Below are 68,113 nucleotides of genomic sequence, written 5' to 3' on the forward strand. Positions count from 1 at the left end.
AATCCTGGCCTGCTTTCCATGTTAATGACTTTTTACTAGTTTTGGACTTATTATGAGCGACATGATATGTGCCGTAAGTGGAGCATGATCTGCTTACACACCAGTGGTCCCTAGTATTCTACATGTCTTTGTTAAGTTTGTGCTGTACCATTTTTTTTTGTTATACATGTTTTATGTTCATATGCCTGGTACTTTATTATTCTCCATTTTTTTAGTTGGGTTTTTGGTTGTACCTCTCTGGTTTTTATGTGTTTTCTTGACTGCTGTTTGTATTTTCAACATTTTATTTAAACAATAACCTCCATAATTTTTTATCATCTCCTTGATATTTTCTTACTTTCTTTCTTAATACAAGACAAGTTAGTTGAATCTGAACTTCAATCATGGAACACTGTATACTTTAGTGTATATAAATAGGAATAACAAAGCATGAGGTGTTATGATTTTATATAAAAACAATAATAAAACAAATTGTCTTCTATCACAGTCATTGTTCTATTTGTGTGGACAGGTCTTCTTTGTATGTCCTAAAAAAATAACAGGATAATCATAAGGTTCTACTATCTCGTATCAGATTATTTTTTTTTATCAATGTAGTGTCATAACAGGGATAAGAAATAATACAGAAAATTATTATAAAGTCTATAGTACATTATACACATGCCAAGAGTACTCAAATAATCTCTCTCAACTCTATTGAGGAAAACTAAAAATAGACAAGAATGTGTCCATAGTACACGGATGCCCCAATCGCATTATCCTTTTCTATGTTCAGTGGACTGAGAAATTGGGGTAAAAACTCTAATTTGACATTAAAATTAGAAAGATCATATCACAAGGTACATGTGTACGAAGCTACAAGTTGATTGGTCCTCAACTTCATTAAAAACTACCTTGACCAAATATTTTAACCTGAAGCAGGACAGACGGACGGACAAACGGCCGAATAGACAGACGAGCGGACAGACAGACCAGAAAACATAATGCCAATAAAAGGGACAGAAAAAGAAATAGAACTCACTTACAAACCAACTTCCTAAACCCTAATCCGGACAATGTTAAGCATGGTAGAAAGTTGACCCTTTCTGGTTAAATATTTTAAAATTCTTTATTTTGTTTTACTATATTTTTCATAGTTAAAATTTAAATACTTTTACCGGTATCAAAGCAGATGACACTGTTCTAACACTGAAATTCATTATCATGACAATTAACAACTCACCTTCCACACCACACAGTCCACATTTCCTGGCTCTCTTAGCACCTGGTTCATTGGAAGTAGAACTTGCTCCTCGTTTCTTTACCCCTCCTCCTCTATTACTCCCTGCACCCCAACCATCATTACCTCCCCCTCCACCACTCCCCCAGTTTCCACTGGTACCTGTGGAATAAAATGATATCAGTATAAATAAATGGAAATGTGAGTAATCTGTTAAAGAGACAGCAATCAAAGAACAAAATTAACAAAAAGACATTCAAAAGGCAACAATAGACATATGTCTATGTAAGAATATGCCAAGCACTAAATCATCCAGAGTCTTACTGTCTATAAGAGATGTGAAATATAGATATAGAAAGAATCAAATATCTGCCATCAACACCAAAGGAGCTGGTTCACTAACTCATTATTTTGGACCTATAAAATCTGATTTTTTTCCCTATGAAAAGGTAGAAAAAGCTTGATTAAATCATATGTTAAAATGTCCAAATTGTATCCTATAAAACATATTTTCACCAATTGTGTCATAAGTGACATTATTTTAACATGATAATGAAGGGAAATTCAGTAAAAATCTGATTTTTTTGCAGAATTATGCAAACTTTATGATAATTTTCTGAAAAATGAACAGTGGTTCCACCTTTTGCTGACAGAAATAAGATTATCACCTGAATTTTCATCTGCCCATTGAAAAAAGTTACATCCTTCACCTCTAGGTTTAGAACAGCCAAAGAATTGTTTCCCTTTGTTTGGTCCCTCTTTCTGGACTGTTAAACTAAAAAGTCGTGATTAATATGTCAATATTGCAAAATAGAGTCACAATTCATACAATAATATTGCATAAAAAAATGACAGATGCAAAACATGTTATCAGGCAATATAAACATGTATAAATATGTGAATGACATTTCATCCTTCAGAGAAAATTTACATCTTAAATATGTTACTGTAAGTTCAGTAAATTTTGAGTGCATTCATTATTGCAATTGTGGATGAAGGACAAAATGTGAGATTAATTATTACTACTTCAGGAAAATTTGCCTAAAGATACTGCAACCAAAATATAAAATACAATTTTTAATTTTGAGACTCCTATCACATGTATATTTTACCAAATACAAATACAAACATTACAAAATTTTCTAAATTCAAAGCATTTTCAGTTAATGTAAATTTAATGAGAACTTAGAAGGTTGCTTTATTTACCTTTTGCCAGGATTGCCACATTTACAGCAAGGATCGCCACTATCATTTGTTGTAGGAGGATAACTTCTTTGTGTTGATGAAAAACCTGAATCATTTCCTCTGAAGAAGAAAAAAATATGAACAGTACTTCACAAGAGTCATAAAAATATTGACCAGTCCAGTAAAATTTTGACCAGTCCAGTAAAATATTGACCAGTCCAGTAAAATTTTGACCAGTCCAGTAAAATATTGACCAGTCCAGTAAAATATTGACCAGCCCAGTAAAATTTTGCCTTTGATTACGTTTAATTTGATTAGTATTTCTCTCAATTTGGAAATTCATATTTACATGGTCTTTTTTTTTCAATCTTTATATATTGCCAAGGTTTTACCCAAAGAGAAGTTTTGATGGATAATGTCTTATAAGATGTTAATATAGGCAAAATATATAATGGGTTAGTCTGTGGCTCATATCTGAATATCAATGATAAGATCTCAAAATGATGTTTTTTATTACCATAAGAAAATGTGTAAGACACAATTCAAAAATATAAATACTGACATACGAGATACTTATGTCTTGTGAACATCTGAATAACTTCATTTGATCTATTAATTTAAAAATTCACATTATCAATAAAGATTTTATATAACATTCAAGTGCAATAGTCAAATGTTATGGATCCAGAATAAGACATACATTAAAAAATCTTATAATGCAAGAAAACTTATTAAAATCTCTTACCTATATGAATTACCTCCCCTTCCTCCATACCCACTACTTGAGCCAGGGGTATCATTTCTACTTTCCCCAGCCTCATCAGCCCAAAGGAAAAATTGACACTTAGAGCCACCACATTTATAAAACTGTCTTCCTGTAATGAATTAAAATATTTGAGAATTAAAGTAATGACAAGTCTGCTTTCTATGAGTTCAGAGCATGTTCAATGCAAGAAGTTCAATTATATGCCCATATCATGTAGTGAAATATTTGAAGGGTCTGTCATTATATTTCAAACACTTTTTCATGTACTTGCAAGATTTTCTCATTTTAATCATATTATCTGTTTTAATGTTTCATTAACATGCCTTTTAAAATAAACCTTTTTTTAAATTTAGAAGTAAAATATCAGTGTGCATGCTGAAATGCCTTCCTTGATTTCTTGATCATTCATGAATTTACACCTCAACTTATAATCCCTGAAAAAGATATCTGCCAGACCCATTATAATTATTCCTTTCTTCAAATATATTATAGTTTACCTACTGCTTATAAAATCTATATAGTTTACCAACTGCTTATAAAATCTATATAGTTTACCTACTGCTTATAAAATCTATATAGTTTACCTACTGCTTATAAAATCTATATAGTTTACCTACTGCTTATAAAATCTATATAGTTTACCTACTGCTTATAAAATCTATATAGTTTACCTACTGCTTATAAAATCTATATAGTTTACCTACTGCTTATAAAATCTATATAGTTTACCTACTGCTTATAAAATCTATATAGTTTACCTACTGCTTATAAAATCTATATAGTTTACCTACTGCTTATAAAATCTGACAACAAACCTGATAGAGAAATTAACTTTCATCATGAAATTAGGTCAACCCTCTTTGGAAAATTACATACAGATTATTTAAACATTTGCTGAACCATGAAAATGAGGTCAAGGACAATGGAGACATGAAAGACAGAAATGTCTTCTACCATCTGACATGTGAAGCTTGATACAAATGGTTTACACTATCCATCCCTATAGGGTTAGCATCTCCATGTCCTGAATTCTGCAACTGCATTGCAAACAAGACAAAAAATGCTGTTAATAGTTTTCTAAGTTTACACTAAGATGGTTGCTATTTTACCTAATTATCATTCAATGTGCTTTCACTCTTCAACATATCCTACTTTCTATGTGTACTTTTCAAAAAATAAATGTAGAGCAATTTTGCCAAGAATTTTCATATGATACATTATATGATATAACATACCTGTATTTGGCCCTTCTTTTCTGACTGTTAATAAAACACCATCTTCACCACAATTACATACAACAGAATTAGAACCATCAGACTGTCCACTGGCAGCACTTCTGTTAAATGGCTGTACTGGCAGGAGAGGCACTCGTGGGTTATCTCCCCTATTTTGATTTTCACTTCCTCTGGGATTATTAATTGATGGGCTACTGAATCTATTAGGCACCGAAGAGCTATCATTTTTGTTCTGATTTTGTCCTCTTTGAAAGGGACTATTATTCTGTTGAAATGGTTGTCTTTGATTTGTGTTTCTTTGATAAGAATTTTGTGTTTGAAGTGATGAACTCTGGGTAGAAAATGAACGAGAAGGTCCTGAACTACCATATCCACTATCTGGTATAGATGTATTCAGTGAAGTGTTGTTACTAGGTCTTTGTATTGAAACATTTGATGGTCGTACTGGTCGATTTGCTGTATGAAAAAAACATGTATAAAACAAACAAGAGTGCACACGCTGAAATGTCTCGCCTTCTATACTAATCATTGATATTATGTTGATAGTCCTAAGTATAAAGCTAAGCTTTAATACAACTGTCACATAAACTTAACATTAACCAAGATAACTAAACAAAGACCAATGAACCTTGAAAATGAGGTCAAGGTCAGATGAACCATGCCAGGCAGACATGTACAGCTAACAATGCTTCTATACAACATATATAGTTGACCTATTACTTATAGTTTAAGAAAAATAGACCAAAACACAGAAACTTAACACTGTGCAATGAACCGTGAAAATGAGGTCACGGTCAAATAAAACCTGCGCGACTGACATAAAGATCATAAAATATTTCCATACACCAAATATAACCTACGGCATATAGTATTAGATAAAAAGACCAAAACTCAAAAACTTAACTTTGACCACTGAACCATGAAAATGAGGTCAAGGTCACATGACATCTGCCCACTAGATAGGTACACCTTACAATCATTCCATACAACAAATATAGTAGACCTATTGCATATAGTATGAGAAAAACAGACCAAAACACAAAAATTTAACTATAACCACTGAACCATGAAAATGAGGTCAAGGTCAGATGACACCTGCCAGTTGGACATGTACACCTTACAGTCCTTCCATACACCGAATATACTAGCCCTATTGCTTGTAGTATCTGAGATATGGACTTGACCACCAAAACTTAACCTTGTTCACTGATCCATGAAATGAGGTCGAGGTCAAGTGAAAACTGTCTGACAGACATGAGGACCTTTCAAGGTACGCACATATCAAATATAGTTATCCTATTACTTATAATAAGAGAATATTCAACATTACAAAAAATCTTAACTTTTTTTTCAAGTGGTCACTGAACCATGAAAATGAGGTCAAGGACATTGGACATGTGACTGACGGAAAGTTCGTAACATGAGGTATCTATATACAAAGTATGAAGCATCCAGGTCTTCCACCTTCTAAAATATAAAGCTTTTAAGAAGTTAGCTAACACCGCCGCCGCCGCCGTAGCCGCCGCCGCCGTAGCCGCCGCCGGATCACTATCCCTATGTCGAGCTTTCTGCAACAAAAGTTGCAGGCTCGACAAAAACTATATTAAAACTTTTCAGATGATCATTCATTTACATAACATGTAATAAAAATCAGTTTTATTTAAAGAATTGCTGGATATCTAATCAAACTATTTTTTGAACTTAATTTCTACTGTTCCTTTAGTGCTGAACTACACAATACATGATTCCAGTTCAGCACAGAAGAGCAACACTTTGTTACGTTTGAACAGTATGGTTTCAGGATAAAATTATAGATGAGGTTTTCATTGATGTTACCTTACATCACCTTTTAATCATAAAACTTGGTCATTGAATCAAAGTGACTGCTTTTGTCACATTTTTTTTCTTTTTCTTTTACCTTAGTTGTTTAAAGAAGACCATTATATATATATATATCGTCTTTAAAATTGTCTTGATTGATAGATTATAAAGAAATTCAGGGGTTGCATTCTGTGAATGATTTTAATCCCCTAGTCCTTGAATGTTATAAAGGTAGGGGAGTAGTTATTTTTTAACCTTTTTAATTCCTTTGTAATATTTATTGAAACTGAATGCACACGATTGGTCAGTTAAAAATGAGGAATTAGATATGGGGTGAAAATTTCAAAGAAAAAACCCCAAAAAGGAGTTAGATCAAGTGGAACAGATTATTAATTTGTATGAGTAAAGAAAAATTACAAGTAATCCCTTAATAAGAAAATGTCAATATAATTTCACCTGATAAATTTAGTGCTTCGTTTAACATTTCATCACATCCTCCAATACAACCAGTATACCTACAAAATATAGAACAACAGTTTTGTATACAAGATACAAAATCCTGAGAAAGGATTTTTTTTTCAATAATCATTACAATTTTTACAGTAATTGCTATTAAATAGATCCATCAATTCAAACACAGCACCCCGTGTATATTTGACTATAAAAAAGTAGATGAATTTCAATGACTGGCTAACAAAGATTATATGTGAGAAAATATAACTTGTCTCCTGAGAGCAGTTTTGATATAAAAGATGAAGATTGGCTATGAAGTTTTAGAGAATTTCAGAGAGATAATAAATCCTATTTGGCATCATTTCTGCTTATATATATATAAGAAGATGTGGTATGATTGCAAGCTTGTATGCTTTCAAATAAAAATGAAATGAGGATTTTTTTAAGTCTTTTAATGGATATTCTACAAAAACATTTCTGATTAACTACTGTCCAGAATGTTCAAAATAAAAACAAAATATAAGTTTTTAATTTAAAATTACATGTAACAAAAATATGGTAATATTTGAATGTGTTGATATAGTATTTTCTTGTTTATTTTTTTTTAGACAAGTGACAATCCACTTTCTGACTATACAACTTACTCTGTTGGAACCATTGGAGGAACTGATCCTCTTTTAAACTTAAACTTGATATTCTTTACTTCATTCGGTAAACACTACAAAGGAAACAGTAAATGAAAATCTTTACACAAGTGTGTATAAAATCCAATAGGTATAAAACAAATATGTTGTTCATATGTAGCTATAAATTTTAACTTTTTTTGTTAAAGCTCTGTAATATATTTGCTGTGACAAAATACAGTCATAGCCCATAGTTCTATAAAATACAAAATATTTTTTTTCTGTTATGATTGGATTGATTCAATCATTATGCAGATGAAATGAAAAATGACTTGTGAATCAGCATGTTAAAATCATTTCGAAAAATTGTTTTCAAAATGGCTTCTTATCAAATCTCTTGATTATCTTTCATTATCGCAACCTTTAGAAAATTGTAAACTGTGATTTGAAAAGTACTCTTTCTGGTTTATAAACCCAGTTAAACATTGTGAAATCTCATCTTAATATTTTATATAAAAATAACAAGCAAATGAAAATCTTATGGTAATAATTCTTTTTTAAATATGAGTATGTATACCATTATATAAACAAAGTAGTTTTATAAAATATACAATGAACTAACCCTCTGACAAACTGTGTCTTCTACTGTTGCTTCTAGTACAAAGTCAGGTAACCATATAGCACTCTTACATCCAGGATAACCCATACAACCTATGTAATGTCTGAAACAGGAGAATTAACAAATACTTTAACATGTACAGGATAACCCATACAACCTATGTAATATCTGAAACAGGAGAATCAACAAATACTTCAACATGTATAGGATAACCCATACAACCTGTGTAATGTTTGAAACAGGAGAATCAATAAATACTTCAACATGTATAGGATAAGACATACAACCTGTGTAATGTCTGAAACAGGAGAAATAACAAATACTTCAACATGTAAAGATTAACCCAACCAACCTATGTAATGTCTGAAACAGGAGAAATAACAAATACTTCAACATGTATAGGATAACCCATACAACCTGTGTAATGTCTGAAACAGGAGAATCAACAAATTCTTTAACATGTACAGGATAACCCATACAACCTGTGTAATGTCTGAAACAGGAGAAATAACAAATACTTCAACATGTACAGGATAACCCATACAACCTGTGTAATGTCTGAAACAGGAGAAATAACAAATACTTCAACATGTATAGGATAACCCATACAACCTGTGTAATGTCTGAAACAGGAGAATCAACAAATTATTCAACATGTATAGGATAACCCATACAACCTGTGTAATGTCTGAAACAGGAGAATCAACAAATTCTTTAACATGTACAGGATAACCCATACAACCTGTGTAATGTCTGAAACAGGAGAAATAACAAATACTTCAACATGTACAGGATAACCCATACAACCTGTGTAATGTCTGAAACATGAGAAATAACAAATACTTCAACATGTATAGGATAACCCATACAACCTGTGTAATGTCTGAAACAGGAGAATCAACAAATTATTCAACATGTATAGGATAACCCATACAACCTGTGTATTGTCTGAAACAGGAGAATCAACAAATTCTTTAACATGTACAGGATAAGACATACAACCTGTGTAATGTCTGAAACAGGAGAAATAACAAATACTTCAACATGTAAAGATTAACCCAACCAACCTATGTAATGTCTGAAACAGGAGAAATAACAAATACTTCAACATGTATAGGATAACCCATACAACCTGTGTAATGTCTGAAACAGGAGAATCAACAAATTCTTTAACATGTACAGGATAACCCATACAACCTGTGTAATGTCTGAAACAGGAGAAATAACAAATACTTCAACATGTACAGGATAACCCATACAACCTGTGTAATGTCTGAAACAGGAGAAATAACAAATACTTCAACATGTATAGGATAACCCATACAACCTGTGTAATGTCTGAAACAGGAGAATCAACAAATTATTCAACATGTATAGGATAACCCATACAACCTGTGTAATGTCTGAAACAGGAGAATCAACAAATTCTTTAACATGTACAGGATAACCCATACAACCTGTGTAATGTCTGAAACAGGAGAAATAACAAATACTTCAACATGTACAGGATAACCCATACAACCTGTGTAATGTCTGAAACATGAGAAATAACAAATACTTCAACATGTATAGGATAACCCATACAACCTGTGTAATGTCTGAAACAGGAGAATCAACAAATTATTCAACATGTATAGGATAACCCATACAACCTGTGTATTGTCTGAAACAGGAGAATCAACAAATTCTTTAACATGTACAGGATAAGACATACAACCTGTGTAATGTCTGAAACAGGTAAAATAACAAATACTTTTCTGTAAAATTAACATTCTTAAAAGATGTAAAATTTAGAGCAGGATTAATAGTTAATAGTTCTATGGACTGTTGCTTGCTTGTTCTTACAAATCTATCTATTTATCCCTTAATTAAATAGTGCCACATTATCAAGATAATATAAAATGACACTGATTCAGTATAACTATTTTCAATTATCATCTTTAGTCACATTTTTCATTTTAAATATTTCAAATCCTCACCCTTTTCCATCTTTCTTTGTTTTCAATGTCATATCTTGACCACAATTTGGACATTTCTTCACAGGTAAAGAGGCCATAATATTCAGTACTAAAAAGGCAAGAAAACATTTAATAACAGCTTCATTTCTATTGAAGGCTAACTTTATTTTCATAACAGATATCAATATTCATATTAACTTTTAACATGTTTAATGTTATATTCTATTTTTTTTAAATTGTTATCAGTGAAAATAACTTGCAGTGTTTTGTTTTTGTTGACTGTTTTTTTTGCCATGGTTTTCTGTTTTTATTGGACTATGATTTTTGATTACTGCTTTGGTAGAATCAAGTCCTTTGAGATGGAATTCATCAAATTTTACAAATAAAAAAGTCAATGAAAATTTTTTTTTTTTTCACAAGTTGACAATCATAAAAAAAAATTTTTTTTTTTTTTTTATCATTTTATTAATATTGAACAAGAATGTGTCCCCAGTACACGGATGCCCCACTCGCACTGTCATTTTCTATGTTCAGTGGACCGTGAAATTGGGGTCAGAACTCTAATTAGACATTAAAATTAGAAAGATCATATAATAAGGAACATATATACTAAGTTTCAAGTTGATTAGACTTCAACTTCATCAAAAACTACCTCGACCAAAAACTTTAACCTGAAGCGGGACGAACGGACGAACGAACGAACAGAGCCACAGACCAGAAAACATAATGCCCCTCTACTATCGTAGGTGGGGCATAAAAATATTTAGGTCACACATCCTCCACTCAAATCACTTTTATATGATAAAAAAAATAATGTGATAGGACTAACGTAAATAAATTACCATCTTCAACAGGCAAATCCTTAGCTTCACCCAAATATGTTGACAATGCTGTATCTAATTTGATGGCCTTGAATAAACAAAAATACCTACACTAGAAATAATCTTCAAAGAAAATTATAATTTCTAAAACTGTTTTCTACGAATTTGAAATTTCAATAATTGTTCTAATCTTAAAAAACATTGCCACAAGAAATATCAATATATTTTTTCGAGCATAAATTCCTCATGCTTGGAGATTATCATTGATCATCTCAACAAAATTAATTTTCTCGCTTGAGACAGTATGGCGAAAGTGAGAAAAGCAATCGAGTTGAGATGACCACCAATGATAACCTGTTCATTGCTATTTTACCTATACGTTGTTAATTTCGTTGACAAAAGGCACATGCACCTTTAGTTTCAAGCGATAATTTTTCATATCACTCTACTGGGCTGAGAAAGGAAATTATCAGTCTTTTAGATCAATGGAAAATTTCTTAAATAGAATAAATAAAAATATTAATAAAACAGCATAATAAATGAAATAAAAATCAGATTAATATACCTGCTTACAGGCTTCCACAAACACTTCTTTGTATTTTGCTACCTGCTGCTGTAAAACATCTGTAAATAAAAATAAATTTTTCAACTAAGAGATTTCTCATTTCCTATAATAGAATTTAGAATTTTGTAGATCTGTAATTTCTATAGAATTTGTCAACAACATTTCTTTCTTGTTAAATTTGTCTACATATAATACAATTATCAAAATAAAAATATTGTGTCTGAGGACAAAAATGCCCCTGCTCAAGCTTTAACAATTTAAACAGACAAATGGAAGATCCGAAAGTGAAGTGTAACACTGAATGCCCCTGTTGCCTACTGCAGGGGCATAAATAAAAGGTCTACCATCAACCAAGTCCTTGTTTACATAGTCTTCATTGTTATGTTTGTAGATGTCTTCTATAATGCAGACAAATAATCTCAGTTAAATATCCATTAAGACAGCCTCCATATACATGTATATGACGAATTGAATTCTTAGTTTATCAATGTCCATCCACCTTAATAAATTCACTTTCAATTAAGATTCTTGTTTATCATACCAGTGTTATTCTTCTTTCCTTCACAAATCCTGAAAAATAAATACTTGTATTCAACTACATGTATCATGTATGAAGATTTTGCATGTTCTTGAACATAAAAATTGCATTATAAATACAGTAAATTGTAAATGAAATGCAGTTCCTTTACAAAATGTCAGAAAAATGGCTGAATGCTGAAAATATAGAATTTTTTAGTATTACAATCTATCTACTTGTTTTTTCTACAAATTAATCATCTTTCATCTGTATATTCTGCATGTACCTTTTAAGATCAGCCTCCAGTTCTGCCCGTAAATTTGGTTTGGACATCTGATATCCCATGGAATCATAACCTACAAAGAAGATTTTTTTTTTATAACAGAACCTAAAATATATATTAAGTTACTAATCACAATCATTTCATTACTTTTAAAATCAAATTTTTAGAAATAGTCTGAAATTTTAAAATTTTGAATGTTTGGGTTCAAAATAGGTCCACTAAGCCCTTAAAAAAAAACTAAGATCAGTTTCAGGGCTTTAAAACTATGTGAAATTTTCTATACTTCAATACCTTTTAAAAAAATAAAATTCATGAAGTATACACCTTTTAAAAGGTTGAACCAAGTAACGCTGCACCAAGTGTTATTGTTTGTATTTGTCTTTGTTTACTTTTTTCTAATGAGTCAGGTGTTAGTGATTGGTGTAATCTGTTGAACTGTCAAATATTTTTTAATACCTGTTATCTTTTGACATATTATTTCAAGGATTTTCAGACAATTTCAGAATTAAGGTGTTCTTAGCAGAATTTTGTAATATTTTTTCCCCTAAGTTTTATTGAAAATGTAAATACCTTCAACAAGTCCCATTCCTAACTGTCCTGGAACAAATTTCCCATCAGGCTTCACACCAACATACATTCTACTTTTAATGGTTTCAATGTGATCAGCATGTGTTGCATCTGTTCCTGTAATTAAAAATAAGCATGAACTTTCGATAATTATAAACTAAAGGCTCCATGGAAATGCTGCTCACCTGGTATTTATACATAAAACTGATACAATGCAATGATCAAATTTCCATTTGGTTCCAAAAAAAAAAACAATATTTGTTTATATCGTTCATTGCCAATGGCTCATATCTGATTCAACTGATGATATCATGATTGTTAACTTCTTTGTAGATCTTGTCCCGATGATAAGTTTTGCTGTTTATAGTTTCTCTATTTTCTTAAAAAAAACACACATTTTTTTTTTACAAAATTGATGGGTTCCTGTTGATGGTTTTTGGAGTTTACAGTTTCCCTCAATCAACATAATTTTATAAATGATAGCCAAACTACAATCAGAAGCAACCGTCCTGGTTAAAATCAAGCTAAAACCAATTATGCAAGATATTATTTTTTTTGGTGAAGACTAAAATTTGCTCACAATTTATGTCTAATGATGTAAAAGAAAATTTGTTTCCTGTTATTCCAGTGTTTTGATGGCTGTTGGTACTTTGACTTTTTAGCAAGTGATTTCAAAATATACAGGATTTGTTTTCATCCAAAGGTGTATTATCCACCAAAGACTGGTAAAGATCTAATTTATTGCTCAAAAGATAAAAGCTGGAAACAAAACTTCTCAAAGCAATTCAGTCTTTTTAAATGCACTGTGACCTTGACCTTGGATCCAAAAATCTATAGGAGCCTTCTTGTTCCAAGGTACATTTTAGGGCTTTGTTGAAGAAGGTTGTTGGATAAATAGTTAAAAACTTGCATTAGGAAACAAACATTTTGCCCTAAATTCATTCTAATAGTCTCTATTGTGACCTTGAGTTTTGAAACCAAGTGACCTCAAAATAAATAGGTAACAATTAACCCATTATTTTAAGCTTACACTCATAATCAATGGACTCGTACATTAAATCTATATTTTTATTTATATAATAATCTAACCTACCTATCCCATGTTTATCCATCAATGCTATAAGGTCTGCTTCTGTCAGTAAAGATGGAGGACTTGTTTCACTGGCAACCATCTGTTACAAAATTATGTACAATTAAAACAATCTACATGGAGCTAAATCTATCCTTAATAAAGTCAATTTCCAAACATTTATTCAATTGAAACTCTATTTGAAATACATCATTGTTCATTCTTGAATGTTTCCAAAGTATAAATTAAACATTTATTTATATGTCAATTGTGTATGTACCCTAATGTTAATTTCAATATTATTATAACTATCTGAATAGTGACTACAAATAAATAATGTAAATTGAGACTACAAGTTCATCAAAAAAATTCTTAAAATAACATATTGATAGTTGTGTTTCTGCTGGTATTAAGAAAAGATTTGTACTGTTACACAGCCGACACTCGGCTAACCGAGAGTTTGGTCGGTTAATCTATATTGAGTATGCGGCTATATCGGCGGTTGGTCTGTTAATCGGGTTGGTTATACGTCTGTTAAGAGTAAAACTCACAATTTAATGTTAAACTCTGTTAAATATACAGATTTTTGCCATATTATGAGAACCACATCAAAAAAAGAAAAGTGTCTGACAAAATGATATCTATCATAGAACATTTTCCACCAGTAAAAAAAATGCATAGCCTGCGCAGTTTTAAGTAAAACGAAAAGGCGTCTTGCAAGTATGTGGTTTTTATGCTTGTACGCATAGCAATATTTTGGATAAAAGGCTAAAAAACATTTTTGTATATGATTTAAAGGACACAAAATAGTACTTTGGTTCTAAAAAAATAATTGTCATTGATAAATATTTCATAATTGTTATATAAGTTGAGTAATACCACATTTTAATGAATATTAGGGGAATACAGTCTGTTAATGGGTTGGACAATTTAAATCGTGTCAGTTAAGAGTTATTTAGCCACGACTATAGTCTTACTACCTTTAGTTTATATTTTCACATTGAAAAAAATGAGATGCACTTGTGACGAAAAAATTACAATACGGTGCAACAGTTTCCTTATAGAAAGAGAACTTTTATTTTAATTTTATTTCTTTGCATTTCATTGAAGGGTGTGTCACTTCAATATAGCGTTATATGGACTGATTGGCCGCTCGAATTCGCACGAATTTATTATTTACGCCAAGTTATCAATCAGCCTTTTTTTTTGTCTGTTCAAAGTCTGAAACATCTATGAATCTGTCATGTGTTGCAATGCAGCTGGTTAAATTCCATGCGTTTTATTTGAAATACTAAGGCTTTTCTACCTCAGGAATAGATTACCTTATGCCGGCGTCACACATTGACGTATAGACCGGCGTGCACCAAACGTACAGAGAAAATTGACAAAGTCGGTATACGTTAGTTGCATGCCATAGGAATGCTTAGCAATCGTTCAAAGCGCGTTGCATAAATTTGTAGTACGTCGAAATATAAAGGTAAAGTTAAGAAAGAAAATGGGGAATGTTTCAAAGCGACAACAACCCGACCATGGAGCAGGCCAAGGCCACCAATGGGTCTTCAATGTAGAGAGAAACTCCCGCACCCGTAGGTGTCCTTCAGCTGGCCCCTTAATAAATATGTATACTATATCACACAAGACTAAAAAAGGCCAGAGGCTCCTGACTTGGGACAGGCGCAAAATTGCGGCGGGGATAAACATGTTTATGAGATATCAACCCTCCCCCTATTCCTCTAGCCAATGAAGGAAAGTAAATACGCTTGATGAACGCTACAATCCCAGGAAATTTGTATGCAGCATAAAAAACATACAACATACGCCAACATACGTTTCTAGTACGCCAGATACACGCTTAAAGCTCGTTTTGCACATGTTACAAATATGAATGACAGGTTAAATGCATCCAAAATTACTAGCTTATTGGCAGCGTAAATGATTTTGAACACGCCAGTGCTATACGCTGATGTGTGACGCCGGTATTAGTTGTGTTTCCTCAATGCTTTTCAACTTCGTATTTTATTTGGCCTTTTAAACATTTTTTCGTCACTGATGAGTTTTTCGTAGACGAAACGCGTGTCTGGCGTAAATATAAGGCGTAAATATAAAATTTCAATTGTCTTTTGAAATTAATATTACTTTGATATTACACTTTTTGAAACCATTTCTATCAATTTTCAGATTCCATTGTCTAACTTATGTTTCATTGTTCATGTGTTGTTTTCATATATTCTAGCCACTAATCTTGAGTCTATCCCTTTATTCAGATAACACCCCATATAGCAATTAAATTATTCTTGTAATGTCATTCATAACTCTTAACAGACCAATTAACAGACCGAGTTTTATACATCCGACCCATTAACATACCACATTTTTATCAAAAATTGATTTATGACACCAAAATACATTTTTTCGTGTAGATTTTTCACATATTGATGTTAATATGGTAAACAAACATAATGTCTGTCTTTTTTCGATGTTCAAAATATTGCATGCAAATAAACTCAACCAACTTGTCATTTTTGTGTACATTTGGTGTGTGTAAAATGTGTATAAATTTACTGATGAGTAACTCGCCTTTTCATTTTATAGATCGTTTATTAAAGCTAGAAAAAAAATAATTACACCACTGGATTCAGTACTTCAAATCGTTTTGTCAGACATGAATAGTTTTTATGATATAAATATAATTAAAAAGTTATACAATGAAACATACTGACCTTGCAATGATTTTCTCGATAACACCTGATTAACAGACTTTAGCCAACCCGATTAACAGACCAACCGCCGATATAGCCGCATACTCAATATAGATTAACCGACCAAACTCTCGGTTAGCCGAGTGTCGGCCGTGTGTTAATGCCATCATAATATTTTTTTTAACTTTACCTCAATGGAGTTTGGTTGAAATGCATCTCCTTTGTTATAAACAGGGATAACCTGAAATAATAAGAACCACTACTAATAAAAAGAGAAATAAAAAAACTTCTATAATTAATGCAAAATTAATTTTCTATGTTACTGTATATCATGAATTGATTAACAATTATGGGATAAAATTTTCATAGATTTCATAAGATAATGAAAACCATAATTAAATTTGTAAATTTGATAGTAGAAAACGATAAAACCATGAAATTAAAATCCATTAATATAGCCCTTTTCCCTTAAACCATGAAAATTAATACTGACTGAAAAAAAACATTTTAATCAAAAATATCTTCATTCAAGAAATCAGTTTAACATAATATACTGAGTGCCAATGAAAACGCAACACTTTTGTTTTTCAAAAAAATCTTATAATTTTTATTTTATTTATATTAGAACTTTGTATAGTTAGTTGAAAATGACTTTTAAGACAATTGTCGACAATTTTACGGTTGAGTGATTTTTGGAACAAATGCGAAGTATGGGTTATTTTAAACGGACATAAACCGAGTTCACCGCTTTTCAACATACCCACCATTTTCACGATTTTGTCATTTAAAGCTTGGCTAATGTCATGAATTTTCCCGCCCTTATTCTTAACAAACTGCAATAAACATCTGAGTAAATGCCAGGACTTTCTGACAACCAGCGACATGCAGTTTTGGGCATGATCCAATGAAGCCTTTCACAGTATACAATTACGAGAAGACTGAAGTTGTAGCCTCTACAATAACCCAAATCATCCACAAATTCAACCAAAATGAATCATTTAATGATAAGCCACATCCCGGAATACAAAAAGCAAGAAACGGTCAGCAAGACCGATACATTTGGTCTTTAACATATCCGATATCGACTCTGATGGCTGTTCAAAGGTCACGAGAGTTCAATGGTGGTCACGGTAGAACCTTTGGAGAAATTTCGGTAAGGCACCATTTGCGCGGAAATTGTTAAAGAGCACCACAGTCTTTCCTTAGTGACATCTAAACGGCCGTCTGGCGTAAACATCGAATTCTGTAGACCAAAAAAACATTCATTATGTACCAAAAAACATTAGTGGTGGTTACATAGACATTTGGCACGCGCCTTGGCCAAAAGTCTTGCTTTTCGCCGGATTTTGGTCCAATCGAGCAAATTTTGCATCAGATTTAACATGGTTTAGACGATGAAAACCACCACCAATATCATAAAGTCAGCTTGAGTTTGCTTTGCGGGACAAGTGGAATAAAATTCCTCGGGATCACATTAAACGTCCGGGATGATCAACTCCACGGCACTGTGGAGATTGCACTGCACCACGGGGCTGTAACATTTTGTGTTAGGACTGTGAGTTGATGATTCGACATTGGATGTTTCGTTTACCTATTGCGCACGAAAGATGACAAGGAAACAGTTTTTGTTTGATATCGATCTATTGTTAAAATTGTTAATTTTCAAGAACAATTTATTTTGAAAGATTATCATTTCTAGTATAAATTTTATTCTTGAAAAACCAAGTGTTGCGTTTTCATTGGCACTCAGTATAGTATTTTATAGTTTTGTTTAGATAGGTTTCACAGTACTTGAGATTTTAAAATGATTCAATCTTAAGGATGGTAAGATTCTGTTCTATCTACCAAACCTTCCAACTTCCAATGTGTTTACCTTGGCATTCCATTTGTCATAAACATAAACTTCCAGATAATTCTTGGCTGTAATCATTAATCCCTGGGCTGTGAACTGTAAACAAATGTGTTGTAAATATATATTTATGAAAATTTTAATAAACCATGTTAATTTATGTAACTTTCAAAAACATTATCAATTAAATACAGCACCAGTAAAATCTTCAAGATATAAATTGCAGCAACTGAGATTTCCTAAAGTATAAAATTCCTTTAAAAAATACCACTCATGGTATCAAAACATGCTTCAAGAAAAATTTCTACTTTTAAACTTAATTGTTATTCCTATCAAGTGGTAGATGTATAAAATCAAACTTACCTTTTCATTAGCTATATCAATTTCAACAGTTGTCTCAAACCCCTGTGCATCCTGGGAAACGCATGCCAAGAAATGTCGAACCACAAATTCATATACTTTCTTTTCATTTCCCTGAAAACGCCATATCAACATTAATTTTGTTTTTACATTTTTGAGAGATTCATTAACACTTTTCTTTATTAGAAAAGCCACATTTACAGAAAATGGAAAATCTTCAACAAGGAAATTACAGTTTAATTTGTCTTTTATGCTTCTATTCTCTAATTAAGATGAACTTATTTATAGACTGCCGGTTTATTTTTTTGTGATCACTTCTTCCTGTTGCCATTGATAGACTAAGTATTATTATGTAGACAAGAACAATGCATACTGCTGTTTCAGTAAATATTTGGAGCTTAGTTAACATGTGTCTAACTCTTACAGGTCATGAAATTATAAAAAAAAAAACCAATAACTTTAAAATTACCTTAATTTATCAACACAAGACGTCTGTGTAATAAATACCTGTAAATTATCTGTATACTTTGTTGGATGTATAGGAGGATGGGCCTGGTCAGTTTTATTACCATTCCTTGGATTAGGACCATTTTCTAAAACTCTCCTGGCAAAATCTAGGGACATAAAACACATAAACATAATTGTAAAAAATAAATCAGCTTTCGTTTGCATCCTGCATCATATTTCTGGTTCATAAAACTTCACATTAATTGTGTAAGCAATTATGTACAGTATACCTGCTAAATAATACAAGAAATTTTAATGTTCAGAGTGAGTTTTATTTTCAATTTATCCTTTTTGGGGGGTTATTGTTAGGCAAGAAATGGATAATACACCTCCCTCCCAAGTTATTATCCCTGGTTTGATCTTCGACTAATTTCTGTAAATCTGAGCATTAAATGGACCTTACACCTACCTCCCCAGTTATTATCCCTTGTTTGATCCTCTACTAATTTCTGTAAATCTGATTATTAAATGGACCTTACACCTACCTCCCCAGTTATTATCCCTTGTCTGATCCTCTACTTATTTCTGTAAATCTGAGCATTAAATGGACCTTACACACGAACCTCCCCAGTTATTATCCCTTGTCTGATCCTCTACTAATTTCTGTAAATCTGAGCATTAAATGGACCTTACACCTACCTCCCCAGTTATTATCCCTTGTCTGATCTTCTACTTATTTCTGTAAATCTGAGCATTAAATGGACCTTACACCTACCTCCCCAGTTATTATCCCTTGTCTGATCCTCTACTTATTTCTGTAAATCTGATTATTAAATGGACCTTACACCTACCTCCCCAGTTATTATCCCTTGTCTGATCTTCTACTTATTTCTGTAAATCTGAGCATTAAATGGACCTTACACCTACCTCCCCAGTTATTATCCCTTGTCTGATCTTCTACTTATTTCTGTAAATCTGAGCATTAAATGGACCTTACACCTACCTCCCCAGTTATTATCCCTGGTTTGGTCTTCTACTAATTTCTATAAAGCTGAGCATTAAATGGACCTTACACCTACCTCCTCAGTTATTATCCCTTGTCTGATCCTGTACTAATTTCTGTAAATCTGAGTATTAAATGGACCTTAAGCATTAAATGGCCAATACACCTACCTCCCCAGTTATTATCCCTTGTCTGATCCTGTACTAATTTCTGTAAATCTGAGTATTAAATGGACCTTAAGCATTAAATGGCCAATACAGTGAATACACCTACCTCCCCAGTTATTATCCATTGTCTGATCCTGTACTAATTTCTGTAAATCTGAGCATTAAATAGCCAATACACCTACTTCCCCAGTTATTATCCCTTGTCTGATCCTGTACTAATTTCTGTAAATCTGAGTATTAAATGGACCTTAAGCATTAAATGGCCAATACACCTACCTCCCCAGTTATTATCCCTTGTCTGATCCTGTACTAATTTCTGTAAATCTGAGTATTAAATGGACCTTAAGCATTAAATGGCCAATACACCTACCTCCCCAGTTATTATCCATTGTCTGATCCTCTACTAATTTCTGTAAATCTGAGCATTAAATAGCCAATACACCTACCTCCCCAGTTATTATCCCTTGTCTGATCCTCTACTAATTTCTGTAAATCTGAGCATTAAATAGCCAATACACCTACCTCCCCAGTTATTATCCCTTGTCTGATCCTGTACTAATTTCTGTAAATCTGAGTATTAAATGGACCTTAAGCATTAAATGGCCAATACACCTACCTCCCCAGTTATTATCCCTTGTCTGATCCTGTACTAATTTCTGTAAATCTAAGTATTAAATGGACCTTAAGCATTAAATGGCCAATACACCTACCTCCCCAGTTATTATCCATTGTCTGATCCTCTACTAATTTCTGTAAATCTGAGCATTAAATAGCCAATACACCTACCTCCCCAATTATTATCCCTTGTCTAATCCTCTACTTATTTCTGTAAATCTGAGCATTAAATGGCCAATACACCTACCTCCCCAGTTATTATCCCTTGTCTGATCCTGTACTAATTTCTGTAAATCTGAGTATTAAATGGACCTTAAGCATTAAATGGTCAATACACCTACCTCCCCAGTTATTATCCCTTGTCTGATCCTCTACTTATTTCTGTAAATCTGAGCATTAAATGGTCAATACACCTACCTCCCCAGTTATTATCCATTGTCTGATCCTCTACTAATTTCTGTAAATCTGAGCATTAAATAGCCAATACACCTACCTCCCCAGTTATTATCCCTTGTCTGATCCTCTACTTATTTCTGTAAATCTGAACATTAAATGGTCAATACACCTACCTCCCCAGTTATTATCCATTGTCTGATCCTCTACTAATTTCTGTAAATCTGAGCATTAAATGCACCTTACACACCAACCTCCCCAGTTATTATCCCTTGTTTGATCCTCTTCTAATTTCTGTAAATCTGAGCATTAAATGGACCTTACACCTACCTCCCCAGTTATTATCCCTTGTTTGATCCTCTACTAATTTCTGTAAATCTGAGCATTAAATGGACCTTACACCTACCTCCCCAGTTATTATCCCTTGTTTGATCCTCTACTAATTTCTGTAAATCTGAGCATTAATTGACCAATACACCTACCTCCCCAATTATTATCCCTTGTTTGATCCTCTACTAATTTCTGTAAATCTAATTCTTTAGGAAACATATTGGTTTCTGTACGAGGATAACTTATAAATCCCTGTGTATACAACTTCTCTGCAATCTTCATTGTTTCTTTGGCATTAATCCTCAATTTTCTCGATGCTAACTTTTCCATTTCCTAAAATATTTGATAATGATAGAAAATGGAATGCTACTGACAGTATTGTGTTGAACTACTTTGGCCATCAGGATAAAAAACACTTTATGGAAAGGACATTATAGGTATATCAATGACCTTATTTGGTCTACAAGATGGGGCATCACAAAAATTTATGATTTTTTGTTGTTCAAGAATTCCATATACCTGTGCTGCCTTAGCTGAAAGTTCTTACATCTATTTGAATTTTCACTAGGCCAATAGAAGAGACAAACTCAATCATCTTAATAGCATGATCAAATTAATTGGTTCTGATTTATCATTGTCACATACATACATACATGTACATATACTCTTAAGGGAATGGTATTAAGGTAAGACGTATAACATAAGACACAGATTAAGGGAGGGTTGAGAACTCACAAAACATGTTAGAACCCAGCTGCATGTTTGTGCCTGTCCCAAGACAGGAGTCTCTGGCCTTTGTAAGTATTGAATGTTTTTTAATTGTAGTTCAAGTATATAGTGATGTTCATTTTCATTGAACTAGTACACAGTTTTGTTTCAGGGCCAGCTGACGCCTGCCTCTGGGTACTGGATTTTTTTTCTGTGTTGAAGATCCATTGTTATCCCTTGTTTGATCCTCTACTAATTTCCGTAAATCTGAGCATTAAATGGCCAATACAATCCAGTGCCTATTGGTTGTTTTCTGCTCTTTGGTTAGGTCGTTGTCTCTTTGACACATTCCCCATTTCAAATCTCAATTTTATATGTGGTCCAAGGACACAGTTATCATTCTTTGGTTTTCTTTGTCTAAGAATATAGTCCCTAGTGTGAACAGTGTTTAACTTTTTTTAATACTTTCCCAATTTATTTCTTGATATTTAATGCATGAAACATTTAAAAGTAGGGGGATGAAATTACATGTTAGAAAAATTGGGGTGTGACTCTGTATGTTAAGTAGTGATTTTGTCCAGTTAAAAAAGGTAAAAAATTAGTATGTCTGAAGCTGTCAAACTGAATTTTAGCCCCCCTTAACACAGAATTGTCAATATTTTGAGTTAGAGCTGGTAGAAGTTTCTATAATTTTGATATTATTTGTCCCAATAGTAGTACACTAAACTGTAAAAAAAACTTTTTGAGATAGAGCAGGTGCAATTTTTTAATTTGAATATTTTGTCTAAAAGAAATGCACTAAGAAATAAGTGTGTTCTCGGGACATATGTTGCCAGTACAAGTCAAACAAGTGAAACTGCGAGCTACTGCTCACTGATGATACCCCCGCCGCAAGTGGATAATATTAATAGTGTAAAAATATGCAAGTGTTTGGTAAACAGGAAGTTGTTGAGTGATGAATCTGAAAACGCATCACACGGTATAGCTGACTTATAAAAATCCTTGAAACCAAATTTCAGAAATCCTTGTATTGTAGTTCGTGAGAAAAATGTGACGAAAATTTTTAACTTGGTTATCATGTGTAAAATCATACAAGTGTTCGGTAAACAGGAAGTTGTCGAGTGATGAATCTGAAAACGCATCACACGGTATAGCTGACTTATATAAATCCTGAAACCAAATTTCAGAAATCCTTGTATTGCAGTTCCTGAGAAAAATGTGACGAAAGTTTCATGGGACGGACTGACTGACGGACGGAGGAACTGATGGACGGACGGACTGACAGACAGAGGTAAAACAGTATACCCCGCTTTAGCGGACTGACAGACAGAGGTAAAACAGTATACCCCCCCTTTTTTTAAAGCGGGGTATAATTTTTAAGGGGGGGTATAATGAATATCCAATGTTTTTAAATACATTCTTTATTTCAAGGGACTTTATCTTTTAATCTATGCCTGCACATTAGTATATCTAAAAGGGGTGGTTAACTTTTAAAATAGACTAATCAATTAAATCACACTTACAACTGTATCTAAAGCTGTTGGTCTCCATTTACTTTTTGTTTTAGATTTGACATCCACTACTTTAGCGACTGGATTCTGAAAATAGACATATCTAATACAATTATCTATTCCTAAAACATATAGCCTACAGACTAAACTTACAATACCATTTTCACAAACTTACATAATTGGTAACTAAATCCCTGTGCCTTTAATGGATTTGTACATGTTTATTAATTATTTTTTTTATCAAGTCACTATTTTTCGTTAATTTGTTAAAATGTTTGCCTATTTTTTTCTTCAAAGTTATATAAACTGTAAACCTCCCCTAGGAAGTTATGGTAAGAAAGGTAACAATTCAAAGTCTTGTAACATTGATTTCTGATACTTTGAACATAAACATGTCTTACCTCAATGCAATGTGTGTACAGCACCAGGCAAGCAAGGTGGTCAAACAGACGATTTCTATAAAAGAAACACGATTAGGCATTTCATTTAACAAAAGTTCAGATAGTCTCTGTTCATTATGCAATAACAAACAAACCTTTCAAAGTCTTTTAAAACTATTATTCAATTCTTGTACAAGATTACCTTAACCAGTCCTTTTTATTCCTAAATTATGAACACCTATGGTAGTATAGCAGCAGTATAATCACAATGTATGTTGAAGTTTGTGGGTATGATTGGTCAAACTAAAGACCTGGAAGATGCAAGACCTAGGACCAACACTAAGATAACCCAAGACAAAAAATGTGTAATGATGGGTTAGAAAACATGTTAAAAAAAGTTACAGAGTACAGCTAAGGTTAAAACTAGGCTCATTGTTTTATCACATATTATTGTCTTTTTATAGGAACATGAAAGGAGAGCCTGCTTGACTTATCAAATAAATTTTTCTGCATTTTGATAGATATAAATGTTGAAAACAAATAACAGCTTACTTACCTTTTCCATGTAAATTCACAATCTCCATCTTCATGACTATGAGAAACTAAAATAAAATTAAAAATATCAGTAATATGAAACCAAAAGCAAAAGATTAAAACTAATATATATTTCAGGGGCAATAACTCAAAAACCAGTTGAAAGATTTGTAGGCTAATAGACTTTGAACTGTTGATTATTTTTGCATGTTCTCTTTTGACATACCATCCATATTTTCAGCCGAAAACTGCAAAATGTGTATATTTCAGGGGCAATAAGTATTGTTTGACCCCTTGTGTTCTATTTCTAGACATGGCATTCATGTTGGTAATCCATCTGGACGAAAATCACAGACTTTATATTTAATATACCACAAATGCTGCATACATGAAAACTTTGCTTTCAGCCGATTAATCCTTTCACCGATTGCTGCCCAGACAGAAGCTACTCTGAGAAGATGGCTTCCCTGGCTACTATTACTCAAGTGGGAGATCTTCATAATAAATGTCAATAAAAACTTGTTTGTAGTTATTTGTGTATTTATTTCATTCACTAACACCCTGTTCACAGTTTTGTTTATGTTTTGATAATTTTTTCCTCATAAAATATTCAAATTTTCAGCATTATCTAGGTGAAATTCTCAAAATTCTGCTCTTTGACCCCAAATCGTAATTTTTTTAACCCAAAACGGCAAAATTTTTAAAATTTTTATGAGGCTGTACAAATTCCTCACACTGAACGATGTCCATTCCAAGTGTTTTGTACATAAAACGACATTTTATGTCAAAAAAGTATACTAGTTTGGCTTCAATTCTTCCATATTCTTTCAAAAAAAATGTTCCCTCATTTCAAATTCTCGTAAATTCCGTAAATTTTCTCTGATTTTGACACGGTTTTCATCAAACGGAAGCGCCATGTTTACACTTTCATCCGGTATTCATCAAAGAAAGATAACTCATGTTTGCACTGTTTTGAGCGGGAAACATAAAACAGGTATTCCGATCCCGGTAAAACGGGACTCATTGTCAGCTGTCTGAAGCGTGAATCCCGGTAAACCGGGACTCATCGGCGAAAGGGTTAAGCAGTTTGAACGGAGAAGATTTTTTAAGAAAATTTTAATGGAAGACAGGGACAGATGAGCTGAAAACAGGGTTCAGAACATGTTATATCTTACTTAATCTTCACACCTTTTAATTTCCAGAATGGTTCTGGTATAAAAGCCTGAACTTGCTTATATCTCTCCACAACAAAGCCCATAGTTGGAAACTGACAACTACCATAACTTATCAGCTGGTCTGCTAAAACATCAGGAAAAATTTTCTGTAGACGTAAAGTCTGGAATCGGGTAAAAGAAGCACCTGTAAAGGTAAAAAACAACGCTATTCAGTTTTCAACATTAACTTAAATATATCTGTGCAAAATGCTATTGTTTTTTGCAATAAAATCACTACAAGTAGAAGTATTCTATTTGTCGTTTGTCTTTGTGGTAAAATTTAAAGTCTACTTCATGTTCAAAGAAAATGCTGGCTTAGTTAATCACATGTACCAGATTTTCTCATCTGATCTTGAGAAAGACTTTATTTATATGTTTGTCTTAATGTATTTGTTTCATACCAAGTATGCAGTGAAGACTATTGGTATTATATATTATAACATTTTACAATCCACATCTACATAGTACTGTGTTTTCTATTTTGATGAAAATTAAACATCTAGAATGCATCAACATCCATGTTTTGACTTGTAGTCGTGAAGTATATATATCTCACCTATTCTCAAGTCAAGCTCTTGTCTAACATCAACTGCATCACTAACATTTTTATCTGGTCTAATTAAATTACTACAGGCTCTTGCTATTGCTCTGAAAACATAAATAAGATTATTGAATCTTTAAATTTTTGTCATCAGTTTTAATAAAAAGAGGCAAAAGTATACATTCAATTAAACTCAGCAGAGTCAACCTATGCTCCCCAAACCATTGTTCCTTATAAAATAGTAGTTGCTATAAAAAAACATTAATTTTAAAACACAAACAGATAATCAGTGGAATAGAAATGTAGGAATTATTGTATTTAAATTGCAAACCTTACAAACAACCTTTCACCAAATCAATGAGCTAAAATATTGTACTAGTTGATGGATTTAAACTAAAACTGGGTAAAAAAAAATAACAGCTTGTAATTAATCCTTCAAAATATGTACATTAATAAACTCAATTGTAACTTACTGTGGTGTTATTTCTGAAAATTTGGCTCTGTAAACTGGAATATTAGGCTTAACTGAAAAAAAGAGAAAATCTAATGGTGAAAAGGAACTTGTATTTTTTTTATGAATAACTCTAACTTATAAATGTAGCAAGAACAGCTGTTTCTTCACCGTAATCATCCAACAGAATTCTGAAGAAAAAAATCTCCAAGGTACCTTTTTAGAAACATTTGTCCAGTTGTTAAAGTAGATTGTTTAATAAAGACTTTAAGTTAACATTGGACTTTAGGGATCAAAACTTTATAAGATCAAGCTCAAGTTAATACACAAACATTTTTTTCGTTTCATTGAGTTTTTTAGAATTTTACTTGCAATACAATATAATCTATTCAAAAAATAAAAGAAGAATGTTTCTAAGGCCATGAATGCCAATGCTCAAGCTTTGTAATTTGGAACTGCTAACTTCAAACTCTGTCTGCTTGGTGTGGTTCTTAGCATTGTATATGATTTTCATAAACTTTGCATCAGGCAAACGCAAATTACAGTGCAAAATCGAAAAAAAGCGACAATTTTCCACATTATTATAAAGGGCATAACTCTAGAACGATAAGTGACTCACCATCCAAAAAAAAAATTCTAAGTGTCTGCAAGTTTTGTTTCTAAGCATTGTGTATGAGTTTCATAACATTGGCATGATGCAAAGTTAAGTTAGAGGGTAGAAAAGAAAATGGGACCTATCAAAGGTAAAAGCTAAGACTGACGGTCAAGGGTAACACTTAATTAATACATTTTAAAACGATAAGCCATGTCTGAAGGACAAAGTTTATGTTACATATGTATTTTGATAATAAAGCTTTTAAATATCTAAGTACCTGCTTTACAGACTTGGATTGCTTCAAAACCAATGTTTTCTCCCTCTCTGTCACAATCTGTCCATATAATTAAATGCTGGCAACCTCTAATTTCACGTTCTAATGTTCTCTAGTTGACAAAAATTCTGTTTTATTATGGATTTGTTATAAACTTCAGAATTTAAAGAAATTGTAGATAAAATGTATTAGAATATTTCATGTATTACATTAAAAACATAATTAAAAGGATTTAAATAAAATAATTCATTACAAACAAACAAAGGTCTGAATATGTTCCATACTTTCTTTTTTTAAGATCTTTCAGGATCCTCTGGTTTTGATATAATAAGGCTGAAATTTAATTAGCTAATGTTATAATACCAGAACAATTTCTTTTTTTATAAAATGTATTGATTAATAGGCATCATTGAATATACGTTTTTTATATGATTAACTGATAACTGCAAGAGTTGGCAAAGCCATAGTGAGCAGTATGAGTTTAACATGTTTAATACGTTTTGAACTAACAGGTTTTTACAAATCAGTGAATATCCTAATTACTCAATACATCTTCAGAAGTATTATTGAAAATATGGCTACCATGCATATAATTCTTTCAGAATAAAGCAGATAAAAAAGCTTACATGTTCCTAAATATAATATCTCACCTTAATGTCGACCATGTTTGGGTGACAATGTTTTTCTACTGGAACATCAAATAAAGTAACAGGACTGCAGCTATACCTGTAAAATCATTCAATACCATATTATTAATTTACAACTATAAAGTTACTTTGAAAATTTTATTTTAAAATAAAACAGACATAAATTCCAACCATGTTTTGTTTTGGTTTATATAATCCATTATTTTGTGTTATTTACCATGTTTACAAAGGATTTACTTATCATTGACATTATACAGTTGCTCATATTCAGGATGCTGCATTCCATTTCATATATTTCTTTTTTGAATTCAGATTTTGGGTTGATGTATGTGTGTGTGCATGTCTCATTAATGTACACTCTTTTTTTTTTAAGTTGCCTTTTTTTTCTTTTTATTAATATCTAGGGTGGATATCAGTAATCACCATGACATTTTTCATATAAGTTGGATATCATATTATACATTATTTCTTGAGGGTGAGAAAACTGATATAAGTATATGTGAAATTTTTGTAAAATCAAACTCTCCTTTCAAAGAATAAATTATTCTTATCGTTGTTACAGTTAATTACTGATTCAAATCAAAGAGGGATATTATTTCCAAAAATTAAATGTCTAAAACGAGTAAGCTAGTTGTCATCTATTATTTCTAACATAAATTGGAGATACAATATCTACCAATAGTTGTTCTTTGTCAGGATCTACCATGGCAACTAGTCTTTTGACTGACAGCATCCTTGAATGTTTTCTGTCAGGATTTGTCACAGAAAGAGAGTAGAATACTTCAATGCAAGAATTTGCACCTTTTATCCTAATGAGCATTTTTTTCTCTTGTGTTCTAATCTGAACTATCACTGGGGTAAAGCTGATGACCGTAACTGCATTCACGGTCATCCCAAGATGTCGGATGAAAAATTAGGTCAGTTTCTGTATTGTCTGTTAAAGTGTTTCTATATCATTTTCTTTACAAATCATACATTGAAACGATGAAAATTTATAAAAGAATCACTCGAAAATCACTAATTACTTCCGAGAAATGTGCATGAAACGGGAAATTTGATTTGAAAAAATCGTTAAGATGACCGTAAATCATAATCAAAATATTTCCAAGATGACCGTAACATAAAACAAGGATGACCGTGGTTGGTAAAAAGATGACCGTAACTTGTAAAGGATGACCGTAATTTGTAAAGACTGACTGTAATTTATATAGGACGACCGTAACTTTTATAGGATGACCATCAATTCTAAGAAATATCCGTATTGTATTCAAAGCTTTTTTGTTGAGTTTGTCGATCTCAATAGGGGCTCAGTTAGCGGATATAAATATGTTTCATATATTTCTTTTTTTAAACTATAATATAATTGGCCAAATTTAGGATTTATAACAATGATAGTAAATTGCATATTTCTCGTAAACAATGAAATATTTATTGATATCGACGTTAAAATTTTAACACAAATTGACAGCGATACGACGAAAATTTGAAGAAACATGAATGTGTCCCTAGTACACGGATGCCTCATCCAAACTATCATTTTCTATGTTTAGTGGACTATGAAAATGGGATAAAACTGTAATTTGGCATTAGAATTGAAAAGATCATATCATAGGGAAAATGTGTACTAAGTTTTAATTTTATTTAACTTGAAGCTGGACAAACGGACAAACAAACAGACGAACGGACGAACGTACGCACAGACCAGAAAAACATAATGCCAATAAATGGAGCATTAAAAACATTGATAATACGTACGAATATTTGGTAATCGAGCCCATGTGTATGGGTCCAGAGGAAGCAGATTAAAATCTTAATTTGTCTTGATCTATGCAGGCGGAAATACTTTTGAAATAGAACAAAAGAGTTTATCGAGAAAGCGATTAAAGTTAACTGTAATGTTTGATATAGTAACAAAATTTTAAAAGTTAATAGAAACAAATAAAACGACAATTTTCTTATTTTAAAAACACCATTTGCATAAGTTTTCAATGTATCTATTACATAGTAATGCAAAACAATAAGATATCAAGTCGACGACATGGTTCTTATCGGGGCCTTTTATAGCTGACTATGCGGTATGGGCTTTGCTCATTGTTGAAGGCCTTACGGTTACCTATAGTTGTTAATGTTTGTGTCATTTTGGTCTTTTCTGGATAGCTGTCTCATTGGCAATAATACCACATCTTTTTTTTTTATATATAGTATCTATAAGTTGGATGTAGAAAATGCATAACCTCCGATTTTTTTTTATCACGGACGGAGAACATATCAATCTTTTAGTTCAGAAATTTTCGTGTCTGCCCTTCCATTATGTGAATCAAGAAAAAATTCCCCAAAACAGGTAACGATTGTATCGAAAAGAGAAAAATCGAGTGCACCTTTTTATGTTAGGGCATGTTTGGGGTGTATATTTTGTCTTTAAAACGTACAAAGCAAGAGTATTTTATATAGCATCTCGCTTCAGATTCTATCATTATTATATATCAAAGCTACAGGTTGACTTTATAACGTAAAAAAATGACAGTACGAAAAGATGAAATATATGGGTCAATTGAGATACCTATCTAATGAATCACAAAAACAGAGTAGGTGTGTTCGAATAGCTATTTTTTCTAAAAGTACTTGACGACAGTCTTTTAATTTGGATGATGAAAATGGATATCTTCGAAAAAAATATGATTTTCTTGTGTGTGACAACTAGGGTTTATAATCTTCAACCACTGAAAATGTTTAGTCTGCCCTTCCACGAAATATTTAATTAGAATTTTTTTAAATGCTTAAGAATTTTCAAAAATTCCATCTGACATCCAAACAGACAATATTTTTAAGTTGAATCAATGCAGACAAGATCATTAACTAATGCTCATTAGCTAGTAGATACATTTGTCTTTTGAAATATAACTGACATATAACGATCGATCGTAATGGTGCTATGTGGATAAATTTATCAGTTTTCAAGAGCAAAATTGGCAGAGCGTCATCCCTACAACGGCTTCCATTTCTACGATTGTGAGCATGAACTGGCGTAATGGGGAGATAATTTTGAAGAAGTAGAATCCTGACTGTATGAATAACAATTCTTTATATATACAAATTGACAACGTTCCGCCTTGTGATACGCTTTTCGTACAATACTATTTTAAGGATCTACTTTGCTGGAGCTCACCTTCACTAGTTTATTCGAATGATATTTTCAAAATATTTCTGTTATTTTATTTGCACGACAAAATGAAAGACGATATAATATCAATGGGTGTACATGCAATTTTTTGGCATTTTTAAAAATGTGCATTTATTATATGTCATTAAAAGGAATCCCAGAAACAAACAAAAATCTTTTGTCGAGCAGTTGAAGGCTGTGCACCGCATTTTTTTCATTATGCTTGTAAGGTGTCATTTTATCGCACTTTTGTAGCATGTTTTCCCTTCCTGTTCATTTGCATGTCTTTTGGCAAATTCATTTTAAAAATTGAACCTTCTACTGTAAAAAAGATACACGTCTTATTTTCTTCTACCTATAGGATAAAACTCTCATATTAATATGTGTATACCAACACGATTAATCATTTGATACAAAAATATAGTTATATAAATACGGATATTTCTTAGAATTGAGGGCATCTTTGCATTTGAAGCACGTCTTATTTTCTTCTACCTATAGGATAAAACTCTCATATTAATATGTGTATACCAACACGATTAATCATTTGATACAAAAATATAGTTATATAAATACGGATATTTCTTAGAATTGAGGGTCATCCTTTAAAAGTTACGGTCATCATTTATAAATTACGGTCAGCCTTGTTATGAATCGCTGATTCTGTTACGGTCATCTCGATTGTGATTTACGGTCATCTTGGCGATTTTTTCAAATCGAATTTCCCGTTTCATGCACATTTTTCAGAAGTAATTAGTGATTTCCGAGTGATTCTTTTATAAATTTACATCGTTTCAATGTATGATTTGTAAAGAAAATGATATAGAAACACTTTAACAGACAATACAGAAACGGACCTAATTTTTCATCCGACATCTTGGGATGACCGTGAATGCAGTTACGGTCATCAGCTTTACCCCAGTGAACTATGACCAATATGGATAATACAAAATGTAAGGGGCTATTCCTCTAAAATTTGACTGACCATTTTCTGTATTGGCCTATGAAATCCATTTCCAACAAATGTCCTGATAAACTGGTCATCGACATTGTACAGTTGTTCATATTCAGAATGTTGTATTCAAATTCATATATTTTGTTGAATTTTGAAAATCCTTCACGCTGAAAAACAGAAATATTTGTTCATTAACTGCAGAATGGAATTAGAACTAAAGAAAGTAGATTTAGAAACAAAATGCAAGTGAAACTTTTAAATAATGATTTTTTTTTCATTTCTTGTACATTTTTATTTTAACAACTACTGTATAGTTTCACTACCTACCCATTACAGCCGATTTCCTTGAGTGTGAAGCCAAAGGTAATATCTTTGGTTAGCTTGCTTGTTAGCTGAACCGTGAAGTCATTGTTCATGTTGTTAGGTCAGGTAAACTACTCTCCTTTAAGAGTAGACTAGTCCAGCAGATAACCAATCAATATGTCAGTTGGACTAGGCTACACACTCAATGAAATAGGCTGAAAATGGGTCAACATTTGAAATTCATTACAGCAGTGCCAGCTGAATGCCAATAGTTATCTTTTCGATTGCATATACATGTATCAAATAATTTTATATGCGTTTTGACTCATTCTTTTAAATGAAATATGTTCACCCCATTTTGTATGTCGTTCAATTTTCAGGATACAGTTTGAAATTTTCAAGATTGCATTTTGTGTGCCAGAAAATACAACTGTTCTACGTCCAACAATGATGTCATTCCATAAATGACGCCATGCTATGATGACTGTTACATTTGGGACCATTAAAGAAAATATAACACTGTTTAATCTTTGGTCTTTTATTTGAAAAAAGATACAGCAATGAGGAGCTTGCATAAATTATATCGCGGACATATGTGTCCCTCCGCCAGCAAGAGGGTAAAATAATATACCCTGTTCAAAAATAAACATTACGAAACTAGACCCCAATAAAAAAAAAATAATAATCAGGGTGAATGGACCCTGGGCGAACAGGTTTAAGGCGAACATAAATCAAGGCAAACGGACTCGTACTCACATGTCATTTGGCTATGGTGAAAGATAATTTAACATTTAAGTGGGCCTTCATTAAACAGTTCAATGAGATCTCATGATTAGATGTACCTTCCTGGAACTTCCTCTTGACAGAACATTTGCAATTGATTTTGCAGCATCATTTTTCTCAGCAACATTTAGGATTCTAACCATACTTTTTCCATTTACTTCAGAACAGAAATGGCGTTTAATTATTTTTAGGGCATACATTCATATTTCATAAAATATATAAATGTCTGTTTTGATATGATGCAAACTTGTTAAACATCTGTATATTTAAGTTCACCGCCAGTAACTTGATGAATGGGTATCATATTAACGTAGAGATAAGGAGATCGGCATAAATGACTAAACCAGTAGAACCAGACTTTCGTGTCAAGGTCATAATTGTGTGTCGTAAAATGAAGTGCTCGGTTTCGATTTTGAGGGGAAATACTTCTTAAGTGATAATAAGATACAAATTATACAATAAATATGATTTTATGAAAAAGTACTTAAAATTATTATTTTTATTTCATCATATGTTTATTTTGCAACAAACAATTCGCAGGTCGTGATCATTATTGCGTTTTTTTTTTACAATTTTATCAGTTGATATTCATGTAGAATAATGACGTTGACTGTTACGAAATCGTTTCGTAATAATGTGACCGGTGAAGAACATTGCTAAAAAACGATAACCTTGCGTCTTTCATTTGAATCATGTCGTTTTCAAGAAGAACAAGTGTGAGGGTCTTCAACTGTGTACGAAAATTAACAAATGGAGGGTAAATATTGCAGTACAATGAACTTTTTTAAATTAAATAAATAAAAAAACCCACAATAATAAAATTTAAAATGGAAATGGGGAATGTGCCAAAGAGACAACAACCCGACCATAGAAAAAAACAACAGCAGAAGGTCACCAACAGGTCTGCAAAGTAGCGAGAAATTCCCGCACCTGGAGGCGTCCTTCAACTGGCCCCTAAACAAATATATACTAGTTCAGTGATAATGAACGCCATACTAAATTTATAAACCTACATTTGTTTTGTAGCTGCATAAATAAAAAAAAAAATATTATGGACCTTAGTGGTACGGTTCTGGTTCTTAAAAACAAACTCAAATGCATGTATGATACAGATTGTGCATATAAAAAATTTTTAAATTTAAGGTAGAAGAAGATTATTTTATGATATGAGGCAATACATGCTAGATTATCGTTGTGTCATATGTTTTTCGTACATTTATGGCATGTTTTCTTAATATGAGGCAGGCATAACCTGTGAATGGGGACGAAGTCTGTATGTATTATTTTTTTTAATTCAATCACGTTGATAAAAGATTCCGAAATACCGTACGTAACGTTCCCGATTTTGATTCTGTTGTTAGGGAATTAGCTGTGACATTCTTTAAGTTATGACGTCATATTCGATGTAAACAAAAGAAACGCTTTCATCAGGTAATGTTTTTTCATATCAAACAATTATTAAAATTGAATTTGTATTGAGATCCAATCTTATATTTACTAGACTGATAAATATAAATTTTTTCAAAGTCTCATGCAAACAAGACAGATATCTGCGCAAAAGCGTAGAAAACCGGAACAGGAAGTAGATCTGAAAAAAAAGTTAACGATTTTGAGTTCATTAGTAGAATGAAAAATTTAGGAAATTTTCCCGATTTTTTTTTTTTTTTTTTTTTTTTTTTATTGATTTTTCTACCGTAATTGGGGACTTCGTCCCCATATTATCCATATTTCATTGGTTTCGATTTTACACGTGTATATTGTGGCAGGTTTTTCAGTTTCTATATTTGGAACAATAACAACACTACAACTTGATAACTTTAAAACATATTCAAAGTCGTTTTAAAAGATGCTAGAACAAATTTAATAAAACTGACCAGATTAGCCATTTTTATTTAATGCCAAAAATATGCCTCACTATAATAGTTATTGACCAATATTCTGAGGGGTTACATGAAGTATAGCTATATAGCCTGCCTGCTCGACATCGGATCTTCAAGACATGTGACTGACATGTGTTTTTTTGTCATTTTTATTACAAACGAGCAGGTTAAAATTATCATGGTTCTTTTATAAAATGGCTGTTCAAAATCCATATATTCAATATTTTATTGACAATTTTTTTTATACACGAAGATGAAATCAGTCTTAACTTTTTACATTCAAACCCTAAGTTTTAAAAACTGCATTTTGTTTTAAAAAAAAAATAATGGCCTTTGCAGAAACCAAGTGTCAATCGGAAATAAAAATGTAACAATTTCAGCACATGAAACACCAACCTAAAACTATTTACTATTTATTTCTAGTACTGAAAAGTATGAATAGCCCTTAATGTGATTCAACCGATCATCAGAACCACTACTTTCGTGAACTGATCCAATTTTTAATTCATACGAAAACATATGACACCGTTTTTGTGACATACGAAAATCACAAAGTAATTGGAAACGGTTAAAAATTGTAGAAAGCCTTGACAAAAAACTAGATACCTAAAATCATTCAATAGAACATGCTTTTCAAATTTGAGTATACACCTGAATAAAAACTCAACAGTGAAAACTGTAAGCAGTGAAAATTGTTATTAGTACGAAAACTCATCATATGATAATGCATGCATTTTCACACTCTCACCATAGAAATAGGGTCTGTTCGCGCTCATTCAAGTTCGCACCCAATCACGTTTGCCCCCTTTCACTTTCGCACCCTACACGTTCGCCCCTACATGTTCATTCTCAATTTTTATTGGTTTTGTGTGTAATAACTTTGTAATCAAGTTTTGGCAAGTATATATCTATATGTATATTTCTTGTCATTGTCTCAAAATAAAGTGAGACAACGTTTTTTTTTGTGTTCAAAAAATCTTAATCATTTCTTGATAGCATGGGACAGTGTTGTGTTACAGCATTTCATAAGAACCAACTTTGAAAATCAGTTGAAATAGGTATAAACTTAATCACTTTTAATGAATTTTTTGCAGGTGTTGTTGTAGAGGAAGTAATGCCAGATACATCCATCATTCTGCTACCTTATTAGCAGAGGAAAAAATCATTGAAGAACCGATTAAGTTCTCAACAAGTAAAGCTGCAAATGTGACTCCTTCATTCATCAAAGAAGGAAATGAAGATCCACCACCAGCAGCTCAGCCACTTATAGTTGCTGTCAGTTTGGCTGCATTTTTAATTTATTTTGGTATTTTAAGAGAAGAAAATGATCTTGATGAACAAATGGGCATGACTTTATATGAAAGAGTGGAAGGATTGGAAGAACAGCATTTAGAAAATTATATAGAACATTGTAATAAAAAAAAATTACCATCAGAAAAGTATGTAAAAAGACTAGAAATGCTACATAAAGAAAAAGAAGCAAGAAAGCAAAAAAATAATGCAAGTGGACAAGATTAACACAAATATACGTTGTATCTATATGTCTGCTTGTTTTGGTATGAACAGTTTTGTCCATTTTGAGTATTAACACTTGCCAAATATAATGATTTACTTTAGTGTCATGAATATTTTTCATGTTTACAAATTATGTTGATATACAAATTTATACATCTTCCCTTTCTAAGGGTTAAGAAAAGAAGGGAATCTAAACCCTTGTCTAGCGAAGATAATACTTATAGAATATCATTGTTTTAAACAATAAATTAAGGATTTTTAAAACCATGTAGTCAATAAGTTTTATTGTGAGCCTGCTCACCATATTGAGTCTTGTTACATGCATTCACTATTTGTTAAGTACTGAGTCTAAATGACATGTATGGTGATAATTTTAAAATTAATCTAAATAGTGTGCAGTCTACTATAACTTGATGCTCTGGTAGATGGTTGTCTCATAGGCAGTCATTCTACATTTCTTTATTAGTCCCCTACCGATGAAGTAGAAGGGGTTTAATGTTGCACTCTGTCCCTCTTGTCTGTCCATCCATCAGACTGGCAAATCAGTTTTCCAGACTTTTTTTCTTCATGCTTGAAGATATTGGTTTGATATTTGTCATATTGTTTTCATCATGACAAGTTACAGGTTCGAGTTCGTTTTTCATGATTTAAGCTTTTCTCCTTGTTCAGTTAAATCTCTTTCCCTGGAATTAAAATTTTGATGAAATACTTATTAATTACTAGATTTCTGTTCAAAAGGAAAAAACTAATTTTTAACTTTCCCTAGAAATAAATTTTTAATGAAATAGTTATTTATTACTAGATTTCTGTTCAAAGGGAAATAACTCATTTTTGTCAAGCCTGCTACTTTTGCGGCAGAAAGCTTGACATAGGGATAGTGATCCAGCGGCGACATTACCTTACTTCTTAAAAGCTTAATATTTTAGAAGATAGAAGACCTGGATGCTTCATTCTTTTTATATAGATGCCTGATGGTACGAAGTTTCCGTCAGTCACATGTCCAATGTCCTTGACCTCATTTTCATGTTTCAGTGACTACTTGAAAAAAAAGATTTTTTTTAATGTTAAATTATCTCTTAATGTAAGTAATAGTATAACTACATTTGGTATGTGCGTACCTTGCAAGGTCCTTGTGTCTGTCAAACAGTTTTCACTTGACCTCAACCTAATTTCATGGATCAGTGAACAAGGTTAATTTTTGGTGGTCAAGTCCATATCTCAGATACTATGAGCAATAGGTCAAGTATATTCAGTGTATGGAAGGACTGCAAGGTGTACATGTCCAACTGGCAGGTGTCATCTGACCTATACCTCATTTTCATGGTTCAGTGGTTATAGTTAAGTTTTTAACTGGATTTTTGTGACTTTTACCGTTCAGGAGTTATGGTTCTTGAAAGATTGAAAAATGGCTTTTCCAGTCGTGTCCGTGCATTTACGCATGAACTGTTCAACCAAAGCTTCCCAAATTTTAATATGTTGTTACTGATGACAAAATGAAGGTCAAGTTCAATAATGACGCTTTTGACTTTTACCGTTCAGGAGTTATGGTTCTTGAAAGATTGATAAATGGCTTTTCCAGTCGTGTCCGTGCATTTACTCATGAACTGTTCAACCAAAGCTTTTCAAATTTTAATATGTTGTTACTGATGACTAAATGGAGGTCAAGTTCAATAATGACGCTTTTGACTTTTACCGTTCAGGAGTTATGGTTCTTGAAAGATTGATAAAAGGCTTTTCCAGTCGTGTCCGTGCATTTACTCATGTACCATTCAACCTAAGCTTTTCAAATTTTAATATGTTGATACTGATGACAAAATGGAGGTCTAATTTGATATTGACGATTTTCAGTTTCACCGTTCATCAGTTATGGTTCTTGTGATATTGGCAGGATACAAATAAATGTTAATAAATCCAGTTTGCTGTCGTTGTGACAGCCTCTTGTTATGTTTTGGTCTGTTTTTCCTTTACTGTATGCAATAGGTCTACTATATTTGGTGTTTGGAATGATTATGAGGTGTATATGTCTAGCTGGCTGGTGTCCTCTGACCTTGATTAAGTGGTCAAAGTTTAGTTTTTGAGTTTTGACTAATTGGTCTTTTTTTCTAATACTATATGCAATCAGTCATCTCAATTTTGTGTATGGAAATATATTATGCTCTACATGTCATTCATGCAGGTTTTATTTGACCTTGCTCAGTGTTAAGATTTTGTGTTTTGGTCTGTTTACGAAACTATAAGCAATAGGTCAACTATATTTGTTGTATGAAAGAATTGTAAACTGTACATGTCTACCTCATTTTCGTGGTTCATTGGCCAATGTTTAGTTTTCTTGATTAATGTTAATTGATGCAACAGTTTTAATAAAGCTTTATATTTAGGACTATCAACATAATATCAATGATTAGTAAAGAAGGCAAGACATTTCAGCGTGTGCACTCTTGTTTAAAAGACATTGTAATAAGATAAATGACATTTTGGATTTTTTTCCTTTTCCTTAGGTAATTGTTTGAAGAATTTATTGGTAGGTTTGTTTGTTATTTAATGTAGCTTACACCTTGACAATTGTTAGATCAAGTTAGAATTTCATTCCATTACAATGAATTTTTAACCGGTTAGGGGCCAAGCAATACTCCCAGAATGCTTGTTTTAATAGTGATTGCAGGCTTTGTTGCTCCTCTATAGTGAATGCAGGAGAATGTGTGTCCCAGTGCTTATATTTTATATTTCACAGTTATATATATATAATTGGGTTTTCTGCCTGCCAGAAGGATGTCTACCATTTTTATATGCCCGTTTACGGGATGTTTTATGGTATACCTTGTGCGTCTGTTCGTCTGCCCGTCGTCAGACATTAACTCAAAAACAATTTAACCAATTTGCATAAAACTTTGGTTAGTAGTTTATATCTATTGACATGAGCTCCCTTTCATTTTTTATAAATTTTAGATTTTACGTTTCCAAGTTCAGGGGTTTTAATTATTAAACTAGAGGCTCTAAAGAGCCTGTGTCGCTCACCTTGGTCTATGTGAATATTAAACAAAGGACGCAGATGGATTCATGACAAAATTGTGTTTTGATGATGGTGATGTGTTTGTACATCTTACTTTACTGAACATTCTTGCTGCTTACAATTATCTCTATCTATAATAAACTTGGCCCAGTAGTTTCATTGGAAAATGATAGTAAAAATTCACAAATTTTATGAAAATTGTTAAATATTGACTATAAAGGACTATAACTCCTTAGGGGGTCAATTGACCATTTCAGTCATGTTGACTTATTTGTAAATCTTACTTTGCTGAATATTATTGCTGTTTGCAGTTTATCTCTATCTATAATAATTTTCAAGATAATAACCAAAAACAGCAAAATTTCCTTAAAATTACCAATTCAGGCGCAGCAACCCAACAACGGGTTGTCCGATTCATCTCAAAATTTCAGGGCAGATAGATCTTGACCTGATGAACAATTTTACCCATTGTCAGATTTGCTCTTTACGCTTTGGTTTTTGAGTTATAAGCCAAAAGCTGCATTTTTTCCCCTATGTTCTATTTTTAGCCATGGCGGACATCTTTGTTGGTTGGCCAGGTCACCGGACACATTTTTTATACTAGATACCCCAATGATGATTGTGGCCAATTTTGGTTTGATTTGGCCCAGTAGTTTCAGAGGAGAAGATTTTTGTAAAAGTTAACGATAACGGACGCAAAGTGATGAGAAAAGCTCACTTGGTCCTTTGGGCCAGGTGAGCCTAAAAGGGGGGATTTTCCAGTTTTCAGACAATACCTCAAGAATACTTTCTCCAACTTGTAAGACATTTTAGTAAATTGTTTTTATCCTGCAATTGGGTGTTCTACTATACAGGAATCATACAGATAGTATCATACCAGAGGCGGATTTAGAGGGGTCAGGGGGCCCGGCCCCCCCCCCCCTTTTTGGGAAAAAAATGGTTGCTTATATATGGAATCACTGAAGCATGACTGGAGCGGGCCCCCTCTTAGCGCAGTCAGTGGGCCCCCACTTATGAAAATTTCTAGATCCGCCAGTGCATACAGCCCTACAGATATCGCTATGCTGTATCTGTATACTATATAGACAGGATATCGCTTTAATGCTCCGCCCACTGCCGGACTGAGTATTGTATGCACCTGCGTGACCTCAGAATGTGTATTGCAGTCGCATTCCAATGACGTATTAATTGCGAATTAACGATTACTTTTATACGTTCTGTTTGTCTTCAAACATTTCTTTAAAGCAAAAAGAATCACACCAATTTTTTGATAACATACACACATGACTCGACTCGAAACTGGTGTAGTAGCTCACTTAAAGCTGGCATACACCTTGTTTCCTAGCCTCGTACAAATACAGCTGATATTTAAAGACAGTAAACAGTTATTGTATTATATATCTATTGATGTAAGCTCCCTTTTGAATTTTATAAATTAAGATTTTACATATCTGAGGTATTAAAAAACGGGTGATTTTCGAGTTTTGGGACAATTACTAAAAAATGCTTTCAGCAATTCTCATGAAACCTTGTTTGTTTGTAGTCTGAAAACAGATTTACTTAGTATTGCGCAACAGCACAGTGTATTGTACAACAGCAAAAAATCTTTAATTGAATTTAGATTCAATTCATATAACCAGTTTCAAGTTCTTTGACTACTGGCATTTATTCAGAAACCTAAAATATGTCAAATATTTAATTACAATCCAAATTCAGACCTGTTACAAGCTTGAATATTGTGTCCATTTTTGCCCGGCAACTTTCAGGTTTGGACCTCTGCAGGGGTATCCAGCTGCGCTCAGCAAAGCAGTTTATTACTCAGGGTAAAAGTTGCCTCATGACAATCTTAGTCAACTATATAGTATGAGTTTTTATAAGAAAGCATTTTTTTTTGTGTTCTTTTAATGTTATGATGTTGCGAGAGTCAAAAGAATTTCGTTTCCAGACAATAACTTGAGTATTAGTAAATGAAAATGTACTAGGTTTTCGCACAATAACTTTAGTATAAGTAAACAGAAATCTATGAAATTTTAACATAACGTTTATGACCACAAAAGGAAGGTTGGGATTGATTTGAAGTTTTTGGCCCAACAGTTTAGGAATTAGGGGGCCAAAAGGAACCAAAATTAAACTTTGTTTGATTTCATCAAAAAAATGAATTATTGGGGTTCTTTGATATGCTGAATCCAAACATGTACTTAGATTTTTGATTATGGGCCCAGTTTTCAAGTTGGTCCAAAGCGGGGTCCAAAATTAAACTTTGTTTGATTTCAACAAAAATTGAATATGTGGGGTTCTTCAATATGCTGAATCTAACCATGTATTTAGATTTTTATACGACCGCAAAAATTTTAATTTTTTGGTCGTATATTGCTATCACGTTGGCGTCGTCGTCTGCGTCGTCGTCGTCGTCGTCGTCGTCGTCGTCGTCGTCCGAATACTTTTAGTTTTCGCACTCTAACTTTAGTAAAAGTGAATAGAAATCAATGAAATTTTAACACAAGGTTTATGACCACAAAAGGAAGGTTGGGATTGATTTTAGGAGTTTTGGTCCCAACATTTTAGGAATTAGGGGCCAAAAAGGGCCCAAATAAGCATTTTCTTGGTTTTCGCACTATAACTTTAGTTTAAGTGAATAGAAATCTATGAAATTTTGACACAAGGTTTATGACCACAAAAGGTTGGGATTGATTTTGGGAGTTTTGGTTCCAACAGTTTAGGAATTAAGGGCCAAAAAAGGGCCCAAATAAGCATTATTCTTGGTTTTTGCACCATAACTTTAGTATAAGTAAATAGAAATCTATGAAATTTAAACACAAGGTTTATGACCATAAAAGGAAGGTTGGGTTTGATTTTGGGAGTTTTGGTCCTAACAGTTTAGGAATAAGGGGCCCAAAGGGTCCAAAATTGAACTTTGTGTGATTTCATCAAAAAATAAATAATTGGGGTTCTTTGATATGCCGAATCTAACTATGTATGTAGATTCTTAATTTTTGGTCTCGTTTTCAAATTGGTCTACATTAAGGTCCAAAGGGTCCAAAATTAAACTTAGTTTGATTTTAACAAAAATTGAATCCTTGGGGTTCTTTGATATGCTGAATTTAAAAATGTACTTAGATTTTTAATTATTGGCCTAGTTTTCAAGTTGGTCCAAATGGGGGTCCAAAATTAAACTTTGTTTGATTTCATCAAAAATTGAATAAATGGGTTCTTTGATATTCCAAATCTAACTGTGTATGTAGATTCTTAATTTTTGGTCCAGTTTTCAAATTGGTCTACATTAAGGTCCAAAGGGTCCAAAATTAAACTAAGTTTGATTTTAACAAAAATTAAATTCTTGGGCTTATTTGATATGCTTTATCTAAATATGTACTTTGATTTTTGATTATGGGCCCAGTTTTCAAGTTGGTCCAAATCAGGATTCCATATCAAGTATTGTGCAATAGCAAGAAATTTTCAATTGCACAGTATTGCACAATAGCAAGAAATATCTAATTGCACAATATTGTGCAATAGCAATTAATTTTCAATTGGAGTTATCTTTCTTTGTATAGAATAGTAGTTGATAATATATGTTGGAAATTTGCCAGACATGACTATGATGTCATTTTCTATTTTTATTTGCCAATAACTTTATGTAAATAACTTCATTGGAAATTTGCCAATATAAAATGTTGCTGATGAAGCTTTTTTTCCTTATCTTATCTAAAATGTTTTTAGATAATGTATGTTGGACATTTGCCAGACATGACTATGATGTCATTTTCTATTTTTATTTGCCAATAACTTTATGTAAATAACTTCATTGGAAATTTGCCAATATAAAATGTTGCTGATGAAGTTTTTTTTATTGTTTTATACAATAAACAATGTATATTCACTTTTACTACCAACCAATCTTTACCATTCAGTGATAACAAGCACTTTATTTTACATTTTAATATTTTATGATGTATTTAAAAGAGTAGTTATTGTTGTAAACTCCATTAGAAATTTGAATTGATATCAGTTTTGGAAAAAGGGAAACGGGGATGTGAAAAAAAAAGGGGGCGGGGGTTAAATTTTTCTCATTTCAGATTTCATAAATAAAAAGAAAATTTCTTCAAACATTTTTTTGAGAGGATTAATATTCAACAGCATAGTGAATTGCTCAAAGGCAAAAAAAAACTTTTAAGTTCATTAGACCACATTCATTCTGTGTCAGAAACCTATGCTGTGTCAACTATTTAATTTTAGATTTAAAAAGTTTGAAGAAGAAATCTTTAATTGATTTGTAAAATCTTGACATTTGTTTTGTGTAAAAAAAAAACATGTAATGTCAAAAATTTGATCACAATCCAAATTCAGAGCTGTATCACGCTTGAATGTTTTGTCCATACTTGCCCCAACTGTTCAGGGTTCGACCTCTGCGGTCGTATAAAGCTGCGCCCTGCGGAGCACCTGGTTAATATTTGGGCCCGGTTATCAAATTGGTCCACATTGAGGTCTAAAGGGTCTAAAATTGAACACTATTTGATTTCATCAAACATTGAATTCTTGGGGTTCTATGATATGCTGAATCTAACCATGTATTTAGATTTTGGATATTGGACCATAATAGGTTGATGTCCAATTTAAAAAAAAAAAATAAGTTTAAGTTCCTAGACCACATTCATTCTGTGTCAGAAACCTATGTTGTGTCAACTATTTAATCAGAATCCAAACTCAGAGCTGTATCAAGCTTAAATGTCGTGTCCATACTTGCCCAAACTGTTCAGGGTTCGCGGACCTCTGCGGTCGTATAAAGCTGCGCATATGCGGAGCATATGGTTATTCATATGGTTTCATAATATATATTTGTTCATTTTCAAAGTCTCATAAAGTTCATGCAATAAAAACACAGAAATATGCTTATACTTAAACATCAAATATATTATTTTTTATTTCTTAACTTTTGACTATATATAGTTCTAGCATTCCACTGCAAATGCAGTGATTTATACAATTCTGGTAACTTTTATTCACAATATTTCCAAAACTTTTCATGTGATTGGTTGAAAAGTTAACTTATTATGGACACACTTTGAGGATACAGGAACCCTATAGTTTTCATTTTGTCCTTCAGTTCTGCAAATTTTTAACTCCCCGTTCCAACGGAACTGTGAGCTTTAGCCATCACTTTGCGTCCGTCGTCGTCGGCGTCCGTCGTTGTCGTCCGTCGTCGTCGTCGTCTGTCGTCGTCCGTCTGGTGTAAACTATTTCAAACATCTTCTCCACTGAAACTACTGAACTAATTCCAACCAAACTTAAGCTGAAGGATCCTTAGGGTATCTAGAACAAAGTTTGTGTTTTATTTTCTGTTTCGTCAAAAAACATGGCCGCCATGGCTAAAAATAGAACATAGGGGTAAAATGCAGTTTTTGGCTTTTATATATCTCAAAAACCAAAGCAGTTTTGTTAGAGCAAATCTGACATGGGTTTAAAGTGTTCATAAGGTAAGTTTTATCAGCCCTGAAATTTTCAGATGAATCTAATTACCCGTTGTTGGGTTGCTGCCACTAAATTTGTAATTTTAAGGAAATTTTGCAGTTTTTGGTTATTATCTTGAATAGTATTAATGATAAAGATAAACTGTAAAGAGCAAATATGTTCAGCAAAGTAAGATCTACAAATAAGTTTATGTGACCAAAATTGTCGATTGACCCCTTAAAGAGTTGTTGCGCTTTAAGACAATTTTACACAATTTGTTTATCATGTTTTCTAACTTGAAAAAATCTTCTTCTCTGAAACCACTGAACCAATTCCAACTAAACTTAAGCTGATTGATCCTCAGGGTGTCTAGAACAAAGTTTGTGTTTAATTTTCTTTTCGTCAAAAAATGGCCGCCATGGCTAAAAATAGAACATAGGGGTAAAATGCAGTTTTTGTCTTATATTTCAAAAACTAAAGCAGTTAGAGCAAATCTGACATGGGGTAAAAGTGTTTATAAGGTAAAGTTCTATCTGCCCTGAAATTTTCAGATGAATCTTATAACCCATTGTTGGGTTGCTGCCACTAAATTGGTTATTTTTAGGATAATTTGCAGTTTTTGGTTATTATCTTGAAAAGTGTTAATGATAAAGATAAGCTGTTAACAGCAAATATGTTCAGCAAAGTAAGATCTACAAATAAGTTCATATTACATAAGTTGTCAATTTACCTCTTAAAGAGTTATTGCCCTTTAAGGACAATTTTACACAATTTGTTTATCATGTTTTCTAACCCTTAAACGAAAGATAAATGCCCAAAAAATCAAGGTGAGCGATCCAGTCTATTGAGAGCCTCTTGTTTTGTTAATGCAAAAACTGTAAAAATTTAGGTGAACTAGGCTCATCAGTCGTAGAAAAAAATCAGTTGTGGTAACACAAATCACAAATTTTGATAAATATCTTCCTTTTGTGCGATTTAACATAATCTGATACAGGTATATTTATTCAGTTATTTCACTGATTAACAAATTAAAAATACGGTAAATCTGATCATTTGTTAAAAAAAAATTACACTTTCGGTTCATAGTGGTCTAAGTTTCATTTTTTTATATAAACAATTTTAAGGCCACAAGTTTTATCGTTTGAATTGTTTTAAATTGTCATATCGGGGCCTTTTATAGCTGACTATGCGGTATGGGCTTTGTTCATTGTTGAAGGCCATACGGTGACCTATATTTGTTAATGTCTGTGTCATTTCAGTCTCTTGTGGACAGTTGTCTCATTGGCAATCATACCACATCTTCTTTTTTATAAGTAGTTACTACTGTAATCACTTACCAGTCAACATTGAGGTTGTGAGTTTGAATCCGTCTCGAGCGGATACACTCGACTCCAATCTTAATTGACTAGGGTTGCCAGTTTCCTATCGAAGGTCGGTGGTTTTCTACGGGCACTCCACTAATAAAACTTGACTGGCCGCTATGAAATAGCCTAAATGCGGTGCTTAAAAGTGGCGTTAAAACACCAAAAATCAAAAATCAAACCAATCTTTATTCGGGTAGTTTTGTCCTGAAAATGCATGAAATATTTGCCACTGAACATGCATTCAATATTTGCCCCTGAACATAAAGCAACCATTAATCAATCAATCTTGTGGTATGATATCATCGGGAATAAATATATACAATATAACCTATAGATAAGGCATGGGTTTCCTCATTGTATCTCCTTATTTTTATTATATGCATTCAAAATTGTTTGGGAATTCCTAGAGTCGAAATTGTGTTAAGATAACTTTTTAAACTGATAATTTTTTTGCTCGGATTTTTACGAAAAAGGTCTGGTTTGCTGTTACGAAATGAGTGTCAAATTAAACGGTTGCACACCATTTACGGAATCGCCAATCAAAATGCATAGTGCTTGGATTTTCACATAACAAACTGTGAACACTAAATTAGCTTCGTCAATTAATTATATTGTTGCTTTATATATATCAATCCTTTTGCCTCACTTAAACATATACAAGAGGGGTCCTTGCTGTCATGTCATGTCAGTTTTCTAGTATTAACTGAAGTTAATTACAGTTAGTATTTACATGTGAAAGCTGAGATACGATATATGATTTGCCATTCTTATATATATAACACCAGATCACCTAAGAAAATAAATTCTTTTGTGTGTCCATTAACGAAATTGCCCATAAAAAAGAGCAGAAGATAGATATAGTCAAAATAATGATTAATATTTGACGTATAGAATGAATGTAAGGTGTACATGCCCAACAGTCAGTAAGCATCTTCATCTTACAGTCATGGGTGCCTGTCAGGTATCATTTGACTTTATCCTGGTTTAGTTAGCTAGGTTTAATCCATCATTTTCTTCATATGGAAATTGCCTGTCACAAGATCGGAATATGGCAGTTTCTTTTCATAGCTTTCCATTTTAATTATTTCTTAGGAGTACGTTTTTTTTACAGTTCATTTGTCAATGTTTGCTTTTTTTCCCTTTTGGTCAGTATATCTAATGTTTAAGCAACAGAGCCAATATATTTGTTGTATGCAATGAAAATAAGTTAGGTGTATATGGCTTCCTGACAGGTAAGTCTGTCTGTCTGATCCTAACTTGGCCTCATTTTCATCATTGTTCATTTGTCAATGTTAACAGTCTTAACATGGTTATGTGTGTCTTCAATATTACAAGTCATAGTTGTCCTGTGAAACAAAACTAATTTCAACAAGAACTATCTTTAAAAAAGACATCCGACGTATTCAAATTTGAGTATATGTTTAAAACTATCATTTCGATAACCTTCAGAAGCACAAAGATACCATTTAAATAACGTTTCTCTGTTTGTGTTCAGTATTCTCGGTCCTCGTATCTTTCCGTTTACATTCACCAAAACCCCGCGGAAATCTCACATGCGTAGCGGGCGCGTTCTAAAAGTCATGTACGTTCGTACAACAAAGTTTTATACATTAAAAATTATATAATTGTCCCGAATACATAGCTGTCATGGATGCAAAGAGCTATTGGAGAAACAATTATTTTGATAAAACTATAAATCTTTGTAAGATCTAGTTCAAAGATTTATAGTTTTTCACTTGCTTTCCATCACGATACGTTTTTTCAAACACAACCAAATCACCCAGCATGACAGCATTTTGTCCAATCACAGAAAGGATTTTCGAGCATGCGTATTCTGTTGCCATAGTTAAGCATCCTTAAGTTCAAAGGGCACAAACCGAAACTATACCGACTACGTCGTAAACATTGAACTTTGACTAATGAACCATGAAAGAGGGACGAAAGATACCAAAGGGACAGTCAAACTCATAAATCTAAAACAAACTGACAACGCCATGGCAAAAAATGAAAAGGACAAACAAACAAGAGCACACACGACACAACATAGAAAACTAAAGAATAAACAACACAAACCCCACCAAAAAACTAGGGGTGATCTCAGGTGCTCCGAAAGGGTAAGCAGATCATGCATCATAAACATAAGATCTGAACAATTGTGCTAGACAACATGTGTACACAATGCAATTATGCCATACACTCAATATCGGTCATCTATGACTAATAATATATTGAAGACGCACACAGATTTAACCTGTCAGAAAGCCATGTACACTTCAATCTGACAGACTACAGGTCAGGTTAGGTTTTTCTCATCACTTGGCGTCCGTCGTCCCTCGTCGTCGATCGTCTGTTAACTTTTACAAAAATCTTCTCCTCTGAAACTACTGGACCAAATTTAACCAAACTTGGCCACAATCATCAGTAGGATCTCTAGTTTAAGAAAATGTCCGATGACTAACCCCCCACCCGGGCCTACCAACCAAGATGGCCGACATGGCTAAAAACAGAACATGGGGTAAAATGCAGTTTTTGGCTTATATCTCTGAAACTAAAGAGCAAATCTGACATGGGGTAAAAATTTCATCAGAATAAGATCTATCCGTCCTGAAATTTCCAGACGAATTTGACAACCGGTTATTGGGTTGCTGTCCCTGAATTTGTAATTTTAAGGAAATTTTGCAGTTTTGTGTTATTATCTTGAAAATTATTATAGATGAAGATAAACTGTAAACAGTAATAATGTTGAACGAAGTAAGATCTACAAATAAGTCAACATGAGAAAAATTGTCAGTCGACCCCTTCAGGAGTAATCGCCCTTTATAGTCATTTTTTAACAATTTTTCGTAAATTTTTGTAATCTTTTTAAAAAATCGTCTTCTCTGAAACTACTTAGACAAATTAATCTAAACTTGGCCACAATCATCACTAGGGGATGTAGTTTAAAAAATGTGTCCGATGACCACGCCTGCCAACCAAGATGGCCGACATGGCTTAAAATAGAACATAGGGGTAAAATGCAGTTTTTGACTTATATCTCTGAAACTAAAGCATTTAGAGCAAATCTGACATGGGGTGAAATTGTTCATCAGCTTATAAGTTCCATCTTCCCTGAAATTTTTAAACAAACCAGACAAACCGTTGTTGGACTGCTGCCCCGGCCTGAATTGGTGATTTTTAGGAAATTATAGTTTTTGGTTAATATTAGCTAATAGTATTAATTATGATTTTACCCGTATTTCACATTATTTCCAAAGCATCAGTAAATACAGGTGAGCGACACAGGCTCTTGAGAGAGCTTGAGAGCCTCTAGGTTTTTTTATGTAACTGGCTCTTTTTCCATCCTTCGTTTTATAGTTTCCATTTGATAGTCGAGACTTACAAAGTCTTTACCCTTTAATATGTCAACGGGATTACACTACATAATTTTACAATTTTCACTAATGGGCCGAATGGTTAAAAGGGTCGAAAGGTTACCAATAGCTTCAGTAATCCCAATTCATATGTTTCTCTCCCCGTTCACTAAGAGCCCGAATTCTAGTTTCGTAATGCGTGTTGACAAAATTTATACTTAAATCTGACAACAATTCAGCCGCACTATGTCTTTTTCCAGTAGGGTATCTAGCATTAAACCCTTCAAGTGTTTGCAGCTCATTCCAAGGTAAAGTATGATACTTTTTGTGTAATATCCGCCGGTGGCAACATCAAATGTCACATGTACAACAAACAAGGTCATAAATTATCGTCATTATGCATACTAAGCACCTTATATTTACACTAAAGATTAATAATTAATGGTTTCACAATTATTGAGTGCTAGGGATCAAGCCCCATCACAATATATAAGATTATCCACCCATATGTAAATTATAGCTATTTGTCATTTGAGTATTTCTATACATTATAATTTTAACAATGATTTGTATAGGGCGTTATGTGTATTTTATTATGTTGGGATCATGTGTATTTAATTATGTTTATAACACATTGTGGCTAGAACATGCTCTCATGCTTAAAACCACATGTTATGATTAAAATCCTAATGAAGATACAAGGGGAAACAATCTTGTACAATGCATTATCAATTAGATACAATGAGAGTTATCTCCCATTGTACACAATATGGATATTAAAATACATCTTTTCACCATTTGCCCATCACTACTGGACATCAGGAAGGTTCTTGTAACATTTTGACATCACAGGAAAACAGGTTGATGCGACAAAGAAAAAGTGATAATTGTATGATGTCAATATTTAGTGTCTTAAATTCTCAAGTCCTTGTCAACATTTACAGTCATCTACAACTGCTATTGGTTTTCAAAAATAGTTTCTAATGGTTTACTTTTATAAATTGTGACTTGGATGGAGAGTTGTCTCATAACCACATCTTCTTATATCTATCTCCTAACTCAGACATGTGCAAATTAAGATTAAATAATTCTTTTTCAGAGTTATTTGCAGAGGAAGTGCTATTCACAGTTCAGCTAATCAAGTTTTACGAAGACAGAAATTTGATCCAGTAAAATTCTGCAAAAGAAATGCATCAACACAGAGTAGTGTATTGGAAACAGTAAATTACCTGATTTGGACCCCTGTTTATCAACCATTAAGTGTTTTGTTGAGCTGTGCTGCATACATTATTTATTTCTATTATCTTAAAGAAGACCTTTCAAATGTTGAATCTAATTTCAGAAAGATAATCTATGAACAAATTGATCCAGGAAATGAAGAGTATCAGGAAGAGATTCATTTACGGAATTATATAAGATTACGTATCTATAACAACCTCCCAACAGATGATTACGAGAAAAGATTAACACAACTTGTAAGGGAAAGGAAAGCCAAACAAAATAAAAGATTTGAAAGCCAGTAAATTGGGCCAATGACCTGGAAATATTATACATGTATATTTAATGACTTTTTGACAAATCTTTTTCTTTACCATTTTGTAGTACTGATGTTTTTTGGGAATTTCAGCATGCACATAATAAATTTATCAATTGTGAGTACTATAAATGTACTGTAATTTTTATGTAAAATATAGATGTTTGAAAGAAAATGAAGTAGTTGACAACTAGTATATTTAATTATACCTGCCACAGCAAACTCCAAAGGGCCTATATTTCTTCTTGAATTCCCTTCAAATTTGAATAAAAGTTTACCTACATTACAATGTTGCATGAAATTCAACTATGAGAACAACTTGATTTGGGAATAATTCTAAGGAGTTAGGACTTCTGTTTATTCATTGGTGTTGGACAGTTTATAACAAAATAAGATGTGTTATAATAGCCAATGAGACAACTCTATACCTGGCACCAAATGACAAAGATTGATTGTTGTTTTACACCACTTTCAACACTATCGGTTATTTGCTATTTTGTGGTGGTCAGTTTTTGCATCTTCGCTAGCCAAGGGTTACGATCCACTCCCGCTCTCTTCACGATTGAAGAGCGGGAGTGGATTGTAACCCTTGGCTAGCGAAGATGAGTTTTTGTTGGTGAAGAAAGCCAGAAGGCCCAGATAAAACCACTGAAAATGAAAAACATGTAAACAACTATATGTCACTGTGTCGCCTTCAACAATGAACAAGTTAATCTCATCCTAAAATGTTGTGACAATTATTTATTGCTGATCTGATATTAAAGGGTTAGAAGTAATTATGCCACCTATGATAGTTGCACGGCATTATGTTTTCTGGTCTGTGCTTCCTTTCATTCGTTTGTCTGTCCTGTCTCAGGTTTAAGTTTTGAAACTTAGTACTACACACGTTCCCTATGATCTTTCTAATTTTAATGATTAATAAGAGTTTTTATCCCAATTTCACAGTCTACTGAACATGAAAGTTTTATTTCAGTCCCTTGAAACCTTAAATATGGACTAATGTGAAAACAGGGCCCTAAATAAAAAAAAATCTAAATGCACAATAATAGTCATTGTACTATAGAGACCCAATAGTTCAGTTTTTTTCTGAAATCAAAACAAAGTTTAATTTTGTCTTTAATACAAACACTTTGACAGGATGTTTAGGTGGTAGTGTTCAGAATCGAAAGAAACTTAAGCGATGACTGAGAAAATTTCGATTTTGAGTCATTAAAATCATTTTATTCTAAAACTGTTGCCTTCCCTTAATTACTCTTGATTGATTTTAGGAAAATGGTAGGACATATCATGAAGTAAACGTGATGCATCAGTTAAAGAAGTTCGTTGATTCTTCGAGTAGGAGCATACTCGGACTTCTCTTGAACTGAATTTTAATGTGCGTATTGTTATGCGTTTACTTTTCTACATTGGTTAGAGGTATAGGGGGAGGGTTGAGATCTCACAAACATGTTTAACCCCGCCGCATTTTTGCGCCTGTCCCAAGTCAGGAGCCTCTGGCCTTTGTTAGTCTTGTATTATTTTTATTTTAGTTTCTTGTGTACAATTTGGAAATTAGTATGGCGTTCATTATCACTGGACTAGTATATATTTGTTTAGGGGCCAGCTGAGGGACGCCTCCGGGTGCTGGAATTTCTTGCTAAATTGAAGACCTGTTGGTGACCCTCTGCTGTTGTTTTTTATTTGGTCGGGTTGTTGTCTCTTTGACACATTCCCCATTTCCATTCTCAATTTTAATGCAGTCATGAGATTTTGACAATCTGTTGAAAAGGGGCACCAACTTTTAAGTTATATGAAAATGACCGAAATTAGGTGAAACAAGAATGTGTACCCAGTACACGGATGCCCCATCCGCACTATCATTTTCTATGTTCAGTGGACCGTGAAAATGGGGTTAAATCTCTAATTTGGAATTAAAATTAGAAAGATCATATCATACAGAACATATATACTAAGTTTCAAGTTGATTGGACTTCAACTTCATCAAAAACTACCTCGACCAAAAACTTTAACCTGACATGGGACAGACGGACGAACGAACGAACAGACGGACGCACAGACCAGAAAACATAATGCCCATAAATGGGGCATAAATATTTCCGGATCCTTGGGTGGCATAGTAGTATTTCCTGGCCCATTGGGGATAATGATAGCCTTTTTAGAATTTTCACCCATTTCTAACACTGAGAAAAATTCTATTCACAGTTAACTGAAGTACTTTTATTTTACTATTCAAAATGAATTTGAATGTGTATCATGACCGTTTACTTTTTTGGCTATTTTTAAAAACATAAGCCACTAGTGCTTATAGGTCTTTCATCGTGCAGCGAATACAAAATTAAAAAAAAATCTCAAATTCATTTTGATCTGTATGTTAAATTATTTTCATATTTTTCTACACCCGATTCATCCCTCAGTTTGGGAAAGTATGTTCAGTTGATACTGTATTTTTGGTCCAATCGCACTGTTCAGATACAATGACTTAGGTAGGGCACACAAAATAGCAACCTAAATTCTGGAATGCAAATACTACCATGCCACGTTAAATGGATATCACATAAAACAATCCAACAGTAAAAGTAATATTAATAATAGAACAAAGACAAATAAAAGAACAATGAAACTTCAAAGACCCTATTCATCTTGTGTGCTTGCATCAACTTATCCAAATGGATATTTATTTAAAGCCTAAACATTTTGACATATTGTTTACATTTATAAATTTTGGAATTCTAATTGTGTCACAAATTCCGGTAAAGATTTGACTAAATACCAATATCCTGACATCGTCAGATAAATATGCTACATATCCCCCAAATTAAATCACAATCGTCCTTTTGTGGTATTGAACCTTCTGGTTCGATTTTATAGATCCATTCACTTAAACTGGTCCTGGAAAACATAGCTTTGTCCTAAATGAAAGGTCAGCTATAGATAGTTTTCATTACTTTCCACTCAGAGTTTACATTTAGATGGTGTTTTTTATAGAATGGGAAAAAAAAAATTGTCCTGGTAAAGTTCACTACACAGGGTAATTTCAGGTTGTGTTTCATCTTTTTCTCAATGGCACTGTTTTTCATCTAGTACTTTGTCATTGTCAGATGGGGTGTGTATGTGTATGTAATTTTGAGAGTACTTTTTATAATTGCAATGATAGAAGATAACTAGGATAGTATTAAACTGTGCAAAACTTGGAACAAGATCATCTGATCCTTCCAAACATTAAAACTTTTCAATATCACCTCTTATTTCAAATCAATTAACAATGATTAAAAGTGCAGGGCCATATTATTTCTGTGAAAATAAAAAATTGACAATACTGCCATATTAAACAGATACAACTGCATACTTAAGCCCATTGACCATAATAAATAATTTGCTTTCAACTGAAAAACATGTGAACTATTCAAAAATGTCCAATATACTCCGCAGTCAGAAACAGAAAGCACAAGTTTCAACATCACAACTTTTTTCCAATAAAACACAGTACACCACAAGTTCAAATAAACTTTCCTGGAATTCACATCATACTATGTTAATACTGAACTGTTTGTGGGCTGCAGTCTTTCAATACATAAGAAACAGATTAGAGACTACATTTATTCATAATTTATTACAACATGAATGAGAGATGTCTTTTTGGAACTTTGTACATGAACAGTTAGAATGGAAAGAGTGAGAATATGTCTTTAATGTCTATATTGTTTGTCCAAAAAGTCAACTAAATAATGCACACATACAGAAATGAAGAAATAAAAGTTAAAATGTCACACTGTCAACAGACAGGCATCATGATTTTCTTATTAAAATATTACTTCAAAACTATGATTGTAAAAAATAACTTTAAAAAACATGTCCAATGTCACAATGTTAAAACATATGATATGTTTGAGATGAAGCTTATGCTCTCTCTCCTCGAATTCTTCTGGCCAGCTGAATGTCTTTAGGCATAATGGTTACTCTTTTAGCATGAATGGCACACAAGTTAGTGTCTTCAAACAAACCTACAAGGTATGCTTCACTGGCTTCCTGAAAGAATTTATATATTTCATTATTATTTGACCAAATGTTAAGCATGTTACAAATTTAAATGACATCTTCCTGAATCTTGTATACAAAATATTCCCTTAAAATACATACGGAGAATTAATTACAACCTTACCACTAACACATGTAAATATGTTAACTCATTTAGATCATTTTCATCAACATAAATAAAATGTAATGTGTACTCACTACAAATATGAATCTCACTGATTTTGAAGCTATTTAATAAATATGGTGTCATTGTCAATTGTCAAGGGTTCACCAAATGATAAGCCCATTAATTTTACCCACAATGCACCAATAGTATAATACTTAGTTAAATGACTTGTTAAGTAGACCTGGTCAAGAATAGACAAAAGAGCCTGTAAATCAGTGGTTGTCGTTCGTTATGTGGTACATGCATGTTTTTGGTTCATTTTTAGACATAAATAAGGCCTTTAATTTTCTCCTTTGAATTGTTTTGTCTGTCATTAAGGGACCTTTCAAACAGCCATGCAGTATCAGTTTTGCTCATTGGTAAAGCCCATACAGTGACATATAGTGGTTAATTTCTGTGTCATTGGTCTCTATAGGAGAGTTTTTTCGTTGGCAATCCTTCCACATGTTTTTTTAATAATTATGTTGTATTAATAATTTAAAGTTGTTATACCTGTAATGCTCCAATAGCTGCACTTTGAAATCTCAAATCGGTTTTAAAGTCTTGAGCAATTTCTCTCACTAATCGCTGAAATGGCAATTTCCTGATCAACAATTCTGTGGATTTTTGGTATCTTCTGATTTCTCTCAAGGCAACAGTTCCTGGTCTGTAACGATGAGGTTTCTTTACACCACCAGTAGATGGAGCACTTTTTCTGGCTGCCTTTGTGGCCAACTGTTTCCTAGGAGCTTTTCCTCCTGTAGACTTTCTAGCTGTCTGCTTTGTTCTTGCCATTGCTTATAACTGAAATTAAATGTTTTATATTACATGTATTTCATGGCCATGATAGTAATACTGATGAGTTATGTTTACTATTTATTACAAATAATTACAAGTATTTACTTTAACTATCAAGATGCTTCCTTGTAAAAGACCTTCTCAAAAGTAGGCAGATTTATCTGCTACTCCGAAGTACTAACAAAAATACTTATTAATAGCCCGCAAAATATTGCATCATTATTTGAAACATTTTGATAATGTGAAGCTATTGTTGCATGGTCATCATGATTTGTTTAGTCTTAAGAAAAGAATTCAATGTACTGGTTCATTCCAGTTGTAAACAAACAATGGCGGGATATCCCAGTTCTAAATATAGAACTACGCGGTTCATTGTTTTATTTCATTCAAGTTACAAAGCTTACGTTCTTAATATTTGTGTTTTAGACTTAACAATATAGTCAACATAAGTAATAATTTACAAGTCTGAACTCATCTGAAAATTTCGTTACAACAAATGACAACCCGGTAACTTTACCCAATAGACAATCATAACAAATAAAATGGCGCCCAGAAACACATTTTACATTCATAACGCTTTTTCTTGAAGATGTCTTCAAATAAATAGAGAAATATATAGCTAGACCAATGCTTTATTTCTTATTCTACTTGTTAAAACAGTCAAAGGTTTTACACTTCTCTTACCTTCGAGGTAGTTTTGCAATTTGCCGCAATTTTTTTCAACTAAACAAATTTGGAATACGTAATGATGTATATTGAGTACAACGTCATTGTGAGAACTTTGATATCATTGGATAAGACGGTTTTTAGAGAAGGATATTCATTGGTCAGTAAATACAATATATCATTGGTCAAATTTTATTACTTTCTACATTTTGATTGGATTAAAAGCTCACATTTTCATTGGGTCAATTTTGTACAACTTCAATCCGCTTTAGGATTTAGCAGTTACTTTATTTACAAATTACAAAAATTGAATTAACCGATTTTTTTTCACTCAACATTATACCCTTAGGTATAAATCAATTATGAAATTTAAAAAAAATGCGTAATTAAGCCAGCACCCCCTTCCCTAGTCATCAAACCGCATTTTAATCATTGGAAATAAGTTGCAAAACTTTTGTCACGGCACAATAATTTGACTTGAAACGTGTCACGCTTACTAAAAATCGTCAATCCCGTCACGCTTAGACCCCAATAGAGACTCACTTGTACCTTGGCCTTTTTAATGGGCTTATATCATTTCTATTTTGAAATATTGCGCAAAGTATAATAGAAATCATTTATAAGAGCAACAGTTTATTAGCTAAATGCTTTCATGCTCAACTTAAATGACAATTTTAATTCTTGCCCAAGAAGTTTGATTGATCTATTAATATGATACGTCAAAACTTATTCAATAAATGATATGAAAAATCCGTACATGTTCGAGTATATGACAGGATACATTTACAACAAAACATTTGCCTTCACAACAGACCACCGGAATTATGGAAAAAGGAGGGGCGCAAAAACAAGAAACGAAGTGGAAGAAAGAAGCCATAAGACACATGCAGGCATAAAAGTCTTATATATATATATATATATATATATATATATATATATATTATAATATATAGAACAAGAATGTGTCCCCAGTACACGGATGACGCATCTGCACTATCATTTCATATGTTCAGTGGACAGTGAAAATGAAGTAAAAACTATAATTGGGCATTAAAATTAGAAAGATCATATCATATAGGGAACATGTGTACTGAGTTTCAAGTTAATTGAACTTCAACTTCATCAAAAACTACCTCGACCACAAAATTTAACCTGAAGCGGGACGAATGGACGAACGGACGCACAGACCAGAAAACATAATGCCCATAAATGGGCCATAAAAAAGCAGAAATATCAATTTAGTAAAACCGAAAATATCATAAAATTTAAGCGCCGTGAAATGTCTCTTCAGGTTGGAAAATATCCTATCAAAAGGCGCAAACGTCCCACGTGACGTCGTTGCTTTACCCTCGATTCAATATATGTATACATACATAACAAATAGCGAAATTGAGAACTTGAATGAAACTAAAAAATGAAACGTTGTTCTTGATATTTAATCATTACAATTAAATCTTTAAAAAAGGGGAGAGCAATCTGATTTTTAGTTGAAAAAAAAAATTCAAGCGCTGTTCCCATAAAGTTCGGGTTTTTTTTTTCTCGCGCATGTACATATACCGATTTTGTGCAAGGATTGATACTTCATATCCTTTGATTTTCTAATACATGAACACTTGTGTTTTTGTTGAGTCATTATCTAGCATAATGCTCAGTCAAAACAACTGACGAATATGTATGCTAAAGACATCGGTAAATGATTCATAAATACGGCCACGGTGCCGGCTATTTATATGTATTGACTGTCTCTATCTCTAAGACATGACGGTTGTTTTTGTAAATTTGCATATAAAAAGACAATAATGATAAAATTAGTTATTTGGACACGTATATTTTCATATTTGAAATCCGACTATGCTCGGCTAAATTTTTCTCCCAATGTCTGCTCTATTTTTCTTTTCTTGCACTATTCTGACTGTATGCGAGAATGGTAACTATTTTAACTATGAAGAAAAAGACTTTATGGCGTAAATTTAACATGTATTAGGCCCCTACATGGTTGAATATGAAAATTGATAATTGATTTAGAAAAAAAATTATATCAGAAAAACTCAGTCTTACCTCGTTATCCTGTTGACTCTATATTCAATGAGGACTCTGGCTTTTCCTTTATTTATAGTGGCATTGAAGTGAAAAGCCGGAATACCCTTAGGCCTATCCAATGATATGCCTATTTAGATTTAATCTTTTACTGTTTTTCAAAATAGAGGATGACAATTGACGCCTCGAGAATTTTCCAATTGTTCTATTTATTTTCACGAATAATCATATATACAAGAACTTGTTTGTTTTTTGTCATAATCTGTTTGATAATTGTACACTTTTCCTGGAAGCCATGCACTGTTCAATTTAAATAAAATAGCCAGAAGCAGGCAATGCGTTCAAGGAAAATCTTCTATAATGCTAGCACGACTTATGACGTATACTCGAGCCAAGTTACGAGATATAAAGATTTGTAAGACTACGTACAGTATGTTCTATACCTCTCCACTTTTTTTTTGCACGTGTATTCCTCTAGCTCAGTTTAACTCAAAGATAGCTGGAAGAATTAGACCAACAATAATTTTCCAAAAAAAAAAGGATAATAGAAACCTTGATTATATAGAAAGGACAAATAATATGTATATAGTTTTAAACAAAAGCAAGACAAAAACACCTTTATATAGTCAAACAAAACATTCTCTCAAACTTGAATCACCACAAGATGGTTTAACTTTATTTTTATATTTTTTATGTTAGGGGAAAGTGTTTTTCAACAAAACGTTGGCATTTCGATATATTAGAACCAACTTTTGTTCTACTGTCGCCGATTTGTTTCTTTGTTCGTTTGAGACAGACTTTCATACAGGGATGTCTCAAGTATCTAGCAGTATCCGATAATTTCACGTTTTGAGATCGAAGATGTAGTCCCTCATTTAACGATAAAAGAATAGTACAAACTATTTGCATTTATACCATTTGATTTGGAATAAAGGGTGATAGTCACACATATGCATTTCGGTCTGCTTCTTAAGTAGAATCACGTCTATCATTACTGCATGTTACTTTAGAATCGGTTTGCAATGGTAATGCTTCCATTGTGAAATTTCCACTCAGAATATGAAGCGTTTGAATAGAACTTATTTTGCTTTTCGTTTTTTTTTTTTCTATTTCTTTCCATCTAAAATAGTTTCTGCAAAAACGATTAAAAAATAAAACATTCGTTCAAAGGCAAATACTACTCAATTTCGCAAAACTGATAATTTTGGGCTTTCTCTCTGACTATTATGATTTTAGTATAGCTAGTCTTTCTAAGGAAATTGTTCCTATAAAGAGACATTTGACGATTTCTGGCTAACTGCCTTTTTTGTAAATCATATCATATTATATATAATTAAGTTATTCGGGTCATTATACTGTTGAAACTCTCTCTATCGATAGTTTTCAAGATAATAACAAAAAAATGTACCCCCCCTCCCCCATAAAATTATGACATTTGTAACTTTTTACTGAAAATACCAGCGGTGGCAGTCATTGATCTGCTGATCATTAAAAATACCAGCGGTGGCAGTCATTGATCTGCTGATCATTAAAAATACCAGCGGTGGCAGTCATTGATCTGCTGATCATTAAAAATACCAGCGGTGGCAGTCATTGATCTGCTGATCATTTTTATCTAGGTTTGCTGCTTTAGTTTTGAGATATAGGTCAAATACTACAATTAACCCCTTATGATAGCTTTTTATCAACAGAAGCCATGTTTGTTGATGGACCAAGCACAAAAGTAAATTTTAAACAAGATACAATAAAGAACATTCTGGTTAATTTCGGTTACATTTTTGGCAGAAAAGTTTTTTTTACGTTTACAATGACAGACAGATGACAATGACACCAAATGATGGCAAAAGGTCACATGGCCTGCCCATGCAGGTGAGGAGAAACGGTTGTTGATTTTAATTGTTATAAATCTTGCATCCTTAGGAAATAGTAATCAGCAAACACAAATAAACAAATGTTCAAATACAGTATTAGAATGATATTGAGAAAAAAACCAACTGCATTTTAGAATTTTTAAGGGCCATAGGGAAAGCTGTTTTGAAAGAAGAAAAAATAGTAATACCTATGGTATTATGGCCCGCCAATATGGACTGTGCAATTAAATTAGTTTTTAAATGAAATTTTATTCATTCAATTGTTTAATGTTTATTCATGTTTTGCATTTATTTTATTATTCTGGACTTTGTCGTTAATTTAGGCATAAGTGTTTTACGCGGATAATGTGTCATAATCTTAGACAAAGTACTTAACTTATTTAATCCATTCATTTAATTATTTATGCTCTGTGACAATTTGACAATAATTTACATATACGTGTCGAACACCAATTACTCTTAATCTATTGTTATTTCTATTTGACATCTGTTAATCTTCTTAATTCTTTAATTGCTTGTGCTTATATATATATATATATATATATATATATATATGAGTCTGAAAGATTGTGTAACAATACCGATAAATAGATGGAAAACAAAACACTAAAAAGTGTTGAATATCATTGCACAAAGATGGAAAAACTGAACAGATGATATAAATTATACAATAATTGCAAATATTTCGGCTCAACAAATGGCCTTCTTCGGTGACAAAAGTTTTAACAATAATGAGATATAATGTATAAGGTGTAAACATAGATCACTAATAATACAGGTAAGTTTTGGTCGATTGATTTTAATCCAAAATCCTGAATATAATAATATTAACACTAGACTGTAAATTTAATTATTTCTTTCTATTGATTCCATCTGGATGGAGGACACCCAGTGTTTTTATCCAAAACCTCTCCCGATTTTCTCTTTGCCTATTTTGCCATGTACAATCCTGTTCGATCACAAGTATCTTCATGTGATCAAAATCTTTCAGGTTGTGATCTGGTAACCTGAAATGTTGGCTGACAGGAATGTACGGTTTTTTTGTGAGGTCACTCCTGTGGCCATTGAGGCGTTTGTGAAATGGCTGCATAGATTCACCAACATATTGGAGACCACATCTAGGACACTCAAGAACGTAAATCACGTTTGAGCTTTTGCAGTTGACATTGCAAAAGATCTTGTATGTCTTTTCTGTGGTCTTACTGTGAAATGTTGATGAATGCTGCAATTGGTTGCAACATTTGCAGCGCTTGTCCCCACAAGGCTGACAATTACCTACAGTATGGTTAGGTTTGGAAAGGTCAGCACGGACAAGTATATTTCTCAGGCTGTTAGGTTGTTTGAAGGCAATCATGGGAGGCTCAGGAAAGATTTTGGATAACTTCGAATGTTTCTCGATTGCTGTCCAATGATCACGAATGGTCTTGAAACTATTTCTCAGGCATGGATGGTAGGTGAGCACACATGGGATTCTTTTACTTTTCTGTTTATCTTTGTAAGTTAGCAGACTGCTTCTGGGGATGGATTCCGCTTTTCGAAAACTATTTTTGATGTTTTTGTGTTTATATCCCCTTCTTTTTAAATGTCCTTTAAGCTGCCCCAGACGTTGTTTTGCAGTGTCTTCAGAGGAGCAGATTCGCCTTATTCTGAGAGCTTGTAGGGATATATATATATTGCTATCGTTTGTATGTTAAATAACATTTACTTTGGAGTTTGTTGTTCAGTCTTGCCGACTGCTAACATCAAAGATTTTGGAGTGAAATATTCCTTCTTGATTTTTATATAATCGGAACGCCAATTTCCCCGACTGTAGTATTTTAAATTCCTATTTTGTTTGAGGCCCCTAAATATTAAACTGAATGGGGAATGTGTCCAAGCGACACAGATGATGTCACCGCGTGTTAAGCCAATTTATAACGCAATTATATGCGGCTGTCATATTGAAGTGAGAGGTTTAGCGCTATAAAACCAGGTTCAATAATCCACAATTTTCTATATTTGAAAATGCCTGTACGAAGTCAGGAATATGACAGGTGTTGTCCATTCGTTTGATGTGTTTTGCCATTTGATTTTGCCATTTGATAAGGGACTTTACGATTGAAGTTCAGTATTTTTGTGGTTTTACTTTTTGCATATCATATAAAGTAATAAAGGGACAAAACTGAAGAATATTAATCAAAGTGCTTGCAAGCACCGAAGGGTAAAGATTGTTTAATTTTTTTCAGTGAGCAGTGCATTGTATGAAGCATTGGTTGTTGATTTTATTACAATTATGGACAAAGGAAGATAACTCCAATTAAAAAGAAATAATTTTTCAATACATCATTGATAATTTTAGAACAGATATTAGATTCCTATTCTTCCATTTGTAAAGGAGCATAACTCTAGAACAGTTGAAGTTACACCACAAAAATTCAAACTTGAACTAAAGTTAGAGAATGGAAACCAACTTTGGACGTAGGTACAGACGGACAAGGGTAAAACTTAATGCTCCCTCCGCTACGACAGGGGCATAGACATCTGTGCATGGCTTATAACCCAATACAAACTAATGAACATTATGTCTACCCTTAAGGCAATGCTTCCTCAACTTTCATTTACTGGTATCATGGTATGTTTGGTTTAGATTTCTTATATGTGTACCAAATCGATGTTCAGGACATTTTCCAGATAGTATCATATTTTTTCCACAACATCCTTAATGAATGGACAACGGTCTAAATTAATATGAACTCTATTTTCAAATTTCAGAGCAACATGGATGGCTGTCAAAATAGTATCTATTATTTCTAATGAGATTTGTTTCTTTCAAAGCTGACCCTAAGGGTGACTGGGAATAGAAATATGATTGGTTTTGTTCTTTCCAGGCTTTCTTTTGGTTACTGGTAAGTGGATGTAAATACACAGTGACATTGTGCCAGAATGGCAACAATCAATTTGATGCCAAAGAGTAGAATCATTGCCATTCTCTCTACACGCTGATATCATTGCAACAACACTTTTAAGGGTCAGCAGATTGTCTGTTGCAAGGCTCTATCTTTGTCCCTGTCCAATAAACCCTTATTTTCCAGTGGCAGTCAAAATTTACCAACCATTTCAAAACCTGTAAAAGTCACTGTGATGATGGAATAAAATATTGTGTATCTGTTTTGTTTAATGTAATTGTTGATATTTTCAGCCTGTGCCTCAGAGGTGTTGAGATTCCTTATAAAATATTAATTACATGTATATAACATTATTTCTTTTACTGCTGGACATTGGTTTGAACCAATTAAGTTCCAGTAATCTGCTAATTTTCTTGTAAAATATTTAAAATTAAAGAAGAATGTGTCTGACGACACAATTGCCCTAGCTGAAGTTTTGCAATTATTCAAGTTCAAAAGAGGCACAACTCTCAGTAATAGACTTAATGCGCAATTTTGTTCTGCTTGTTGTGGCTCTTACCATTGTGTATGAGTTTCATAAAATTTGGATGAGACAAACTAAAGTTAAAGCACTTAAATGAAAATGAGGGACATATTTTCTCATTATAGATGCAATGTTACTAACCAGTACTAGTTCCAAAAACTGAAAAGATGATGTTACGAATTCTGGAGAATTCGTAAAAAGGGCTCTGTTGGGGCATTTCTCCATAAATCTGTTAATGTCAAAAGTTTTTATGTTCTAATATTGAAGCTACAAAGTACAAATCTGAAATGTGTAATAATCATGTGACACTTTTGTTCAATACATAACAACTCTTGTATTTCAAAGAGTCCTGGAATATGTTGATATTTAAGTGTGCCATTAATTGACCAAGTCCAAGTTTTACCTTGAAAGTAGAACCTAATATTTAAATAAATTGGGTATGTTTTCATGAGACACAGATGATGCGATGCCGCTGCTTGCATACAATCTTTTAAGAGACACAACTCAAGAACAGTAAAACTAAGTTACCCAAATTTATACTTGATAATAATTTTGTGGTAATAAGCATTGTGTTTCATAACATTTAGTTAAGGCAAACACAAGTAAGAGAGTGGAAACAAAATTTTGTAAAGGAGCATTACTCTAGAACAGCAAAAGTGATGCCACCAAAATACAAACTTGTGCTGTGTGGTTATAAGCAGTATGTATAAGTTTCATAACATTTTGTGGAGGCAAACTAAAGTTGGAAAACAGAAACCAATTTCAGGACATAGACAGACAAGTGTAAAACTTAACGCCCTTTCCACGACGGCAGGGGCATGAAAATCTATATTTATAATATATGTATCTCTCTTCTTTAATCTATACCAGTAGACCCCAATTACATAGTATTTGGAAGTAATACATGATCTACATAGAATAACTGCAATATGTTTTTGGAAAACAAGTGCTCTCTGCATCATAGAGCTGTTTTTAGACTTCTGAAGGTTTTGGAGAAAGAAAACAAACACAGGATACAAAATGATACTCGCAAGTGAGTATGTAATTTTTAATTTAAGATAATGTACATCACTTCAAAAATTCAGTTTGATCTACAATTACAATAATGTAGATTTGTTTATAAAACAGTGTATTTTTCAAAATCTACAGTGAATTCTTTTCACCAAACATCTAAATATAATAAATCATACATAAGTTTTGGATCATCTATAACACTTCATGTCTGCCTACTACATTTCTCAGTATGATGACCTTGAGGTGATTAGGTCTGGATTTGGACATGAAATGTTTTACATCTACTGAAAACTAGTATTATACTTAAACATTTTGTTTCACATGTTTTTAAAGCATATCCTTAATTGGAAATGAAAAGTAATCATCTTTTAAGAGGTTTACCCAATAAAAAGGTTCATTTATAAAGCTCCCTTAAATATCATTTTCTACATTTTCAACCCCTTTAAAACAAATTTGCCTGTCATGAAATCAGTTATCATGTATACCAAAAAATGTCTTGTAAAATAAGTTTAACAGTATCTATCTAGAAACAAAAACTGAGTTGTTTTTTGTTCATTACATATATAACTGATATTAAAACTACTTCATTTATAGATGGTTTGCTGCATTTAGTTACCACAATTAAGTGAAGTCTGAGTTTTCAACTCAAATGCTTTTAGAACGGTTGTTTCATAAATATTTGTGTAAAACCCAGTTTTCCCCGAGTCCTTCACCCTAATACTAGTATATCAATAAAGGTAATACATTTCATGTCCAGTTTAGTTGTATATTCAGCACTTATGACTTGCAACATAAAAAATATAGCACTTAGAATGGATTAAACATAACCATTAGTTAATCCTATAAAATTCTGTACATTCCCAACCTCTTAGACATGTGGGTTAGTTACCAAGAATTGCCAGCAATTCTTTATATTAACCCAACTAGAGCACTCTCTCTCACTCACCCTTAGTAAAATCATCATCAAAAATATTTCACAAAATAAATCCCAAGTACTATATTGCTTCGAGATCTAAACTTGGCATTTGAAATAACCAGAAAATAAACAAAATACTACAAGCCAGACAGTGTTATAGTAAAAGTAATGGCAGCTAAAAATGAACATGGAATTCTTATTACCAACAATGACAAAAGGTTTAAGGGTGCTGAAATTCTGATAATACTAACACTTGTAACATTTGATTGATAATAATAATTGAAATATTTAAATAATTGACTTCAAAACATAATTTTTTCTTTTTAATCAACATATTATAAAGTTTTTTTTTTTAAAAAGAGCAAAAAATAAATAAATCCCTTTTTGGTGCTTAAACCAAAATCCAATAAAATGAAAGTGAGAATGAATTTTATGATATCAGATGGTTACACACAAAGATTATATTAACTCTGTTGTATACACTAATATGGTGATATACAATGAATGTTAGAAATTATCATTAAAATTTAAATCTTGTTGTACAAATCCATAAGTTTGTGACAGTTAACCCAGCACTTGTTTGATATCTAACAATTTTATAGCATTGAACTAAATATAATTGATGTGAAACTTTATTTTTGACTCCAAAAAGAGAAATACCAGTGTTTTTTAACATGTAAATCATTTGTTTATTATTGAAGCATTTCCAATTGCTTTAGTTACTGATATGGAAAAATTCTTGTTAATAGTATTAAGCTCTCAACTGGTTTTGAATGTCTTGCTTGACTGATGACAGAAGTAAACAGTAAAACACAATGTTCAAGGTCAATCAATGACGCACCAATACATTTTGTACTTTCTATGGTACATAACACAATTACAACTTACATAGTTCTTACATTGGGGTTGTATAAATCAAATGAACCAATCCAAGACTACAGCCAAAGCATGATGGCTTGGACACCAACAAATCTATGGTAACAAAATGTTATACTTGAAACAATAATTTAGAAAAGAACTATTTTTATTTTTACTTTACAATTTTTTTGAGATTTTATTAAGGAATTCCAATCTTTGATAATGCTTAATATTTGATTGTCTACATAACATGCTGCTGACTGCAAAAAGGGAAAACATAAGAAATTTGGTGAAAATTATCACAAATTCAATTGCAATTTTCTTTCTTACCAAAATCACAAAAAAAACCAACAAAATCATAAATATTCACAACACTAAAAATGGTATAACTCTCTATACAAAGTATGAGTACATTCTCCTAAAAAAATGTCTAATTATAACAAGGTACAGGATATTTTGTATAGTTTTGTATGAAAACATGAGTCTTTGCCTCCCTTCAACAATCTTTCCCCCACAGTTATCAATATCAACTATAAATGTAAATTAGTCAAACCCAATGATATTATTATTTTCTGTCAGTTTAATTATATAGAAACACATTGAACGAACAAAATTAAAAGGAATCCCATTAAGTTAATCCTTAC

The 68,113-nt window shown here is 32.6% G+C and overlaps 3 protein-coding genes and 1 long non-coding RNA gene across 4 annotated transcripts; 2 read left to right on the forward strand and 2 right to left on the reverse strand.

Moving 5' to 3' along the window:
* Positions 1–430: 430 nt before the first annotated feature.
* Positions 431–34,006, reverse strand: LOC139489544 (DNA topoisomerase 3-alpha-like). Its single transcript, XM_071276064.1, has 31 exons — positions 33,680–34,006; positions 32,565–32,701; positions 28,423–28,498; positions 27,776–27,884; positions 26,926–26,977; positions 26,468–26,559; positions 25,886–26,056; positions 24,720–24,765; positions 24,185–24,239; positions 23,796–23,870; positions 21,717–21,897; positions 19,117–19,223; positions 18,613–18,723; positions 18,274–18,348; positions 16,591–16,641; positions 13,726–13,804; positions 12,636–12,749; positions 12,069–12,138; positions 11,807–11,835; positions 11,266–11,324; positions 10,722–10,788; positions 9,901–9,988; positions 7,925–8,024; positions 7,324–7,397; positions 6,683–6,741; positions 4,406–4,861; positions 3,150–3,279; positions 2,426–2,524; positions 1,888–1,994; positions 1,223–1,381; positions 431–527 (listed from the first exon to the last, which is right to left on the reverse strand). Exons 1-31 carry the CDS (start codon positions 33,818–33,820, stop codon positions 496–498), a joined length of 3,201 nt encoding a protein of 1,066 aa, XP_071132165.1. The 5' UTR covers positions 33,821–34,006; the 3' UTR covers positions 431–495.
* Positions 34,007–34,204: 198 nt separating this feature from the next.
* On the forward strand, positions 34,205–37,279 carry LOC139489546 (uncharacterized). Its single transcript, XM_071276071.1, has 2 exons — positions 34,205–34,377; positions 36,595–37,279. Exons 1-2 carry the CDS (start codon positions 34,313–34,315, stop codon positions 37,016–37,018), a joined length of 489 nt encoding a protein of 162 aa, XP_071132172.1. The 5' UTR covers positions 34,205–34,312; the 3' UTR covers positions 37,019–37,279.
* A 13,063-nt stretch (positions 37,280–50,342) lies between these two features.
* Positions 50,343–51,896, forward strand: LOC139489549 (uncharacterized). The gene is made up of 2 exons (XR_011656197.1): positions 50,343–50,495; positions 51,287–51,896. It is a non-coding gene; the product is annotated as an uncharacterized lncRNA (long non-coding RNA).
* A 3,408-nt stretch (positions 51,897–55,304) lies between these two features.
* LOC139487687 (histone H3.3A) lies at positions 55,305–57,519 on the reverse strand. The gene is made up of 3 exons (XM_071272657.1): positions 57,384–57,519; positions 56,415–56,705; positions 55,305–55,747 (listed from the first exon to the last, which is right to left on the reverse strand). The coding sequence occupies exons 2-3, from the start codon at positions 56,694–56,696 to the stop codon at positions 55,619–55,621; spliced, it is 411 nt and encodes a 136-aa protein (XP_071128758.1). The 5' UTR covers positions 56,697–56,705; positions 57,384–57,519; the 3' UTR covers positions 55,305–55,618.
* Positions 57,520–68,113: the final 10,594 nt, after the last annotated feature.

This window comes from Mytilus edulis, chromosome 9 (genome assembly GCF_963676685.1).
Source record: "Mytilus edulis chromosome 9, xbMytEdul2.2, whole genome shotgun sequence".
Lineage (NCBI taxonomy): Eukaryota > Metazoa > Mollusca > Bivalvia > Mytilida > Mytilidae > Mytilus > Mytilus edulis.

Coding starts and splice junctions, on each gene's coding strand:
- LOC139489544 (XM_071276064.1), bottom strand. CDS start 33,820: ATGTATGCCCTAAAAATAATTAAACGCCATTTCTGTTCTGAAGTAAAT. Junction 28,499..32,564: donor ATAGGCCAATACAGAAAATG/GTCAGTCAAATT, acceptor ATGATTTTACAG/GTATAGCTGCAGTCCTGTTA. Junction 8,025..9,900: donor ACAAAGAAAGATGGAAAAGG/GTGAGGATTTGA, acceptor CTCCTGTTTCAG/ACATTACATAGGTTGTATGG.
- LOC139489546 (XM_071276071.1), top strand. CDS start 34,313: ATGTCGTTTTCAAGAAGAACAAGTGTGAGGGTCTTCAACTGTGTACGA. Junction 34,378..36,594: donor CGAAAATTAACAAATGGAGG/GTAAATATTGCA, acceptor AATTTTTTGCAG/GTGTTGTTGTAGAGGAAGTA.
- LOC139487687 (XM_071272657.1), bottom strand. CDS start 56,696: ATGGCAAGAACAAAGCAGACAGCTAGAAAGTCTACAGGAGGAAAAGCT. Junction 55,748..56,414: donor CAGCTATTGGAGCATTACAG/GTATAACAACTT, acceptor AAATTCTTTCAG/GAAGCCAGTGAAGCATACCT.